We start from the raw sequence: 61,067 nt of genomic DNA on the forward strand, positions 1-61,067 counted from the left end.
AAACAGAGTGCAATTTGGGACAAGACCTCTGTCAAACTAATCCTGGGACAGTCAGGTTAAGGGTTATGATGACGTCATTGTTCTATTTACCCACCTGATCTCAACCCATTCATTTAGAATGTGAGGTATCTCAGGAAATGAATACTTTATGAGCAACGGAGATTATGGAAACCATACAAACACTCACAAATAATAAATTAAAATTTGTGCAGTCCTGTGTGGTTCAGATGGTAAGTGTGTAGCGCTAGCAACGCCAAGGTCATGGGTTCAAGTCTCACAGGGAAAACATACTACAAATGTATGCTCTCACTGAACTGTAAGTTGATTTGGATAAAAGTATTGGATCTAAAAGGGGTGAAAATGTGTGTAGGAATACTGTAGAGTGAGTAATGTTTTCTAACCTCTCCAATATCTCAGGTTCTCCCCTGTCACAAGGAGCTGGAATCCTTAATTGAAAAAATAACAAAATGGTCAACCGGCCTGAGATTTGGTAAAAAGCTAGCTTTGACAGTAACATCTTTTCACCAGTCAATTAGAATTCCACACATGCTGACTGGGTGGGCATGAGGAGGGCACTGCCAATTAGCCGCTGATTACAATACACAGCTGGGAAGGAACTATTAAGCTTTAGCCAATTACCAAGGATTTAGCAGCTCCAAATAAAAACAAACATCAAATTATGAGAGGCAGCATTGGGATCCATCTGCTCCCCCACTGCAGCCACACACTCATGTCTAATGTCACTGACAGGGTCCCTAGCGGAGAGGTGGACAGTCAGAGAGCCATTGGGTCACAAGGTCTCTCTCAACTCCTCACTCTGTGTTTAGGACATCCGTGCTGTGATGTCATACCGAGGTCAGGGGTAAGGAGTTGCCCACTGCTTCCAGACCTGGCACATCCAAATACTTGAACTGCACACATTATTGCTGCTTCAACCCTCTAATAGGGATAATGCCCTGTGGCAACAGTAACTGAGAAGGAGGTGTTTTAGAAGGGGGCGGTGTAGGGACTTGTTGGCGCTGTTGATATTCACTATTTTCAAGCTGTTGCATAAGAATCCACCAGAGGGGGTGGGAGAAAAGGACAGCAGCCCAATTCCTATTCCCTCCCCTGGGTGCTACAGAGTGAATATTCAGCAATAATTCCCACTTCCGGATGTTCCTTTTTTTGCTAACGTCTCAATAGAACCTTTCGGGATCAATAATGGTCCACAGTTTTATCATGGGTTATGTTAATGTGCCACGGCACCTCTTTGCGGCACCAGCTCCTCTGACATGTCATCCCAACAGCATTGTGTTCCACCACACCCGCCACGGCCTCCCTGCTACCCAGAGGAGGTGAAGGGGGATTTTCTATAAGGCCAGAGACAGGGATGAGAAGGGGATGACATCACCAAAAAGTGATATATCAAAACGCACAACGCATGGAATGATAGAGACTCAAACGATGGGTTACTTGGAGAGTGTGAAGTACCGTGCTCTTTGAGTTTGGCTATGGATTTAGACAGTGGACTTGCTATACAGGAATAGGTCTAAGCATATCTGAGCTTTCAACAAGTATCACACTGTCTTGCTACAACACTTGCCCAGCCAAAGATACAGTGTGTCCCATTAAAACCCTGAGACCCAATAGTTACAAAAAAAAGCGGCAGACTTCTACAATCCCGTCATAATGAATTTAAATCTCACAATATCCTGCCATCTTTCCCAGTGTCATCTTGCACATCTAGCTGACAGGGCACTGACAAACCTCTTCCTTCTGCTCCCCAAGTAAATATAGAGTGCAATAAATTGCTTTCCCTAGAGAAGGAGAGTTGACGTCAAACCTCACTCATAAATAGACTCTGCATAATCATTGTCTTCAAGGCCTCTCATCCTTTCTTTAGAAACAACATTTGATGAATTCGAGGCAAAAGTTTGACTTGTTAATAATCAAATGCAAATCCGATCGTACAGATAACACACCTATTTGGCGTGGTTAAGTTCTCAATCGGGCATTTGAAACCTATCGCAGGGTGTGAATTTAACACAAGGGTGTATAATGCAGCACATCGTGACAAACTGTATTGCTAGTCATTGGGCCAGGTTGGAGTAGAGACCCTGCAGCCGATGTAATTCATTTTAATCGCAAGACATTGTCTTGTGCTTCTAGTGAGGGAGAGAGAGTGAGTCATTGAGAAGAGAGCACTGATACTGAGACACAGATCAAAATGCAGTGCTGTCATTTTTGTCGCTGCATTGCCCTCTAGTGGTGAAACTCAGTTAATTCGAACTCTATTTCGCCAATTACTGTATAAATGTCATGACTGGAATTTCATTTATGAATCAATTCCTATGCATTTTGCTACCATACTGCGCACTGATGATGCAGAAGTTCTTATGAGGCTCTATGACGGTGTTGGTAGAGCCAGGACGTGTTGTGAATACCTGACCTGAGAGTGAAGGTTCATGGGAGTGTAGGGCCGATGGGACACTGACGATCACACACTGCTCTTCCATAGGGAGCTCTGTCTTCCCCAGAGAGCTGCAAAGGAGACAGAAAGAGCACGTTGTGTTTCACAGGAGATCAATCGTTCCGCTAATGGAAACAAATATACAATTCATGTAGAAATGGAGTCTCGTAAGGCTTCTTATGTGGAGAGTCCAGTAGAAACACATATTCCTCTGATCTGGTGACCTGAAGAAGAAAACAAACAGACAATAAATCAGAGGAGAATTGATGCATATGTCCACATTCCATTTCAGAAACAAACTGTTAAGATTATAGGTCCTAATGAAACCAGATATGGTTTCATTAGTGTCATGTAAACTAAAGAGATTGCATACAAATAGTCCTTGAGAAACAAGTATAATGACTTGGATTATAAAAATGGGAAAGCCAAATGGCACTGTGACCACTAACAACCACGCCTTCCCGGACACAGTGCTACAGAGTGAGACTGACACTTAAGTGGATTTTAAGCCATCAAAAGGTAGTGAAGTTTTTTTTTGCCGCCACGGAGTTGAGCGCAGACTAGTATTCTTTAAATGAACCTACGAATTATAAAGGGAAAGAGTGTCACATCGCAGACACCGACGCCTCGCCCCAGAGAGGACATTTTCAAGTTTTAGAGTTCATTTTGTGCAATTCTACATATTTTGGGGTGTAGAGAGGATTTAGCAATTTACTAACTAATTTGATGCACATTTTTATGTTTTAGAGTTAATTTTGTGCAATTTTACTCATTTTGCCATGGGGGAGGAGAGGAAAATGTGAAGCTTTACAGCTAATTTCCCTCTGTTCTAAACATTTTGCCATAGGGTGGAGGGAAAGGTTGGATTATCTTTTTTGTACTTTTTACCCCTTTTTTCTACCCAATTTTGTGATATCCAATTGGTAGTTACAGTCTTGTCCCATCCCTGCAACTCCCGTACAGACTCAGGAGAGGCGAAGGTCGAGAGCCATGCGTCCTCCGAATCATGACCCTGCCAAGCCACATCGCTCTTTAACACACTGCTTGCTTTACCCGGAAGTCAGCCGCACCAATGTATTATTTGCTACCAAAGTCAGCGTCCATGCGCCCAGCCCGCCACAAGGAGTCGCTAGAGCTCGATGGGACAAGGTCGAATTAGAGCCTGGGGTCTAATTCGGGAGACCCATGAGGCGGCGCCCAATTGGCCCAGCATCGTCCGGGTTCGGGGAGGGTTTGGCCGGCCGTCCGGTTTGTCCTTGTCCCAACGAGCTCTAGCGACTCCTTGTGGCGGGCTGGGCGCATGGACGCTGACTTTGGTAGCAAATTATACATTGGTACGGCTGACTTCCGGGTAAAGCAAGCAGTGTGTTAAAGAGCGATGTGGCTTGGCAGGGTCGTGTTTCGGAGGACGCATGGCTGTAAGAGGGAAAAAAACTGTTGATACACGACCAAATTTCTACATTTCACCTTGTGTATTCTACGTCGCAACAGTAAGTTGAGATCCAGAGAGTGTTTTTTTGGGGTAAATTGATCAGAGGGCCTTCAAAAGGGGCCTCCAGTTCCCCCATCCCTTAATTTTCACAAAGTCTGCTGCCTCAGTTTGTATGATGGCAATTTGCATATACTCCAGAATGTTATGAAGATTGATCAGATGAATTGCAATTAATTGCAAAGTCCCTCTTACCCACGCAAATAAACCGAATCCCCAAAAAACGTTTCCACTGTATTTCAGCCCTGCCACAAAAGGACCAGCTGGCGTCATGTCAGTGATTCTCTCGTTAACACAGGTGTGAGTGTTGATGAGGACAAGGCTGGAGATCACTCTGTCATGCTGATTGAGTTCAAATAACAGACTGGAAGCTTCAAAAGGAGGGTGGTGCTTGGAATCATTATTCTTCCTCTGTCAACCATGGTTACCTGCAAGGAAACACGTGCCGTCATCATTGCTTTGCACAAAAGGGCTTCACATGCAAGGATATTGCTGCCAGTAAGATTGCACCTAAATCAACCATTTATCGGATCATCAAGAACTTCAAGGACAGCGGTTCAATTGTTGTGAAGAAGGCTTCAGGGCGCCCAAGAAAGTCCAGCAAGCACCAGGACCGTCTCCTAAAGTTGATTCAGCTGCGGGACCGGGGCACCACCAGTACAGAGCTTGCTCAGGAATGGCAGCAGGCAGGTGTGAGTGCATCTGTACGCACAGTGAGGTGAAGACTTTTGGAGGATGGCCTGGTGTCAAGAAGGGCAGCAAAGAAGCCAATTCTCTCTAGGAAAAACATCAGAAACAGACTGATATTCTGCAAAAGGTACAGGGATTGGAGTGCTATATCCCTCCTGCCCTGCCTTTCTAAAGTCTTTGAAAGCCAAGTTAATAAACAGATCACTGACCATCTCGAATCCCACCATACGTTCTCCCCTGTGCAATCCGGTTTCCTGGTCATGGTTGCACCTCAGCCACACTCAAGGTACTAAATGATATGATAACCGCCATCGATAAAAGACAGTACTGTGCAGCCGTCTTCTTCGACCTGGCCAAGGCTTTCGACTCTGTCAATCACTGTATTCTTGTCGGCAGACGTAATTGCCTTGGTTTCACAAATGACTGCCTCGCCTGGTTCTCCAACTACTTCGCAGACAGAGTTCAGTGTGTCAAATCGGAGGACCTGTTGTCCGGACCTCTGGCAGTCTGGTTTAATTCTCGGGCCGACGCTTTTCTCTGTATATATCAATGATGTCGCTCTTGCTGTGGGTGATTCCTTGATCCACCTCTACGCAGACAACACCATTCTGCATACATCTGGCCCTTCTTTGGACACTGTGTAAACTAACCTCCAAATGAGCTTCAATGCCATACAACACTCCATCTGTGGCCTCCAACTGCTCTTAAACGCCAGCAAAACCAAATGCATGCTTTTCAACCGTTCGCTGCCCACACCTGCCCGCCCGACTAGCATCACTACTCTGGACGGTTCTGACCTAGAATACGTGGACAACTACAAATACCTAGGTGTCTGGCTAGACTGTAAACTCTCCTTCCAGACTCATATCAAACATCTCCAATCCAAAATCAAATCTAGAATCGGCTTCCTATTTCGCAAACAAAGCCTCCTTCACTGACACCACCAAACTTACCCAAGTAAAACTAGGGGGATCACTATCCTACTGATCCTCGACTTCGGCGATGTCATCTACAAAATAGCTTCCATTACTCTACTCAGCAAATTATCACAGTGCCATCCGTTTTGTTACCAAAGTGCCTTATACCACCCACCACTGCAACCTGTATGCGCTAGTCGGCTGGCCCTCGCAACATATTCGTCGCCAGACCCACTGGCTCCAGGTTATCTATAAGTCTATGCTAGGTTAAGCTCCGCCTCATCTCAGCTCACTGGTCACGATAACAACACCCACCCGTAGCACTCGCTCCAGCAGGTTTATCTCACTGGTCATCCCCAAAGCCAACACCTCCTTTGACTGCCTTTCTTTCCAGTTCTCTGCTGCCAGTGACTGGAAAGAATTGCAAAAAAATGTTTTAAAAAAAAAAATCGCTGAAGCTGGAGACTTACATTTCCCTGACTAACTTTAAACATCAGCTATCTGAGCAGCTAAGCGATCGCTGCAGCTGTACATAGTCCATCCGTAAATAGGCCACCCAATATACCAACCTCATCCCCATATTGTTTTTATTTACTTTGCTGCTCCTTTGCACACCAGTATCACTACTTACACACAATCATCTGCTCATCTATCACTCCAGTGTTAATCTGCTAAATTGTAATTACGTTGCTACTACAGCCTATTTATTGACTTACCTCCTCATGCCATTTGCACACACTCTATATAGACTTAATTTTTTTCTATTGTGTTATATTGACTGTAAGCTTGTTTATTCCATGTGTAACTTTGTGTTGTTGTTTCCGTCACACTGCCTTGCTTTATCTTGGCCAGGTCGCAGTTGTAAATGAGAACTTGTTCTCAACTAGCTTACCTGGTTAAATAAACGTGAAATAAAATAAATAAATAAAAAGTGCTGAGGACTGGGGTAAAGTCATTTTCTCTGATGAATCCACTTTCCAATTGTTTGGGGCATCTGGAAAAAAGCTTCTCCGGAGAAGACAAGGTGAGCGCTACCATCAGTCCTGTGTCATGCCAACAGTAAAGCATCCTGAGACTATTCATGTGTGGGGTTGCTTCTCAGCCAAGGGAGTGGGCACACTCACAATTTTGCCTAAGAACACAGCCATGAATAAAGAATGGTACCAACACATCCTCCGAGAGCAACTTCTCCCAACCATCCAGGAACAGTTTGATGACGAACAATGCCTTTTCCAGCATGATGGAGCACCTTGCCATAAGGCTAAAGTGATAACTAAGTGGCTCGGGGAACAAAACATCGATATTTTGGGTCCATGGCCAGGAAACTCCCCAGACTTTAATCCCATTGAGAACTTGTGGTCAATCCTCAAGAGGCAGGTGGACAAACAAAAACCCACAAATTCTGACAAACTCCAAGCATTGATTATGCAAAAATGGGCTGCCATCGGTCAGGATGTGGCCCAGAAGTTAATTGACAGCATGCCAGGGCGGATTGCAGAGGTCTTGAAAAAGAAGGGTCAACACTGCAAATATTGACTCTTTGCATCAACTTCATGTAATTGTCAATAAAAGCCTTTGACACTTATGAAATGCTTGTAAGTATACTTCAGTGTTCCATAGTAAAATCTGACAAATATCTAGACACTGAAGCAGCAAACTTTGTGGAAATTAATATTTGTGTCATTCAAAACTTTTGGCCACGACTGTACATTGTCCTTGAACACTGGTCACTTTAATCATGTTTACATACTGTTTTACTCACTTCATATACATATCCTGAATTCTAGTCAAGGCTCATCCTATATAACTACTGCTGTACAGTGTGCACCTTTTCTGTCCATACTCCACAACAACACACACACACCACACACTGAACAAAACATAAACGCAACATGTAACAATTTCAAATTGTTACCGAGTTAGGGTTCATATAAGAAAATCAGTCAATTGAAATACATTAATTAGACCCTAATCTATGAATTTCACATGACTGGGAATCTATGGATTTCACATGACTGGGAATACAGATAGGCATCTGTTGGTCACAGATACCTTAAAGAAAAGTAGTGTGGATCAGAAAACCAGTCAATGTCTGGTGTGACCATAATTTGCCTCATGCAGAGCATCACATCTTCTTTGCATAGAGTTGATCAGGCTGTTGATTGTGGCCTGTAGAATGTTGTCCCACTCCTCTTCAATGATTGTTCGAATTTGCTGGATATTGACGGGAACTGGAACACGATGTCATAGTCATCGATCCAGAGCATCTCAAACATGCTCAAAGGGTGACATGTCTGAGTATAAAGGCCATGGAAGGACTGGGACATTTTCATCTTCCAGGAATTGAGTACAGACCCTTGTGACATGGGGCAGTGCATTATCATGCTGAAACATAAGGTAATGGCGGCGGATTAATGGCATGACATTGGGCCTCAGGATCTCGTCAAGTACCTCTGTGCATTCAAATTGCATTCAAATTTGTTGTCTGTAGCTTATGCCTGCCCATACCATAACCCCACCATGGAGCAGTCTGTTAACAACGTTGACATCAGCAAACTGCTCGCCCACATGATACCATACTTCGTGGTCTGCCATCTGCCCAGTACAGTTGAAACCATCCATGAAGAGCACACTTCTCCAGTGTGCCAGTGGCCATTGAAGGTGAGCAGATGCCCACAACGGCAAACTGCAGTCAGATCAAGACCCTGGTGAGGACAATAAGCACGTAGATGAGCTTCCCTGAGACAATTTCTGACAGTTTGTGCAGAAATTCTTTGGTTGTGCAAACCCAAAGTTTCATCAGCTGTCCGGGTGGCTCATCTCAGACCATCCCGCAGGTGAGAAAGCCGGATGTGAAGGTTCTGGGCTGACGTGGTTACGTTGTCTGCGGTTTTGAGGCCGGTTGGACGTGCTGACAAATTCTCTAAAAACAACTCATGGTAGAGAAATCAACATTCAATTATCTGGCAACAGCTCTGGTGGACATTCCTGCAGTTAGCATGCAAATTGCACACTTAAAACGTAAAACTTTTTAGATTGGCCTTTATTGTCCCCAGCACAAGGTGCACCTGTGTAATGATCATGCTGTTTAATCAGCTTCTTGATGCGACACTTGTCAGGTGGAGGGATTATCTTGGCAAAGGAGGATTGCTCACTAACAGGGATGTAAACAAATTTGTGCACAAAATTTGAGAGAAATAAGCTACCTAATGGAGGGCCAGCCGCACAGCCCTCCATGTGCTCGCCAGAGGTAGCCTGACTGCCATTAGGTACCGAGATGAGATCCTCAGACCCCTTGTGAGACCATATGCTGGTGTGGTTGGCCCTGGGTTCCTCCTAATGTGCAAATGGAATAGACAACAGGTGGAAATTATAGGCAATTAGCAAGACACCCCCAATAAAGGAGTGGTTCTGCAGGTGATAACCACAGACCACTTCTCAGTTCCTATGCTTGTTTTGGTCACTTTTGAATGCTGGCGGTGCTTTGACTGAGTCTACAACCCACACAAGTGGCTCAGGTAGTGCAGCTCATCCAGGATGGCACATCAATGCGATCTGTGGCAAGAAGGTTTGCTGTGTCCAGGAGACAGGCCAGTACATCAGGAGACGTGGAGGAGGCCGTAGGAGGGCAACAACCCAGCAGCAGGACCGCTACCTCCGCCTTTGTGCAAGGAGGAGCAGGAGGAGCACTGCCAGAGCCCTGCAAAATGACCTCCAGCAGGCCACAAATGTGCATGTGTCTGCTCAAACGGTCAGAAACAGACTCCATGAGGGTGGTATGAGGGCCCGACGTCCACAGGTGGGGGTTGTGCTTACAGCCCAACACCGTGCAGAACGTTTGGCATTTGCCAGAGAACACCAAGATTGGCAAATTCACCACTGGTGCCCTGTGCTCTTCACAGATGAAAGCAGGTTCACACTGAGCACATGTGACAGACGTGACAGTCTGGAGACGCCGTGGAGAATGTTCTGCTGCCTGCAACATCCTCCAGCATGACCGGTTTGGCGGTGGGTCAGTCATGGTGTGGGGTGGCATTTCTTTGGGGGGGGCCATGTGCTCACCAGAGGTAGCCTGACTGCCATTAGGTACCGAGATGAGATCCTCAGACCCCTTGTGAGACCATATGCTGGTGCGGTTGGCCCTGGGTTCCTCCTAATGCAAGACAATGCTAGACCTCATGTGGCTGGAGTGTGTCAGCAGTTCCTGCAAGAGGAAGGCATTGATGCTATGGACTGGCCCGCCCGTTCCCCAGACCTGAATCCAATTGAGCACATTTGGGACATCATGTTTCGCTCCATACACCAACACCACGTTGCACCACAGACTGTCCAGGAGTTGGCGGATGCTTTAGTCCAGGTCTGGGAGGAGATCCCTCAGGAGACCATCCACCACCTCATCAGGAGCATGCCCAGGCGTTGTAGGCACGTGGAGGCCACACACACTACTGAGCCTCATTTTGACTTGTTTTAAGGACATTACATCAAAGTTGGATCAGCCTGTAGTGTGGTTTTCCACTTTAATTTTGAGTGTGACTCCTAATCCAGACCTCCATGGGTTGATACATTTGATTTCCATTGATAAATTGTGTGATTTTGTTGTCAGCACATTCAACTATGTAAAGAAAAAAGTATTTAATAAGAATATTTCATTCATTCAGATCTAGGAGGTGTTATTTTAGTGTTCCCTTCATTTTTTTGTGCAGTGTATATATATATATATATATATATAAATATATACAGTTGGGCAATAAAGTATTTAGTCAGCCACCAATTGTGCAGGTTCTCCCACTTAAAAAGATGAGGCCTGTAATTTTCATCATAGGTACACTTCAACTACAGTATGACAGACAAAATGAGAAACAAAAATCCAGAAAATCACATTGTAGGATTTTTTATGAATTTATTTGCTAATTATTGTGGAGAATAAGTATTTGGTCACCTACAAACAAGCAAGATTTCTGGCTCTCACAGACCTGTAACTTCTTCTTTAAGAGGCACCTCTGTCCTCCACTCGTTACCTGTAGAAAAGACACCTGTCCACAACCTCAAACAGTCCCACTCCAAACTCCACTATGTCCAAGACCAAAGAGCTGTCAAAGGACACCAGAAACAAAATTGTAGACCTGCACCAGGCTGGGAAAAGTGATTCTGCAATAGGTAAGCAGCTTGGTTTGAAGAAATCAACTGTGGGAGCAATTATTAGGAAATGGAAGACATACAAGACCACTGATAATCTCACTCGATCTGGGGCTCCACGCAAGATCTCACCCCGTGGGGTCAAAACGATCACAAGAACGGTGAGCAAAAATCCCAGAACCACACGGGGGGACCTAGTGAATGACCTGCAGAGAGCTGGGACCAAAGTAACAAAGCCTACCATCAGTAACTCACTACGCCGCCAGGGACTCAAATCCTGCAGTGCCAGACGTGTCCCCCTGCTTAAGCCAGTACATGTCCAGGCCTGTCTGAAGTTTGCTAGAGAGCATTTGGATGATCCAGAAGAAGATTGGGAGAATGTCATATGGTCAGATGAAACCAAAATATAACTTTTTGGTAAAAACTCAACTCGTCGTGTTTGGAGGACAAAGAATGCTGAGTTGCATCCAAAGAACACCATACCTACTGTGACGCATGGGGGTGGAAACATCATGCTTTGGGGCTGTTTTTCTGTAAAGGGACCAGGATGACTGATCCGTGTAAAGGAAAGAATGAATGGGGCCATGTATCGTGAGATTGAGTGAAAACCTCCTTCCATTGAAGATGAAAAGTGGCTGGGTATTTCAGGATGACAATGATCCCAAACACACCACCCGGGCAACGAAGGAGTGGCTTCATAAGAAGCATTTAAAGGTCCTGGAGTGGCCTAGCCAGTCTCCAGATCTCAACCCCATAGAAAATCTTTGGAGGGAGTTGAAAGTCCGTGTTGCCCAGCAACAGCCCAAAAACATCACTGCTCTAGAGGAGATCTGCATGGAGCCAAAATACCAGCAACAGTGTGTGAAAACCTTGTGAAGACTTACAGAAGACGTTTGACCTCTGTCATTGCCAACAAAGGGTATATAACAAAGTATTGAGATAAACTTTTGTTATTGACCAAATACTTATTTTCCACCATAATCTGCAAATACAGTGCCTTGCGAAAGTATTCGGCCCCCTTGAACTTTGCGACCTTTTGCCACATTTCAGGCTTCAAACATAAAGATATAAAACTGTATTTTATTGTGAAGAATCAACAACAAGTGGGACACAATCATGAAGTGGAACAACATTTATTGGATATTTCAAACTTTTTTAACAAATCAAAAACTGAAAAATTGGGCATGCAAAATTATTCAGCCCCCTTAAATTAATACTTTGTAGCGCCACCTTTTCCTGCGATTACAGCTGTAAGTCGCTTGGGGTATGACTATCAGTTTTGCACATCAAGAGACTGACATTTTTTCCCATGATGCTGCCACCACCATGTTTGACAGTGGGGATGGTGTGAGCTGTGTTGCTTTTACGCCAAACATAACGTTTTGCATTGTTGCCAAAAAGTTCAATTTTGGTTTCATCTGACCAGTGCACCTTCTTCCACATGTTTGGTGTGTCTCCCAGGTGGCTTGTGGCAAACTTTAAACAACACTTTTTATGGATATCTTTAAGAAATGGCTTTCTTTCCACTCTTCCATAAAGGCCAGATTTGTGCAATTAACTACTGATTGTTGTCCTATGGACAGAGTCTCCCACCTCAGCTGTAGATCTCTGCAGTTCATCCAGAGTGATCATGGGCCTCTTGGCTGCATCTCTGATCAGTCTTCTCCTTGTATGAGCTGAAAGTTTAGAGGGACGGCCAGGTCTTGGTAGATTTGCAGTGGTCTGATACTCCTTCCATTTCAATATTAATCGCTTGCACAGTGCTCCTTGGAATGTTTAAAGCTTGGGAAATCTTTTTGTATCCAAATCCGGCTTTAAACTTCTTCACAACAGTATCTCGGACCTGCCTGGTGTGTTCCTTGTGCTTCATGATGCTCTCTGCGCTTTTAACGGACCTCTGAGACTATCACAGTGCAGGTGCATTTATACGGAGCCTTGATTACACACAGGTGGATTGTATTTATCATCATTAGTCATTTAGGTCAACATTGGATCATTCAGAGATCCTCACTGAACTTCTGGAGAGAGTTTGCTGCACTGAAAGTAAAGGGGCTGAATAATTTTGCACGCCCAATTTTACAGTTTTTGATTTGTTAAAAAAGTTTGAAATATCCAATAAATGTCGTTCCACTTCATGATTGTTTCCCACTTGTTGTTGATTCTTCACAATAAAATACAGTTTTATATCTTTATGTTTGAAGCCTGAAATGTGTCAAAATGTCGCAAAGTTCAAGGGGGCCGAATACTTTCGCAAGGCACTGTAAATTCATTAAAAATCCTACAATGTAACGTTATTTAACATAACTAGGGCAGAGGATGGCAAATGCGGTTGCTGAAAAAGTTCAGAGTCAACAGGTAAGACATTCGAGGGTTTGACTTCAAACTAGGACGCGAAATAGAATCCATCGTTCTATATTGTAGGCAGTTTTAGCAACAGCTGTGCTGGACTGTTGTCAACATGGATGATAGTTCTGATGGTATGGGTCGGGATGATGAAAGTCATGGATCTGGATGGTCTGTGGTGAAAAGGAAAAATAATGGCCCTGCTATTAGTGCTACTGACAGCAGTGGCACTTCTACTAGTGTTGAGAACGTGAAGAAGGTTAAGGTGGTATTGATGTGTCGAGTGGAAAGTTGTAATCGTGTTTGTTGCGACCAATGGGTCTCATCTACACCCTACACAATTTGTTTATGCATGCTAGCAAAGCCACTAAAAAATACATGAATTGTTCTGTAATGGTGACAAATGGTGCCCACAAACAGTTAGGGCCTACATAAAGCTGTCCCAACAGAAGTGCTTTCTTTCCAGCACCATGGTGTGAATCCGTACCACTGCTACACCTAGTTATCAGCAGAGCCTTGTCTGGCAGTGCATTCAGCCTCATATACTGCCTTTTAAAAAAGCATAGCTGATATGGCAGACTTGCTTAAACAAAAGTGGTTTCTACTGACAATTGAGATGTACAAACTATGGCATAAGGGGACGACGACCAGATAAGAGGCAAACCGTAATTTCGATGAAGACATTGAGTGAGCTAAGACAGACGTAGTCAATATAACTATTTGTTCAGCACTTTCAAAATATACAGCGACAGAATTCAGAACATGGGCCGCTCTTACAGTATTTTCCCTGTACAACAAGTCAGAACCAAATGATAAAAGAAGGGGGTATATAACCAGACAATGAAAGCTCTTACAATATTCAATGATTACATTTCTGTGGCCTCCCGGGTGGCGCAGTGGTTAAGGGCGCTGTACTGCAGCGCCAGCTGTGCCATCAGAGACCCTGGGTTCGCCATCAGAGAGGTCCGTTGGGCGACGCACAATTGGCCTTGCGTCGTCCGGGTTAGGGAGGGCTTGGTCGGTAGGGATGTCCTTGTCTCATCACACACCAGCGACTCCTGTGGCGGGCCGGGCGCAGTGCGTGCTAGCCAAGGTTGCCAGGTGCACGGTGTTTCCTCTGACACATTGGTGCGGCTGGCTTCCGGGTTGGATGCGCGCTGTGTTAAGAAGCAGTGCGGCTAGGTTGGCTTGTGTATCGGAGGACACATGACTTTCAACCTTCGTCTCTCCCGAGCCCGTACGGGAGTTGTAGCAATGAGACAAGATAGTAGCTACTACAACAATTGGACACTACGAAATTGCGGAGAAAAAGGGGTAAAAAAATAAATAAAAAATGGATTACATTTCTGTAAAACAGGCTATAGACTACATGTGCACCACAAAGTCAGAACAATAGGCTAAATTATGAGGGGGAAATGAACCAAATCATTAGGGTGTGGCACATGGGCTACTTACAACACAACATACACTAATTATTACTTTCTTAGCAACAGTATACATGTCTCACTGGCATATTACATAATTTATGCAGCAGCATACAATACATTTTTGGACACCTTGTTGTGCTTAGCTCACTTGAACAGGAACTTGGCACGGCGGTCCTTCTTGTGGGCACATTTTGTCATCAAAGTCTGGTGTTCTCTGGATATATGATGCTTTCAAGACCACTGGAATCTCGAAGGAAAAAACAAGGTCGAATCATGATGTCAGTGATCTTCAGGTTGGAGCTCTAGAAAGAGGGCCAGAGTTCCCGACTTGGAATATCCAGAGTTGGATGACTGTTCAAAACATATTTTCCCAGTCGGCACTCAATTTTTTTCCACAGTTCCAGTTGTCTTGATCTCACTGAAGTCTGAGATTTTCCAATTGTTTGAACGCAGTAGAAATCATGCTGGATTGACAGCATGTCCAATGCCCATGGTGTTGAATGTTTATCCTTTTAAGCTTGGAAAAGAGACCCTTAAACCCAGACTTGGACCACACACACCCACTACACTCAATAGCAGGCTAGTGATTGCTTTGCAACACTTGCAGTTAGCCACTGGTTTCTTCCAAACCACTCTTTTTATATTTGCGATTTCCAACCTGTTGTGTAGTGTTTATGTACTATGGCCGATGAGAACCGATGTGCTTTATCTATAATTTCTCTTCATATGACAAGAATTGAAAAGGATTTGCCAGTAGATTGTCGACGTGATACATGATGATCGCTTGTCTAGCTTGCTAGCTAATATTTTTAAAGTATCAGTCAGTCCAATCAAAGCTACTGTAGATATAACGTGATTTGACGTCATTTTATCTATGACCTTGAGCCTTCTTGGATGGGCACTTCTAATGTAACTCTATGGCAGCACCCAAGGGGCTTGAATTTGAGCTAACCCTGTAGATTTTGTGGCGATGTAGTGACAGAATACTGAGCCAATCACGGCACAACTAGAGAACATTACCAAACCCTACGCTCAGTATTTCCGCTGGCTGCCCCACCACCACAGAAAGCACTGAGCTAGGCTGAAATGCCTGAATTTCAGAGCTGCCTTACTCAAGAAAGCAAGACACCATGTTTGTATGCAGCTTTATTAACAACATTTTTGTTTTTTGCAATTTGACATTTCACACGTATTAATGCTAAAATAACATGCTAAATAGGTGGGACTCAAAACAGGCTCTGCCACACCTGCCCTGAATGAAGGGTCTCCACTGGTGCAGACCATGTTCAGCAAGGCAAGATTATGAAAATGAAAACTCTCAATGGGAAGAAAATCACAAGTCATGTCCCTGGAGCCTTTGGCTAAGCTGAGGGGGGTCATTTCTGGGGTTCCACTATCGATGTTCATGGATAATATAAAATGTAGAAGGGGTATAGTGGTTGAAGCCAAAAGGCTGTTCAGTGAAGGTGCAGCGAAGTGAAAGCCTGGCAGTACTATTCATGTATGAGAAAGTTGTACCTAAGAAAGTACAGGTGGGCTTCATGGCTTTAACTGTTAGAGAGTTTGTCCACCTCCCATTAAGGTGTTTTAAATGCCAAAGAATGGGACCTGTAGTGGCTCTGTGCAAAGGAAAGAAAATGTGTGCCATGTGTGGAGGGGAACATGATTACGGTGAATGTGTGAACAATGTCAAGGTTAACTGTGGTAATTGTGAGGGGGAACACAGTGCAGCATTTGGTGGATGCCAGAGAGGCCCAAAGATATAGAATCACTCACAATGTATCTTATGCAGAGGCTGCAAGGCAGATTGGTGGAACTATTAAGCAGAATGATGGCGATAATAGGGTAAGTCTTGGAATAAGTGGACCTACTGTAGAAAATGTTCCTTATGTTGGTCCTGACATGGATAGCAGACCTGTTTAGAAATCTTGTTCTCACAAATGTTGTGTCAAAGGACACCTTAATAGTTTTTCAGATTGACTTTATAGCCTTCATTGGAAAGGTTATCAACCTGACTGCGTTTGTGCAAAGAACTGCCAAGTTGTGGAAGCAGCAAAATAGTTTTTTAGGAGTAACAGATGTTACCGTCGCCATTATTGTTGAAATGTTGACTCCTAATGATGGTATGATGATAGTTAGTCATAGTTTTTGTTATCCTTCAGTGGAACGCTAGAAGCCTAATTGCTAACAGTCAGGGGTTTAATAAATATATATATACATACGTACAGTTGAAGTCGGAAGTTTACATACACCTTAGCCAAATACATTTAAAAACTCAGTTTTTCACAATTCCTCACATTTTAACCCACTAAAAAATTCCCTGTCTTAGGTCAGTTAGGATTACCGCTTTTATTTTAAGAATGTGAAATGGCAGAATAATAGTAGAGAGAATTATTTATTTAAGCTTTTATTTCTTTCATCACATACCCAGTGTGTCAGAAGTTTACATACACTCAATTAGTATTTGGTAGCATTGCCTTTAAATTGTTTAACTTGGGTGTTTCGTCTCGCCTTCCACAAGCTTCCCACAATAAGATTGGTGAATTTTGGCCCATTCCTCCTGACAGAGCTCTTGTAACTGTCAAGTTTGAAGGCCTTACTCGCACACACTTTTTCAGTTCTGCCCACAAATAACAGTTTTTTGCTTTGTCGTTATGGGTTATTGTGTGTAGATTGGGGGGGTGGGGGGGACAATTTAATCAGTTTTAGAATATGGCTGTAACGCAACAAAATGTGGAAAAGTTAAAGGGTCTGAATTAGAGGTCGACCGATTAATCGGAATGGCCGATTAATTAGGGCCAATTTCAAGTTTACATAACAATTGGAAATCGTTTTTTTTTTACACCTTTATTTAACTAGGCAATGACGGCCTAGGAACGGTGGGTTAACTGCCTTGTTTGGGGGCAGAACGACAGATTTTTACCTTGTCAGCTCTGGGATTCAATCTTGCAACCTTACTAGTCCAATGCTCTAACCACCTGCTTTACATTGCACTCCACGAGGAGCCTGCCTGTTACGCGAATGCAGTAAGAAGCCAAGGTAAGTTGCAAGCTAGCATTAAACTTATCTTAACAATCAATCAATCATAATCACTTGTTAACTACACATGGTTGATGATATTACTAGTTTATCTAGCGTGTCCTGCTTTACATATAATTGATGCGGTGCGCATTCGCGAAAAATAACTGCCGTTGCTCCAACATGTACCTAACCATAAATATCAATGCCTTTCTTAAAATCAATTCACAAGTATATATTTATAAACCTGCATATTTAGTTAACATTGCCCGCTTACATGAATTCCTTTTAACTAGGGAAAATGTGTCACTTCTCTTTCAACAGAGTCAGAATATATGCAGCAGTTTGGGCCGCCTGGCTCGTTGCGAACTGTGTGAAGACTATTTCTTCCTAACAAAGACAGCCAACTTCGTCAAACGGGGGATGATTTAACAAAAGCACGTTTGCGAAAAAAGCTCAATCGTTGCATGACTGTCCCTAACCATAAACATCAATGCCTTTCTTAAAATCAATACACAGAAGTATATATTTATAAACCTGCATATTTAGCTAAAAGAAATCCAGGTTAGCAGGCAATATTAACCACGTGAAATTGTCACTTCTCTTGCACGCAGAGTCAGGGTATATGCAACAGTTTGGGCCGCCTGGCTCGTTAAGAACTAATTTTCCAAAATGTTACGGAATTATGACATAACATTGAAGGTTTTGCAATGTAACAGGAATATTTAGACTTATGGATGCCACCGTTAGATAAAATACGGAACGGTTCCGTATTTCACTGAAAGAATAAACATTTTGTTTTCGAGATGATAGTTTCCGGATTCGACCATATTAATGACCTAAGCCTCTTATTTCTGTGTGTTATTATGTTATAATTAAGTCTATGATTTGATAGAGCAGTCTGACTGAGCGATGGTAGGCACCAGCAGGCTCGTAACCATTCATTCAAACAGCACTTTCATGCGTTTTGCAATCAGCTCTTCGCAATGCTTCAAGCATTGCGCTGTTTATGACTTAAAGCCTATCAACTCCCGAGATAAGGCTGGTGTAACCAATGTGAAATGGCTAGCTAGTTAGCAGGGTGCGCGCTAATAGCATGTCAAATGTCACTCGCTCTGAGACTTGGAGTAGTTGTTCCCCTTGCTCTGCATGGGTAACGCTGCTTCAAGGGTGGCTGTTGTCGATGTGTTCCTGGTTCCAGCCCAGGTAGGAGTGAGGAGAGGGATGGAAGTTACACTGGCAATACTAAAGTGCCTATAAGAACATGCAATAGTCAAAGGTATATGAAATACAAATGGTATAGAGAGAAATAGTCCTATAATTCCTATAATAACTACAACCTAAAACGTCTTCCCTGGGAATATTGAAGACTCATGTTAAAAGGAACCACCAGCTTTCATATGTTCTCATGTTCTGAGCAAGGAACTTAAACGTTAGCTTTCTTACATGGCACATATTACACTTTTACTTTCTTCTCAAACACTTTGTTTTTGCATTATTTAAACCAAATTGAACATGTTTCATTATTTACTTGAGGCTAAACTGATTTTATTGATGTATTATATTAAGTTAAAATAAGTGTTCATACAGTATTGTTGGAATTGTCATTATTACAAAAACAAACAAAAAAAAACAATCGGCCGACTAATCTGTATCGGCTTTTTGGTTCTCCAATAATCGGTCTCGGTACCTGCGTTGAAAAATCATAATCGGTCGACCTCTTCTCTGAATACTTTCCAAATGCACTGTACAAAAGAAATAAGAAACAAGTGACAAGAAGTTGCTGATGTCTCATCTCTTTTAGAGGAACTTCAAGAAGGGAACACTCCATCTGTTGCAGAGTGAGGACCAGATTCTGCTAGTGGCAACTACGGAACGCAATGCGTTCCTCCCTCACTATGACACACTGGTCCAAAGTGGCATGTATGAGTACTATGCTAGCAAGGGCCAGAAGTCTTTACGCGAGTGCCTCAGTACAGTATTTCAATCTCCAGGCCAAAAATTATACAGTCCTATTTGTATTCATTAGCTATATTCACACTGCACTTAGCCAAGGGGCAAATTTGTACCCAGCGGATGCAGTATGAAAAGGTGTATTTTTTTGCTATAGCTAATTAAAGCCTTGTTGTCCCTCCCAGCGTATGGCTTTGCAGAACTAATTGACAATGCACTGTCAGTGACATCACACAACACAGGAGTGAGGACAATAGACATCCGATTGGTGAGTTAGTGTTTTTAACAGTTGTAAACCTCACTGTCGTTATTGTGGTCTTGAATAAAAGTGATGCATAAGGATTGAAGTGTTTTAGTAGTCCTATGAAGTTCAGAACCTCAATACTGTGTCGATGGAATGGGACACAGCAGTTGATTGTTTCTCATCTTTTCCCCCAGCTGTTCAACGAGTCCTTGGGGAAACCGGCAGTGGTTGCCATGGACAACGGCTGTGGAATAACCTCCAAGGAGCTCAATAACTGGGCTGTGTACAGGCTCTCCAAATTCAACAGGAAAAACAACATGTTTTCAAGGTTGGTTTACCAAGTGTAAAGCCAGGAGTTTCTGATCACATGACCTGGTAAGTTGATAAAAACAATGCTACAAAAAATATTGCGGAATGTATAATGGAAACAGCAGCTATAGGAGAAATGTTCTAAAAATCAACAACATTTTTATCCAGTCGACGGGTGGAGTTATTTTGTGAAACTTTATTTTATTTTTTGTAACATTAGAAATAATTGAGGTTGAGTCATCAAATTCAATGATCATATCCTTAAAATGTTTACTAATGAATGTAGCAAAATGTCATCGACGTGTGTATAGGTGGCAGGGAAGTAGGAGAATCGAAGTTGGTATAATGGAGTAGTTTAATAACTTAAAAACACAGCTCCAAAACCAACAAAGTGGGCACGAGGACCCGTCGCGCACCAAATACAAACTACACGATCATGAACAACAAACAATCTCTGGCAAGGACTTGAGGGGAAACAGAGGGGGGGGGGGGGGAATCAGGAAAGGTGACAGACAAACATATGTGCAACAGAGGTCTCTGGGTGAGAATGGTGCCTACTCACCTGGGGTGACGCCAGAGCGCCCTGTCTGCTACCTCAATTCACGGAGGAACCAACCCGGCACCGACCAGCAGTGTGACCTCTGCGACCACATATGGTGCACCAGCAGGAACCCCCTCTGGTCTCCCTGCGCACCGTCCCTCCCAGCTCCATGGGTATTGGAGAGGGGGTGCGGGAGGATGGAACAACCAGACCCCGATCTGGAAATCTGCGAGTAACCAGCAGGTTGTCCAGCCGGATGGACAGGTGCACCAGCTGGTCGAAGGGGAGGGTGGTGTCTCTGCAGGCCTGCTCCCGACGGACGTCCTCACGTAGACTACAGCGGAAATGGTCGATCAGGGCCGTGTTGCTCCATCCAGCGCCGGCAGCCAGGGTCCTAAACTCCAGAGCAAATCCATGGCGGCGCTCAGATGGTAAATCTTCTCCTGGACGCGCTCCTCCACCTCCATGGCTGGGGTACCTTCTCCTGCTGACTTCATATATTTGGTCAGAGATTCTGTCATCGATGTGTCTGTATAGGTGGCAGGGAAGTCAGGCGCAGGAGAATCAAACTTGGTATAATGGCGTAGTTTAATAACACTTTCAATAACACAGCTCCAAAACCATAATACATTATCAAAGCAAAGTGGGTACGAGGACCCCGTCGCGCACCAAATACAAACTACACGATCATGAACAACAAACAATCTCTGACAAGGACATGAGGGGAAACAGAGGGTTAAATACACAACAGGTAATGAATGGGATTGGAACCAGGTGTGTAGGAAGACAAGACAAAACCAATGGAAATTGAAAAATGGATCAATGATGGCTAGAAGACCGGTGACGTCGACCGCCGAGCACCGCACGAACAAGGAGAGGCCTCTACTTCGGCAGAAGTCGTGACACAACAGTTAGGTAGATACAAAAACTATATTCAAATAAATTAGGCAACTCTGAAGCCAGAACACCAATATGCCACACTGTAACACCAGTGGCGCAATGTGACACAATGTAACACCAGTGACACGATGTAACACCAGTGACCCAATGTGAAACCAATGACAAACATACGATTATTTCAAACAAATTTTATAAATTTATTAGTAATATGTTTAATTACAAATAATTTCAGATTTCATAAGATGGGTTCATTTTTAAATATGAACAATAAAATGAGGGTTATTCGTCAAAGATTAAGACCAGAAGATGAAGCCTATTGACTAAAATGTCTTTCATAACACATTGTCATACAAACATCTAAAACATGTCCACTAGAACATTAGAAACACTAACTTAGAAAATAAATAAACTGTTTTCCTAACCACACTGATACAAACATTTTGTATGCAGTTAAACATGTTCATGTAATTTTTTCCTGTATTATTCTTCACTTTTACTTCAGATATGTTTGTCTTTGTGTGTTGCGTCCATATCTCTCATCTCTTGTCTCTTATCTCATATCTCTTATTCTCCATTGCTTTCTAGCTACTGACGGCTTCTTCACTAGTAGCCAGTTCAGATCTGCCACTTTCACACAGTCAGCTGCTGCACCAAGTACGTCTAGATACTGTGGCAAATATGAACTGAATGGTATTTTCCTTACTGTGTAAGCAGTCTATGGTCAAGGTATGGCAGCAATCAATCCTTTGGTGCTTTGCCACAAATACAAAATAATTAGCATTTGAAACACTGGCCAGGTAAACAAAAAAATGGCTTGCTGTCCATACCTTGTCCATAGACTGCATACATGGTAAGGAAACCAATATGTAATTTGGGTAAACTATCCCTTTAAGTAACTCTGTAGATACAGAGTACATATGTCTTCCTACAGACACATTGTCTTAATTCTGACCTTGCAGTACTGGGTTCACTGTCTGGAGTGGATGGGGGATCAACAGAGTCGTTCCTGCTCACAATCTGTCTGTGTTTTTTCTGTCTGACCTGCCATTTCTTTCGCTCCTGTCTTTTTTCCCTTTCTTTGAGATCCTTCACTATTTATTTTTTGACCCTCTAAATCCTTTAAGTAAGTCTGGTGTTTTTGTTTAAGGTAGGCTGCTGTCACGGACTTCGTCGTGGAAATGACCGGACCAAGGTGCAGCGTTGTGAGCGTACATTTTCCAGTATTTATGTCAATGTCGCCAACAAAACAAGAAACAAAGAAACGACCGTGATGCTTACTAGGGCTATAGTGCCACTAACAAGATAACAAAAGGGAAAAAGGCTGCCTAAGTATGATTCCCAATCAGAGACAACGATAGACAGCTGTCCCTGATTGAGAACCATACCCTGCCAAAACATAGAAACACAAACATAGAAATCAGAACATAGAATGCCCACCCAAATCACACCCTGACCAAACCAAAATAGAGACATAAAAAGGCTCTCTAAGGTCAGGGCGTGACAGCCGCTCTGCAGTGTGGGTCAGCATCCCTGCGCTGTCTGTCGTCTTTGCTTTTCAGCAGCACCTAATTTTGCCATATCTATCAAAAGGAAAGCCATATTATGTGATTACATTATTGAAACAGTAATAAAACGCTAATAAGTCCTAATATAATTGTTGAGGGTTTTATAAAACGTCATTTAACTGGTGTTACCAGCAAAGAGAGTAACACCAGTGACAATTACGCCAGTGACAAATCTGCAGATAAGATGGCAAATCTAAGATGGCGGCCACTGTAGCTCAAACCATGCTTCTTAAATTGTAAGTCACCTAATCATGCAATTTTATCAATAATTTGAATCCAATTTCCTTTCCCCTTATTATAAACTGTATAACATCAGTGACACATCTTAAGTCCTCACATGAAATTACCAAGTTAATCATCAAATTGTTAACATATGAAGAGAGTGCACACTCTCCATGTGCTTTTCAAAACAGTCCTGTCTCCAATAAACCTTTGAGCCAGGAAGAATTTGGCAAGGATGTTGCATTTTTTTCAAAGTGGTGTTTCTTATACATTTCAACACCAGTGACATCAAATTGAGTGACAGCTATTACTTGTAAAGGATTTGTAATATTTATTTGATATTTTAGTTTTTTAAGTAGTCCACTAAATAACTATAATACTTTCCTTTATATTATGACATTTAAAAAGGGAGACATTTTTTTTTTTAAACTCAAAATATGTCTTTAAACCATGGCTCCTGAGCTGAGGGACAAGACAATTTCATGTTACTTACCGTGCTTTACAATATATATATAAAAATACATTTAACATTTAACTGTATATTTGTTTTATTAACTTCTTAGTGATCCCGTCCCGCTCGAATCCCGTTAACGGGATTGATTTGACAACAGCCAGTGAAATTGCAGTGCGCCAAATTCAAAAACAGAAATACTCATAATAAAAATTCATAAAACATACAAGTGTTATACATCAAAATAAAGCTTAACGTCTTGTTAATCCAGCCATCATGTCAGATTTCAAAAGGTCTTCACTGCGAAAGCAGACCATGCGATTATCTGAGGACAGTGCCCCGCATACAATCACATGAAAATCAGATTTCAACCAGGCAGGTGCGCGACAAAAGTCAGAAATAGCAATATAATTATGCCTTACCTTTGAAGATCTTCTTCTGTTGGCACTCCAAAATGTCCCAGAAACATCACAAATGGTCCCTTTGTTCAATAATGTCCTTCTTTATGTCCCAAAAATGTCCATTTATTTGGCGCGTTTGATTCAGAAATACACCGGTTCCAACTCGCCCAACATGCCTACAAAGTATCTAATAAGTTACCTGTAAACTTGGTCCAAACATTTCAAACAATGTTCCTAATCCAACCTCAGGTATCCTAAAACGTAAATAATCGATCAAATTTAAGACGGAATATACTGTGTTCAATACCGGATAAATACAACGTGAAGCGTGTTCCAGTTCATGCACACCAAACAGAGGAGTCCACTTGGCTTGACACTCACTAAGAACAGCCCTACTTCCTCATTTCTCTAAATAAAAAAATCTACCAATTTCTAAAGACTGTTGACATCTAGTGGAAGGCATAGGAACTGCAACCAGGTTCCTAGAGCTTCCCATAGAAAACCAATTGAAAACACAGTGAGCTCAATTTGTTTTTTTTCCTGGAAGGTTTGTCCTCGGGGTTTCGCCTGCCAAATCAGTTCTGTTATACTCACAGACATTATTTTAACGGTTTTGGGGACTTTAGAGTGTCATCTATCCACATCTACCAATTATATGCATATCCTAGCTTATGTGGGCCTGAGTAACAAGCAGTTTACTTTGGGCACGCTTTTCATCCGGATGTGAAAATAGTGCCCCCTAGTTTTAATAATAAAACACTTCAGTTAAAACATAAAAAAAGGTCATCTCACACTTGTAAGTGTTTTTCCTGGTGAATAAGGCCGGGACAGGAAAGCCACTATTTTCGTGGAATGACCCAACAGTGAAATGCTTACTTACGGGCTCTTCCCAACAATGCAGAGAGGGCAGGGAAAGAGAGAATTAATAGAAAAAATTATACCACGAGGAACAAATACACAATGAGTAACAATAACTTGGCTATACACTGGGTACCAGTACCGAGTTGATGTGCAGGGGTACGAGGTAGATATGTACAGTACATATGGGTAGGGATAAAGTTACTAGGCAACAGGATAGAAAAACAGTAAGAGCAGCGTAGGTGATGTGCAAAAAGGTTCAATGCACATTGTCCGGGTAGCTGTTTGTTAACTATTTAGCAGTCTTATTTATGGCTTGGGGTCCTGTTGGTTCCAGACTTTGTGCATCGGTACCGCTTGCTGGGTGGTAGCAGAGAGAATTCTATGACTTGGTTGGCTGGAGTCTTTGACAATTGTTAGGGCCTTTGACATTGCCTGGTATCGAGGTTCTGGATGGCAGGGAGCTCGGCCCCAGTGAAGTACTGGGACATACGCACTACCCTCTGTAGTGCCTTGTAGTCGGATCCCAAGCAGTTGCCATACCAAGCTGTGCACTCTTTACAACTGTTGGTGTGTGTGGACCATAATCATTCCTTAGTGATGTGGACACCAAGGAACTTGAAGCGCTCGACCTGCTCTGCTACAGCCCTGTCGATGTGGATAGGGGTGTGCTCGGCACTCTGTTTTCTGTAGTCCATGATCAACTCCTTAGTCTTTGCTGACGTTGAGGGAGAGGTTGTTGTCCTGGCACCACACTGCCAGGTCTGACCTCCCTGAAGGCTGTGCAGGGCATGTGATTTCATCACGTAAATATAACGCTCCACTTCGCTATTTCATTCTAAGTGATCACTGCTTGCTAAATGAATGTTAAACCTAAAAAATACAAAATCTTTGCAGGACTCAAATTGTTTTGACTTTGATGAATGGCTGAATTGCTTTTCTGGCTGGCTGGTTGCAAGTTTCACTCCACATTGTTTTTTTTGTTTTTTTATCTAGGCTACAGGAGAGCAAGTTTCCCCATGGCACAGACCGTGACGATACGTTGGCACATGAGAATTGTTTGAATATTGCAAATATGAATCAATTCTTACATTCTATGCATGCTGGCTTTTGCGGGCTACGCGAGACATTAAACAGATGTGGGAGAGCATAGGCAACAGACTGTCCCAGTTGTATAAATGCGCAATTTTCCTAAACGGATCATGAGAACACTACAATAACTTCATTTTTCTTCGACACTAGTTTATTTTTATGTGGGACTTCATTATGTCCAGCTGTTTTTGTTGACACAAGATAGTTCAATGGAAACACACCATAGCAGGCAATTGTTGCATCGATTTTTCTATGCAAACTTTCTAAATGTCGACAAAACATCACTGGACAAGTTAATGGAAACATAGCTAGTGACTCACAGTAAATGTAAATTGCAGTAAGCTTTCCAAAGAATTAAATACGGGGATGAACTAGAAATTAGTTTTTGACGCATTCCCTATAGCTATCATCACAGTCATGATCCATTTTGTCTCACTAGTGATCACGCTGGGTATGTTCACCCTGATCCAGTCCCTCGTAGTCTCAACAGTGATATATCAGATTTTGGTGTAGGAGGGAAACAAGCAGTGTTCTACATTGGACAGTCAACCCGGGTAAGTGTTTAATTATTGGCCATTTTCCTCTGTTTTGCCATATTCCCCTAATGGACTGTGAAGCACAATGTGCCTTGATATGTCTTTTGTTAAAGATTATCAACAAACCAGCGAGCTCCCCAGATGTCCATGAATTCGTCATTTCAAAAGAAGAGTTTGAAACAGGAAGGGATTACCAACAGATCACCCAAAATGTTGACTATGTAATCAACAAAACTAAGGTTATCTCAATCCATCCATACTTTGAAATATAAATCTGTCTGTGTTAGGTCCAACTGCTGTACTACTATCCCACAGCGACCATCTTCTATGTAATGACATCCATGTTAACTCTTCCCGCATGCAGATGGGTGACTCGTCCCACGTGCGAGATGACAAGGAGTGCTTTCTCCACGGGCTGATTGCCGAGGAGCTGGGAAAGGAGAGCTTCACAGCCGTGGTGGTGACAGGGGTCCAGCCTGAACACATCACCTTCCTCAGGCAGGACTTCCACCTTTGGACCAGAGAACTGGCGTGAGTCAGCTCAGAGTAGGGTGAAGTTGTCTTTAGCTGCTGATCTTGGCTCAATTTAGCATTTTCCCCCAATGGTTAAGGTTAGTATTATGGTAGGCGGATCTGATTCTAGATCTGTACCTACGGTGAGAACCCCGGAATGAGTAATCACCCTACACTGCCTGATCCCATATACCCTAACCCTCCGATCTGATTGAATTGTTGTCCTCTTTAGTTCTTTTTAATTTCCACATCTTCATTGGTTTCAGTCTGCTTTGTTTCAGCCACTTGTATTACTATTACATTCACGGCCTAAATGGGAACGACATGAAAGCCTCCTACCTAGCCTCTGATTGTGTCTCCAACATTGACATTCAGGTGAGACGATCAGTTGCACAAAAGTGACCATTTTGATCAAGTAGCCATGTAATCAGTTCAGTGCCTATAATTAACACCTGCCAAATGCGGGTAGATTTTGGCATTGGCGGGTAAGATGTCTATTTGCCCAGTCACGTTGGTGAGTGGGGCTTCAGAGTGTGAGAAGTTTCACTTGTATTTGTGAATAAAATATGGTCAAGCATGATCCCATTTGTAGCAAAGCTATGCTTCTTTTCAATGTTTGAGTTTCAACTGTCAGGGAAGAGAAGACAACGTGGCCACTTGTCAAGCCTCGTTCACATTACCCATAACCACTCTGTTACGTTGCGCCCGATGTCATGTATTTCAACAGAGACATCCACAACGGAGTAAAAACGTAACACCCCGTTGCGGTTGAAGGCTCTGTGGCGCATACTTGTACATTTTTCAAACTTTGCGCCTTCAGAGTCCGTCAAAGAACAGGAAGTTATCAAAACAAAGAAGAAGAAAATGTGGTTTTCGGTGATGGCTTTATGGCATAGCTAGAAACGTGTAAACGATTACCCATTACTATAATTGAGGACTATTTTAATACTAATGTTAAATAATACACATTGGGTGTTAAGCCAATTATATTATGACCTACTGACCAGCTTTTTATATTACAGAGCCTTGCGAAAGTATTCGGCCCCCTTGAACTTTGCGACCTTTTGACACATTTCAGGCTTCAAACATAAAGATATAAAACTGTACTTTTTTGTGAAGAATCAACAACAAGTGGGACACAATCAAGAAGTGGAACAACATTTATTGGATATTTCAAACTTTTTTAACAAATCAAAAACTGAAAAATTGGGCGTGCAAAATTATTCAGCCCCCTTAAGTTAATACTTTGTAGCGCCACCTTTTGCTGCGATTACAGCTGTAAGTCGCTTGGGGTATGTCTCTATCAGTTTTGCACATCGAGAGACTGACATTTTTTCCCATTCCTCCTTGCAAAACAGCTCGAGCTCAGTGAGGTTGGATGGAGAGCATTTGTGAACAGCAGTTTTCAGTTCTTTCCACAGATTCTTGATTGGATTCAGGTCTGGACTTTGACTTGGCCATTCTAACACCTGGATATGTTTATTTTCGAACCATTCCATTGTAGATTTTGCTTTATGTTTTGGATCATTGTCTTGTTGGAAGACAAATCTCCGTCCCAGTCTCAGGTCTTTTGCAGACTCCATCAGGTTTTCTTCCAGAATGGTCCTGTATTTGGCTCCATCCATCTTCCCATCAATTTTAACCATCTTCCCTGTCCCTGCTGAAGAAAAGCAGGCCCAAACCATGATGCTGCCACCACCATGTTTGACAGTGGGGATGGTGTGTTCAGCTGTGTTGCTTTTACGCCAAACATAACGTTTTGCATTGTTGCCAAAAAGTTCAATTTTGGTTTCATCTGACCAGAACACCTTCTTCCACATGTTTGGTGTGTCGCCCAGGTGGCTTGTGGTAAACTTTAAACAACACTTTTTATGGATATCTTTAAGAAATGGCTTTCTTCTTGCCACTCTTCCATAAAGGCCAGATTTGTGCAATTAACTACTGATTGTTGTCCTATGGACAGAGTCTCCCACCTCAGCTGTAGATCTCTGCAGTTCATCCAGAGTGATCATGGGCCTCTTGGCTGCATCTCTGATCAGTCTTCTCCTTGTATGAGCTGAAAGTTTAGAGGGACGGCCAGGTCTTGGTAGATTTGCAGTGGTCTGATACTCCTTCCATTTCAATATTATCGCTTGCACAGTGCTCCTTGGGATGTTTAAAGCTTGGGAAATCTTTTTGTATCCAAATCCGGCTTTAAACTTCTTCACAACAGTATCTCGGACCTGCCTGGTGTGTTCCTTGTTCTTCATGATGCTCTCTGCGCTTTTAACAGACCTCTGAGACTATCACAGTGCAGGTGCATTTATACGGAGACTTGATTACACACAGGTGGATTGTATTTATCATCATTAGTCATTTAGGTCAACATTGGATCATTCAGAGATCCTCACTGAACTTCTGGAGAGAGTTTGCTGCACTGAAAGTAAAGGGGCTGAATAATTTTGCACGCCCAATTTTTCAGTTTTTGATTTGTTAAAAAAGTTTGAAATATCCAATACATGTCGTTCCACTTCATGATTGTGTCCCACTTGTTGTTGATTCTTCACAAAAAATACAGTTTTATATCTTTATGTTTGAAGCCTGAAATGTGGCAAAAGGTCGCAAATACTTTCGCAAGGCACTGTATATGAACAAAAAGTATTCATTTTATTTGGAATGGCTTGCCAGACAAAATTAAAACGGCCTATATAAATAACTTTTTTTTAAATTTACCTGTCACAATGCCTGGTGGACCAAAAAGTTATTTTTAGGCCCTGCATGTAATTGTGTTAATTTATTTTATGGTACTCCAGACAAGTGCTACAGACAATAGTCATCCAAGAGCATCTATACAGTCTTTGAAGATGCCTATTTTCTAACTCTATTATTTTGTGATATTATTGATCCTCATCTCTTTAACTGCCATTTTAGATCTCTACTGGAGAATTTCCCCCAGATCCCTCGCATGGTGAACCTCCGAGAGATCGACAACGACATGCAGACGCTCTACATCAACGCATCAGCTGACACATTCGAGTTCAAAGTCTACGCAGACGCTGATGGAACAGTGGAGGGGGCCCTGAGGTACCACCCCTCCCTCTGTGACAGGGAAACCTACCCTGAAGACCCCAATGCCATACCAGGTAACCTAATCTGCGTCCCAAATGGTACCCTATTCCCTACATAGACACGTGTGTTTGGACACATTGGTCACGGTCAACTTTTTAAATCACAGTTGGCCATGTAATATCATGTAAGTGTCATAGCCTAGAGTACTGAGTAAAGGTCGACCGATTATGATTTTTCAACAACTATACCACTACTGATTTATTGGAGGACCAAAAAAATTCAATACCGATTAATCGGCCGATTTTTATATATATATTTGTAATAATGACAATTCCAACAATACTGAATGAACACTAAGCCGTAAGTCATTAATATGGTCAAATCCGGAAACTATCAGATTCGAAAACAAAACGTTTATTCTTTCAGTGAAATACGGAACCGTTCCGTATTTTATCTAACGGGTGGCATCCATAAGTCTAAATATTCCTGTTACATTGCACAACCTTCAATGTTATGTCATAATTATGTACAATTCTGACAAAATAATTACGGTCTTTGTTAGGAAGAAATGGTCTTCACACTGTTTGCAACGAGCCAGGCGGCCCAAACTGCTGCATATACCCTGACTCTGTTGCACAGAATGCAAGAGAAGTGACACAATTTCCCTAGTTAAATTCATGTTAGCAGGCGATATTAACTAAATATGCAGGTTTAAAAATATATAATTGTGTATTATTTTAAGAAAGGCATTGATGTTTATGTAAACATTGATGCAACGACAGTGCTTTTTTCAAGAATGTGCTTGTTAAATCACCCGTTTGGAGAAGTAGGCTGGGATTCAATGATAAATTAACAGGCACCACATCAATTATATGCAACGCAGGACAAGCTAGATAAACTAGTAATATCATCAACCATGTGTAGTTGACTAGTGATTATGTTAAGATTGATTGTTTCTCATAAGATAAGTTTAATGCTAGCTAGCAACTTACCTTGGCTCCTTGCTGCACTCGCATAACAGGTAGTCAGCCTGCCATGTAGTCTCCTCGTGGAGTGCAATGTAATCGGTGTCCAAAAATGGTGATTACTGTCCTAATTAATTGGCCATTCCGATTAATCGGTCGACCTCTAGTACTGAGTAGTAATGATATAATGTAGCATCTGAAATTTACATTTTATTGTAAAGCTCATATAATCTCATCTTTGATTTCATTTCATTTTCGTAATAACACCTTTGATTGGGATCGATTTCCCTGTTTGTGGGTGTTTGAAGGATCCACATTTATAAGTGCCATTGCATTGAGCACAGCCATTACACTTGTAATTTCCATCCAGTAGGGGCGCAAATAGACATGACATTTTTCAAGGTCAGCCTCGCAAAAAGACGCATTCCCGCGTTCTAACTACCCCCTTTTCAAAGAGTTCTGAACAAATTAAGGGAATTCTAAAATCCGATGATAGTCTCGGTAATGTGTTTTCGGACCTTCCCTTGGTCATATTCTCGCGGGGCAGAAATCTCAGAGACCAATTGGTACACTCTGATTTACCACCCCAAGTTATTCCTGAACAGCGTCTATTTGCGCCCCTACTGGATGGAAATTACAAGTGTAATGGCTGTGCTCAATGCAATGGCACTTATAAATGTAGATCCTTCAATCAAAGGTGTTATTACGTGCTCCACTAAGCCAGTTATTTATGTTATAACTTTTCCTTGTGGTAAAAATGATGTGGGTAAAACAAAGCGCGAATTAAAAGTACGTATCTCAGAGCATCATAGCACCATTAGGTGCAAAAACTTGACTTTACCCAGTTGAGGCCCACTTTTTGGAGGCAGGCCACTCAATTTGGTCTCTGCGTTATATTGGCATCGAACATGTCATCCTCCCTAGGAGAGGGGGTGACCTTGATCATTTATTGTTAAAACGAGAGGCTGCCTGGATCTTTAACTTAAAGACCCTTGCTCCATTCGGTCTCAATGTAGACTTTGATCGGAAGCCATTCTTGTGATTGTTGTGACTTTGCCATTGTAATTGTTTGTAAGCTTGTGTAGTCGAAAATGAATTTATGATCGTATGCTATCCATTTGTTGTTTGTATGCTGTTCTTTGTATGCCATTTTAATATTTGATATTAACCAATGATATTAGGCCACTCTTGGCCATGATTACAGACACCTGTGTGTCTTTTGGCACTATATAAATGAGTCATCCGCAGTGTTTGTGATTATACCCTGATGAAGACAGCTGGGTTGGATATTACATTTTTGCATCTGAGCTCCTAGAGTGTGCGGGTCTCCTTTATTTTCAAGTTTTCTACTCCGCTAGCCAGCACCTCGCCTAAATAGGTGTGCGTTTCTTTTTCTTCTCGAAGTCTCAGAAAACACAGCCCATCTTCTCCGGCTCTGTTGTTCAGTTCCTACGGCGATCAGGAGGGAGATGTCTACGCCACAGGAGGGCGGGTGCAAGTGGTTATGGTGAGACATGGATGTCATCAGAGAGAATGATAGTAGTAACGCTTTGCTCTGTGTGCATTTTATAGAAACAATCTTCTGTCTACTCATTTGTTTTTGAATTATTTTGCCTGTAAAATCATCCAATTTTTCTATCGGTTTCCATAGGAACCAGAGGCGCTGTGCGATGAAGTCAAGACTCATCTCCAAAATTGACAGGGTGGTTACCAATGCAGCCATGAAGAAGAGCATTGATGATGAAATAGCCAAGTGAGCGAACCATTTTGGATTTAAATCCCAACATATACATTTGAATGTGGCCCTTAAGCCCCAGTGGTTCATGGGTTTTGTGCCTGTTTTGCCTCAGACTCCCAGACAAGCTGAAAGTGACCTGGCCGGAGGGCAACCCCTGGACCCAGAATGATGTCCAGACAGCAGGCACTCCACTAGGTACAGAGACAGGCTCCCTGCACCTTACACAGTAGCGCCATGCTATATGCTAAGAATCCTAAGTATACACATATTTGTGAGTGTCAGTAGGATCTCCCTTTCATTCCTTGCAGGGCCTCTCCATGTGGAAATTCTCAATAAGAAAGGAGAGCCGGCATGTAGGATACCATCAGCCACTCAAAACGCAGCACGGAAAGCACTTTCAATCTAACTAAAAGTTGTTCATTTGAATGCTAAGAATGATTGCTGTTATTATGTTGTTGGCCGACTGTTTCAATGGTTAGTTTGTGTATACCGTGTCATAAAAAGTTCTCTCTTCTTCCCTAGCACCTAATGGTGATGTGGAGATCAACTTTCACATTGCAGCACATTCAGCCAAGTGGGCATTCTGGTTCAGAACCATGGGTACTTTCTTGTTTCAATTCACTGGAAATTCATTTATTTCTAACTTTATTGTAATGATTTAGAGTTTCCTCTGTTAAGTATGGTAAAACTGTATTTTTATGTTCTAAATTTCCTTACATTTAGAACATAATTTTAAGGGAAAAAATTCCCTAAATAAATAAAAAAGCAAATTTTTATGTTTTAAATATGCATGTTTTTGTTACTAGCTAATGATGCAATGTTTGTCATAATGGCTGACTCTCTGGTGGTTAAACAGTGTTGTTCCCCCTGTGTAGGGAACCTAAACAGGTTGGGGAAGTATACCCTGCAACTGAACACAGTACTCAACGAGAGCAACGCTGCTGTCTGGGCTGGGAAACAGCTGCCCAACCACACACTGGACTTCTCCATTACTGGTAACCAATGTTCCCTGTAAACTGTGTGCTCGGCCTCGCAGCTCCTGAAGCAGTCCCGTGCAGAAGAATTGCCAGCCTCTGCAGAGATGCATGAGATTGAACTTCACAAAAATGTATCTTTCCTGGCGGTAAACAGATTGAATCAATGAGGAGTGCATCTGAGTCGCCTTTTTCTATTTCACAGCCAAAACGGTTTTTCCATCACGAGCGGTCAGAGAGTAGCCTAGATGCACATTTGTTGATTTTCTTTGCTGGTTAGTGCGTTACTCACCTGGTTATATCAAATTTTGGTCAGCAATGGGGGAGTGATTTGCTTCCTTACAAGAGCACAAAAGTTGTACATATCTAACTGTCTTTGAAAGCGAGTCAGGAAAATAGATTTTTTTTTGTCTTAAAGGTCTTGATATTTTGTCTTGATATTTTGAGACTGAAAATGCAAATAAGCCAATTGGCAGAGGGTTACATACATTTTTGTTTCTCTGAATGGTAGTAATAATAACCATTTTTATTTTGTAAAGTGGTTTTTTGCATCATAACTCAATGTAATTTTCAGACCTATTTGGCCAATTGTCATTGCTTATTTTTATATAGTGATTTGAGCTTGAGTAAAACATCAGTGACAAGCCATGCATGATGTTTTTTTAAGTATCATTGAATGTATGCCTACATTGACCACCACATATTGGCTATTGTAGTCAACTGCTATATTTTTTACTTTATTTGAACCTTTATTTAACCTAGTCCAAACCCTCCCCTAACCCGGACGAAGCTGGGCCAATTGTGCACTGCCCTATGGGACTCCCGATCACGGCCAGTTGTGATACAGCCCGGGATCAAACCAGGGTCTGTAGTGACGCCTCTAGCACTGAGATGCAGTGCCTTAAACCGCTGCCCACAAATATCCTTGTGGAAACATATAACCATGTGTAAATGTTATGGCATTTGCCCCATTGGTTTTGTTAGGCCTACATTATGGTCAAAAAGCCACAATAGCTTATTGGCTGCTGTCTGAAACTAACTTAAAGCCCAGTGCATTCAAAAACATGACTTTCTGTGTTTAATATATATTTACACACTGAGGTTGGAATAATATTTTGAAAATTCTGATTGCCTGAAATTTCAGCCTGTTTTGTTGGGAGGGAATGTTGGCCTTCCATGGTAACATCACCATGCAGTAAATTGATAACAGCTAATGTTCCGTTTTCCCCTCCCCACTCATGTCATTCCAACAATCATAGCAAAAGTGCTGCTTGAGAAATTGCTCTTTGCTAAGAAGCTATTTTTGAACTCGGAGTAAGGTACTTAATTGTTACCCAGAAATTATTTCATGTGGAGATAAATGCTTGAGTTCAACCTTTTTTTAAAGTGGGTACAGCCTCCGTGTTCACTGTTAACGCGTGCAGGACTGCTCGCAAAGTTATATAGTTTCAGTTCACAACCTGAAATTAGCTCGGTGCTGGAAAAATCTGAGGAAATATTGCTGTTAACCATCTTTGTGAAGTCAGACTGAAATGCTTTGGCCCTCTCCAGTAACAATCAGATTGATCGCCTAAAGACCCATCTCTTTTTCTCCCTCTCTCGCTGTCTCTCCTCTCCCAGAGGGCAGTGCAGATAGAGCGGTGTGTTCACAATACCCACCACAAACCTATGTGGGTGTGCCTTTTAAAATCCCACTGAAGCTGGTGGATGAATACATCCTTGTCCTCCTCCCAACCTCAAGCCCTTTCTGGAATGCAGGTAGGTTACACCCACAAATAGTTTAAATGGTTACTAGGGTTTGGCGGTATCCAGATGTTCATAGTCATACTGTTTCTGTACCATACCGTATACCATACGGGTATACCGTTTTGGCGAACATGGACACAAGGAGCGCTTTTTTTTATGCACTAAACTATTTAGGCAACAGGGATCTTGACCCAGGAGGGGATTGAATGTATCTGCTGTGACCAAGAAGCTTGATCTTGACATCTAGCCGGAAGAAATCGGTTATCTCTTCCCTGCAGGGCTCAGCCCGAGTCTCAGGTTATTCATGGTGCCAGACAATTTCAGCCCCTCCTTGTTTAGCTGGTGGTTGTTACTGTGTTTCAGTTCACTGGAATTGAGATATGAGGGGGTGGCCACTAGTGGGACCACTTTCACCATCCAGGGCGTCAGAGCTAGGGGCGCGGTGCACAACTACCAGAGCAAGGTCAGAGACGCTGGTTTTCAAGGCTGCAGGGCTCTCACTTTAACTCTGCCCAGATGAACCGCAACGAGACAGACAACTGAAAGCTCTCTCAAATTACTTCCTTGGCTAATGTTTGGTAATATCGGCTCGGCAGACGCACGACATGAAAGTGGTCCTGCCTGGCCTCAAACAAGATCAGCCTTCTCCCTGGTAAAGTGATTGATTTACGTTGAAGAAGTCACAAAGTAAAATAATGTTTATACTCTTATGTCCACCTGGATATTCAGAGGAAAACACATCTTTACTTGATAAACCATGAATTTACCTTTTTGCTTTAAAAAAAGTCTAAATAATAAACTATACATTAAATAATAACTAGTTATTTACGGCACCACATTGGGCAGGGGACTGCTGCTCTGCTATAATAAGAAAAATCCTATTTAATGGGTGTTGTGGGCACATTAGATCCTGATAAGGGATTTTAAGTAAATTATTCCCCTGGTGTTGCTGATGCTGTCCAGCTGTGGCTGGAGGGCTACTTAGGGTGACATGGGATAGAAAAATACATCAGTCAGCCTTTAGGCCTTTATAAAAACATGTGTAGCTTAAACAGTGTTTTACAAGCAGCACTGTGTATATTGTGTACATGTGAAGGACATTCCATAGTAGTGTGTCAGCTGCATGTGAATGTTTTGCAGGTAGCCCAGATTCACTCAAAGTGAAACAAGAGAATCCCATCACTGTGGAGAATGGAACCTCTGTTTGCTTTGATGTCCATGACCAAGCAGGAAACGTCACAGTTCAACCCAAACTGATTGTCCACTGCCAGGTAAGATCATACTAGACCCTGACTGCGGAGGTATGAATACCCAAGTCTTCCAAAGCAGAAGAATTACATACTGTATATACTGCACTTTATATCCCCATCACGAACTTGGCAACTTGGCTTCTTCCAGTGCATATTTTTCCCAAATCTGAAGTTCAATCCAGTGTTCTGTCTTTCGTGTTCCATGCTCATACATTTGAATGCTTTTACTCAATTCCAAAAGTGCAAAACACATTTTGATTCCTCCAAAAGCACTAACTAGGCAGTCTGCCAAAGCACCATTCTAACCCGACAGGGTTGAGTAAGAGGGTGTGTCAATTGTCCCAGAGTATGTGCATGTTAGGGCCACTGTCCATTCAGCGTGTTACCAGGGTCGTATTCATTAGTGTTTTGCAACGGAAAACGAAATGCAGGGTTTTTTTTCTGCCGCAAAATGGAGCTTGAGGCCCTCTTGTTGGCCGCAGTGACAAAATGTAGCTGTTTTTTTTTAAAGCAGATTTCCTGCAATTCTGCACATCTTGCCATGTGGCTGAGAACTGTCTGTGAGTGACTAAAACAATATCAATGGTGGCCCAATGTCATGACCAAAATACTCCTGAATGCATCATGTTTTTCATGTTTTTCATTCTAAAAAATAAATCAAATGCCTTATTTACATCTAGTATAAGCATTCAGACCCTTTGCTATTTGACTTTCCATTGATCATCCTTGATGTTTCTACAACTTGGAATCCAGCTGTGGTAAATTCAATTGATTGGACATGATTTGGAAAGGCACACACACACACACCAGTCTATATAAGGTCCCACAGTTGACAGTGCATGTCGGAGCATATTGTCCGTGAAGCTCCGAGACAGAATTGTGTCGAGGCGCAAGTCTGGGGAAGGGTACCAAAAACAATTCTGCAGCATTGAAGGTCCCCAAGAACACAGTGGTCTCCATCATTCTTAACTGGAAGAAGTTTGGAACCACCAAGACTCTTCCTAGAGCTGTCCGCCCAGCCAAACTGAGCAATTGTGGGAGAAGGGCATTGGTCAGGGAGGTGACCAAGTACCCAAGATCAAGGGACAGGTGAACGAAGCAAAGTACAGAGAGATCCTTGATGAAAAACTGCTCCAGAGCGCTCAGAACCTCAGACTGGGGCAAAGGTTCACCTTCCGACAGGACAACGACCCTAAGCACACAGCCAAGACAACGCAGGAGTGTCTTCGGGACAAGTCTTTGAATGTCCTTGAGTGGCCCAGCAAACCCCGGACTTGAACCCGATCTAATATCTATGGAGATACCTGAAATTAGCTGTGCAGCAACACTCCCCATCCAACCTGACAGAGCTTGAGAGGATCTGCAGAGAATGGGAGAAACTCTCCAAATACAGGTGTGCCAAGCTTGTAGCGTCATACCGAAGAAGACTCGATGCTGTAATCGCTGCCAAAGGTGCTTCAACAAAGTACTGAGTAAAGGGTCTGAATACTTCAGTTATTAATTTTTGCAAATGTATTTAAAAAAAAAGGAAAAACCTGTATTCGCTTTGTCGTTATGGGGTATTGTGTGTAGATTGATGAGCAAAAAAAGATCAATTTTCGAATAAGGCTGTACATTTTTCCACATTTTGTTACGTTAGCTTTCCGAATGGTGTGTCTGTGTCACTCATGCACACACACACAACCGGTCAAAAGTTTTAGAACACCTACTCATTCAAGGGTTTTTCTTTATTATTGCTATTTTATACATTGTAGAATAATAGTGAAGACATCAAAACTATGGAAAAGTGTAGTTACCAAAAAAGTGTTAAACAAATCACCCTATGCTGTGATGACAGCTTTGCACACTCTTGGCATTCTCTCAACCAGCTTCATGCGGTAGTCACCTGGAATGCATTTCAATTAACAGGTGTGCCTTGTTAAATGTTAATTTGTGTAATTTCTTTCCTTAATGTGTTTGAGCCAATCAGTTGTGTTGTGACAAGAAAGGGGTGGTATACAGAAGATGGCCCTGTTTGGTAAAAGACCATGTCCATATTCTGGCAAAAACAAATAAGCAAAGAGAGACGACAGTCCATCATTACTTTTTAGACATGAAGGTCAGTCAATCTGGAAAATGTCACGACCTTTGAAAGTTTCTTCAAGTCAGTCGCAAAAACCATGAAGCCCTATGATGAAACTGGCTCTCATGAGGGCCGCCACAGGAAAGGAAGATGCAGAGTTACCTCTAATTAACTTATCCTCTGCACCTCAGTTTGCAGCCCAAATAAATGCTTCACGGAGTTCAAGTAACAGACACATCCGACCATCAACTGTTCAGAGGAGATCGAGTGAATCAGGCCTTCGTGGTCAAATTACTGCAAAGGAACCACTACTAAAGGATACCAATAATAAGAAGAGACTTGCTTGGACCAAGAAACACAAGCAATGGATATTAGACCGGTGGGATGAGATTTTTGGTTCCAACTGCCAAGTGTTTGTGAAATGCAGAGTAGGTGAACAGATCATCTCTGCATGTGTATTTTCCACTGTGAAGCATGAAGGAGGTGTGGTGTGGGGGTGCTTTGCTGGTGACACTCTGATTTATTTAGAATTCAAGGCACATTTAACCAGTATGGCTACCACAGCATTCTACAGCGATACGCCATCCCATCTGGTTCGGATTTAGTGGGACTATAATTTGTTTTTCAACAGGACAATGACCCAACACACCTCCAGGCTGTGTAAGGGCTATTTGACCAAGAAGAAGAGTGATGGAGTGCTGCATCAGATGACCTGGCCTCCACAATCACCTGACCTCAACCCAATTGAGATGGTTTGGATTGAGTTGGACCGCAGAGTGAAGGAAAAGCGAGTGCTCAGCATATGTGGGAACTCCTTCAAGACTGTTGGAAAAGCATTCCAGGTGAAGCTGGTTGAGGAAATACCAAGAGTGTGCAAAGCTGTCATCAAGGCAAAGGGAAGCTACTTTGAAGAATCTAATATCAAAAATATATTTTGAAACATTTTTTCTTTTTGTGAGGGGGGTTACTACATGATTCCATATGTGTTTCATTGTTTTGAGGTCTTCACTATTATTCTACAATGTAGAAAATAGTAAAAATAAAAACCCTTGAATGAGTAGGGGTCCACACATTTGACTGGTACTGTAATTCATTTTTTTTTTTTTATGTTATTTGTTTAGATAGATAGTCAAGGATATGTTTTGTATAATTCTACACAGTCCTAGAAAAAACGTACACCTATGGCCTATTTTCATTTCCCTTACAATACAAACAGTGTAATCCATTTGATCAACTTAATTTGTAGATTTGATGATGATGATATAACAGCCAGGTGCTCAGGTGAGATCATTTGCTGTATTCCTAAACGAAATTACCAGTGAATGAACAATTGTAAAAGATGAATTGCATAAATTAAAATATTTAAATTGTAGGTTTATTATGTTACTAGCCAGAGCAATGCAGGCAACGCGAGTGGTAATGTGCTGAATGCATGGACAGCACAGATATTCTTGGAAATAGAGCTGCACCTCCTTGATTTGAGTTATTTGACAAAGGTAAGTGTTATAGAAACTGCAGAATATGCTCTTTCTGATACTATATAGAAATCTACATGTTTTACCTGCATGTGACTCTGAAGGAGGATATGATAAAGTGATTATCCTTTCCCTGCATCTATAAATTACAAGATGCACCAATCTCTTAATTTCCAATTTGATAACTGATAGGCCTAATATTGTCACTCATCCGATTGTTTTCAATGTATTCTTGTCTATAGACTAGCTCTTGTTATGTTTGAAATTCGTTTTGATGGGCAGGCTAACTGGCATCTTTTGTTCCCCGCATGTCAAGTGCAATAGTCAAGGATATGTTTTCCATTATTCTAAAAGCCTACTGCATCACACATCATGTTTTCATTTTCCTTCAAATAAATGTGATTTAGTTATAGTAAAGAAAACAGTCCTGTAACGGCTTTTTCCAATTAAAATGTAAAAGAGAATGGTAACAACCCCAAGGCGCGCGGGCAAATTATTTGCTGCTGATAAATATGCATAACACAAACTCATCATTAATTATACTATTGTCTTTCTAAATTAAATCAACCTCTTCACCTTCCTTATCATTCAGTAAGGCCTGTTTAAAAAATATATATAACAATTGTGAAGTAAGATGCACGATTATCGCTCATTCATCCATTTTTCATTCAGTGAGGTGAGAGACGCGTTAGCGTCTGGCTGGGTACCAACGTCCTACAGCACATTGTCTTGGCGGGTTAAGTTGGGGATAGGTGTGAGAAAACAGGCCATGTTCTAAATACCTTTTTTTAAATTTGTGATTAAAAAAATTTACACAAATTACCAGTGTAAAATACAAACATTTAGGAAAAGTCAGGGAAGGAGCAGGACAGCTTTTACTGGGTGGGTAGATTTTTATTTATTTACAAAATCAAATGTCAGTGGCTGTTGGCCTATGGCGGTTTTAGTGTTAAATTGTGAGCCCATTTGTTTTCAGTACCTTTTTTTATTTTATTACCATGACAGATCAAAATACATTTTTCTCATGCTCTCACCTGCGTTAGACGTATCGTGAGCAATATGTTTGGAACATAAAATCGCAGTGTCGAATTTCTCACGATTTCTATGTTGTATGGCACTTTGTTGTATCGGGTGTTCAAGCACGCACATTGTTTTTCTTGAGGCAAGTCTAAGTTCGGTAGCCGTAGTCTAAGCCCCTTCGTCGGTGATTGGTCAACAGTTCTTCTCCGAGTAGAAGTGGGAACTATGGACGGGATTCTTCAAGGAAGTGTTGTCATTCACCAAGAGACCACTAGTTTTCATGCACATTTTTTTTCACTTGAAGTACTGCACCAAACATCTTAATGCAAAATAGTGTGACTAAGACCTTCTCTGCAAATGTTATCTTAGATTAAAGCAGACTATTTTAAGGAAGTGTATACTGTCGGTGTTGCTACAGCGTCTCAAGTGGGACAAGCATTAATATTGCTGAGGCACTGAGTTCTGCTAGGAGTAAACCGACCCTAGTATACAGACTCCTTTAACCTGGTGGAGCCATTGGTCTCCATCCCTTACTTTCCTCACTGTGAAGAGGAGTTCACTGCTTGCCAACAGTGCCCAATGGGCCTGATCGTATGCCCTCCATAGACAATCTCAGATTTCTAGAGCCAATCTTCCCTTCCAGATGCATGGATAAAGAGACTGTTGCCCACTTTGGCTGATAGATTGTCCTTAAATAAACATCAGTCTTCTGGAGCCACTCTTCCCTTCGAGATGCGTAAACAGACTGTTGCCCAATGGAAGGAATGACTTTTTGATTTTGTGATATTTGAGTCCTGGAAGTTAGTGAGTTGGCTTGACAATTTTTAATAGATTTTTGCAGTATGTATTTTTCTGTGGTGTCTCGGTTGCAGGGGATCTCTGGTTCGTCTTCCATGGTGGCTGTAGACTGCAGTAACACAGGGGCCGGGACCCTGGTGCTCAAACCAGTCGCCCTCAAAAACATCACGGGAGACCAGATGATTAAAGCTACATTTGATATTCCCGTAAGTAATCAATTGTCATCTGAAAATACCTCCTTTTTTGTCTCATTTTCTTTGTTGTTGTCCTTTTTAACTTACAGTGCCTTGCGAAAGTATTCGGCCCCCTTGAACTTTGCGACCTTTTGACACATTTCAGGCTTCAAACATAAAGATATACAACTGTATTTTTTTGTGAAGAATCAACAACAAGTGGGACACAATCATGAAGTGGATTCATATACATTTATTGGATATTTCAAACTTTTTTTAACAAATCAAAAACTGAAAAATTGGGCGTGCAAAATTATTCAGCCCCCTTAAGTTAATACTTTGTAGCGCCACCTTTTGCTGCGATTACAGCTGTAAGTCGCTTGGGGTATGTCTCTATCAGTTTTGCACATCGGGAGACTGAAATTTTTTCCCATTCCTCCTTGCAAAACAGCTCGAGCTCAGTGAGGTTGGATGGAGAGCATTTGTGAACAGCAGTTTTCAGTTCTTTCCACAGATTCTCGATTGGATTCAGGTCTGGACTTTGACTTGGCCATTCTAACACCTGGATATGTTTTATTTTTGAACCATTCCATTGTAGATTTTGCTTTATGTTTTGGATCATTGTCTTGTTGGAAGACAAATCTCCGTCCCAGTCTCAGGTCTTTTGCAGACTCCATCAGGTTTTCTTCCAGAATGGTCCTGTATTTGGCTCCATCCATCTTCCCATCAATTTTAACCATCTTCCCTGTCCCTGCTGAAGAAAAGCAGGCCCAAACCATGATGCTGCCACCACCATGTTTGACAGTGGGGATGGTGTGTTCAGGGTGATGAGCTGTGTTGCTTTTACGCCAAACATAACGTTTTGCATTGTTGCCAAAAAGTTCAATTTTGGTTTCATCTGACCAGAGCACCTTCTTCCACATGTTTGGTGTGTCTCCCAGGTGGCTTGTGGCAAACTTTAAACGACACTTTTTATGGATATCTTTAAGAAATGGCTTTCTTCTTGCCACTCTTCCATAAAGGCCAGATTTGTGCAATATACGACTGATTGTTGTCCTATGGACAGAGTCTCCCACCTCAGCTGTAGATCTCTGCAGTTCATCCAGAGTGATCATGGGCCTCTTGGCTGCATCTCTGATCAGTCTTCTCCTTGTATGAGCTGAAAGTTTAGAGGGACGGCCAGGTCTTGGTAGATTTGCAGTGGTCTTATACTCCTTCCATTTCAATATTATCGCTTGCACAGTGCTCCTTGGGATGTTTAAAGCTTGGGAAATCTTTTTGTATCCAAATCCGGCTTTAAACTTCTTCACAACAGTATTTCGGACCTGCCTGGTGTGTTCCTTGTTCTTCATGATGCTCTCTGCGCTTTTAACGGACCTCTGAGACTATCACAGTGTAGGTGCATTTATACAGAGACTTGATTACACACAGGTGGATTGTATTGATCATCATTAGTCATTTAGGTCAACATTGGATCATTCAGAGATCCTCACTGAACTTCTGGAGAGTTTGCTGCACTGAAAGTAAAGGGGCTGAATAATTTTGCACGCCCAATTTTTCAGTTTTTGATTTGTTAAAAAAGTTTGAAATATCCAATAAATGTCGTTCCACTTCATGATTGTGTCCCACTTGTTGTTGATTGTTCACAAAAAAAATACAGTTTTATATCTTTATGTTTGAAGCCTGAAATGTGGCAAAAGGTCGCAAAGTTCAAGGGGGCCGAATACTTTCGCAAGGCATTGTATCCCTCCAAGGATCGCAATGATAGAAAACAAGACACTCCTGCACACTACCATTCTTTAATGTTCCACAATGTCTTAGTTTTTCAAAGATTACTTTGGGATTTTTTGTTGTTGTTGTATAAACACATACAAAAACATTTTGTCAAGTGAAGTTATACATTTTCACGAATCTGTTTTACCAATCAAGAGTATAATGGCTTTACCAATCAAATAAATAAATGTGCCATATGAGTGCTGATCTAGGCACATTTTTTTAGCCTTTTTTAAGTCATAATGAATAAGAGATGGTGTCTTATCCTAGATCAGAATTCCTTTATGAATATGGCCCAGCATTGTGCTGTGACACTGTCAGGTGACCTGGACGGCTGAGGTGAGTGTGGCGGAGCTGGCCCAGGGGAAGCTGCCCAACGTACTGGTGCTGTCGCAGGTGAAGGAAGAGCACTTTTACCAGGTCTCGTACAAAGACCAGCTGGTGTCTGTCGACACCTCCTTCACTATATTGTAAGTCTTCTACTTTAACAGGGCTAGAAACATCTTGAGAAAAATGTTGGTCTGTATTTTGATGTGGCAAAATGTTTGCCTCCCATCTTTTATGCTGTTCACAGTTAATTTGCTTATAGAAGTAGAAACAAATGAAGTCTGATTGTGCTTGTCACATCAGCTGGTGTGCTTGTTCTGATTCGCTGTTTGTTGGTTTTAGGCCCCGCCCTGACAAGCCAAAACACATGAGGGCCACACTGAGCGACACGACCGTGAGGATGGCAGAGGTCCTATCAGGAAAGGTCCATGAGTCCGGATCCACCAGCAGCAGTTTTACTGTCAACTTCTAACCATTATACTGCCTTCCTGACACACATTCACATTTAGGACTTCTTCTTGATTACCTTCCAAATTAGAAACTGGTAGTTCCCTCTTCCAGACTTAGTGCTTGTGGACCAGTATGGGAATAAAAGTCAGACGCTGACCTCGACCTGTGTGGACTCGCTCGCCGTGGACGCCGAGGGTCTCGACAAGACATCTCTGGTGTTTACCTGGCAGGTACATTGAATAAATCGAAGGGATTTGTAACTTATTCATTTACTGTGATGTATTATTTTTTCTGAAAGTATAATTGGAGACAAATATCCCATGTAGTGATTTAGAAAAAACATAAAAATGTCCATTAGGCTATGTGTTGTAACTAGGAGAGCACCAACTCCGTCTTGGTGACGGGAGGGCGGTTCAATCCCGTGTTCCCAGGCATCAGAGAGCTCTCCTTCACCTGGAGAGACTTTGTGGAGCACTTGACCATCAAAGTGACCGCCGGGGATCCTGCACAGCTCAAACTGGTGGACGGGCCACAGGAGGTGGGCATTAAGTTAGGGGCCAAGACACTCTGGCTGCGTCAATGGTGCCTTTTGGGACATCATCTCTATGGTATTGGTCATGGCTTTCCTTTCTCCCTCATTGTAGTCCATGTGTTTTGTTTCTTCATCCCCTGCAAGTGATGAAATAGCAAGTCATCCAGATGCCCTTTCTCCAGATGTTTGATGAGTGGGGGAACCCCTCCCCCGACCAAAGGGTTGTCGTGGCGCTGAAGGCCTCCAATCCGGTGATGCTGCATACTATATATTTACACTTGGTAAATTAGTCAAGTCTATTGGGTGGTCTATCTTTTTTTCAGGTGAAGTCATCTGTTACTTCACAACCAATAGACGAAGATGGAAAAGCCTGTTTCGTAGTGGACCATGTGAGAGGGCCCAAGTGAGTTCCTAACCGTATAATTCCTAACTACTTGCCATAATGACCCTGTAACCATGTATTAATGGAGGGCAGTGTTCAAGACCTGCTGTTCTGTCAGGGTGGAGTATGCGCTGGAGTTCAGAGGGTCCTTCAACAAGCAGCCCATCCACGGTCCATCTGTGAAGCTCACCATTATCCCAGATCCCAACCAACCTGTCAAACTGGTGGTGGAGTACAACACCAACTCAGTGTTTCCTGCTGGAGCCACACTCACATGTCTGTACCTCCCTGTTTATCTGTAAATCTACCTGTTTGTCTGTGGCTCTACCTGTGTGTAACTGTGGATTGAAGTGTCTGTGGCGCTATCTACCTGTCTGTGGCTCTACCCGTGGGTCTGTCTGTGGGTCTACCCGTGGGTCTGTCTGTGGGTCTGTCTGTGGCTCTACCTGTGGGTCTGTCTGTTGGTCCGTGGGTCCGTTGATATGTGTGTGCCACTGGCATCTCTGTATCAGCTGACATGGTTATCTGTTTGTTCTCTGTATGTCCAGTGGGTGTCAAGGTGTGTCATGGTGTCTGAGGAGGGCAGCACCATAAAGAACCTGAACCCTGTCAACATCTCCATGCTAATGTGGAGGGAGTGCCATCAGGGACATCACGGCCCACCTCAGGGGTTAGTTACTGGACAAATGGCACCCTGTTGCCTATATAGTGCACTACTTTTAACTACACCCTTAACCAGACCCAGAGGGACTGACTTTGGCTCTGTCACACATGGACACAACGTTTCACATTACTTAAGTATAAAAATTGATGGCAAAGATTCTGTATCTGATGAGAGTAATCAACTCATTGGTCTGCATGCTTTTCTGAAGGCTGCCTAACTGAAATGCAGCAAACCCATGAAAGACAAAAGGGAAGAGTTTTCACTTCAGGTGTCTGATAGTGTTTTATATTCGGGCGCAGTTGGTGCCAAGTGCTGGGTACATCTCCTGTCTGAATGACTTAAGAAAAGAGACACCGCCAATACAAAAAGGCTTAAAGCAGTGTGGCCGTAGTGTGTTAGCGATCACCAATTCAACGCGGGACTGCTGGGCAATTCTTGTCAGAGGGCTTAGCCACTTTGTGATGTCTCTTCTCCTAGGTTTGTATCAACACAAAGGTAGTCCTGTGATATGTATGTAAAAGGATTCATGGTCATCTAACAGAGACAACGTCATCCCAGAACGTGTTGGTAAGTACACAATCCTGTTTGTGCTCTGTGTGGACGAGACAAAAGTGCTGTGGAGTCACCAGGTTAAGCTCAACCTAAACCATGTGGCTTAGAGCCGTAAAACCCACCTCCAGACACCCCCTAACTGGGCTTTGAATGAAACGCCTGGATATGGTCTCCACTCTCCAAATTGGTCCACTGTTTATTTGATCTAGAAGAAATGTATTTCATGTCGAGTGGCTGGATGTCTATAGGCCCTATAGGTTATTTTGGGCCACTTGAAGAACTAAAGTTATCACGTCTCTCTCTTTCTTGTCCTCGCCTAGTATGTCATAGATGCTGTGCCCAACAATCCTGCCAGACCTTCAGCCACCAACCTCAGTGGTCTCCAACAACATTGTCATTGCCAGTCGTACTCTGATGGAGGACGTGTCTGAAAATAATGGTGAGACGATTAGATCCTCTGGCCAGCGGAAGCCATGAATCACTCATCACCATATAAGTATGAGTTGAAGTCTACCAATGGTCAAACTATATGTTGTATCATTTTTGGTGATCAAGCCTAACTGAGGCCGTAAAGGTAGTAGAACCTCTGACCATGGCAATTTGACGTCATTGACATAAATAGGTTCTAGTGATTTATACAATATACACTGCCAAAAGTATGTGGACACCTGCTCGTCGAACATCTCATTCCAAAATCATAGGCATTAATATGGAGTTTGTCCCCTCCCTGTCTTTTGTCTATTTATGAGGCTGCTGGTTTGTGTTGCTTCCATCCAGGATGTGTATAATAACCCAGTCGGACTGGAGCTGAGATGGAAGGTGGTGGTCACCATCAAGAGCTCCAAGGGCTCCAGTGACAGAAGCCTGCCTCTCTTTGAGGGCAAAGCCTGCAGATTAGCCGTGCTAATGGAGAGGCCCACATCACTGTGAGTGGGGTGGTGGTGCGGTGTGCTTGTACATCTTTTCTTCAGGCTTTGCGTGCCAACCACGATTTTGCATTGGATATTGTCTATATATTGTTTGAAAACGTCTCTCTCCCTTCTAAAATCTGTCCATCATGGAGAACAGTCCTGGTCAGGATGGGAATGAGTACGTCCTGCACTTCAGACCTGTCATCCCAGGGTTTGGCCCCCAAAAATCCCCTAGTAGCGTTTTGAGCTCCCCTTCCGCTTCTACAATGGTTAGATCACGTTTTATTTTTTAATTGTTAAATCATACCAATGTCAGTTTGTCATTTTATTGCTAGATTTTTGAATAACATTGAGTGTTTGCCATCCAAAATGGGTTGACACGCTGTGATCATGAGTGTCCAGCCATCTTAAAAGGGACATTTCACTCAAAGTAAAAATGTGTTGGATGTTTCAGACCTGAAAAGTAGACTAATGTTAAGATTACTTTCCACATCATAGGCCATCTATTTTGTAGCTCCAGCTATGTGCCTCAGTCCCAAATCTGTGGAACAGATGAGCAGTCTAAATTCCGGGTTGTATTCGTTGGTTATCTTTTCCATTCATGTTGGGTGGGAGCAAATAGCTGGATCGACACAAACGATGTCGTGGGACGTGGATTCATCCTAACGTTGGACTACTTTTGATTGGCAAGTGTGGTGTCAATTTAAAGGCCAGTCTCTTGGCCCCTGGAACAGTGTGTCTCAGGTGATCCCGACTGTTCTCCTGTCCCCTACTAGATGTGGAGAACAGGGAGCAGATGTCTGAACTGACCAGGAAGAAGGACCAGATAAACCAGACGATTGACATCTACAAGAGTCTGTTTGACACCAACAGGCAACTCATCACGGAGCTCGATAGTAGGTGTTGCGTTCCAAACGTGTTATGTCAGTGTTAACTGAGCTGCAAGAGAGAATGGAAACATACAATTTGGTTCCAGTTTGGTGCCAAGCTATCAGTGTTAAAACATGTTCCTTCTGTAGAGCTGGGATATCTCTATCTTTAGATCAAGTGTTCAACGCCACCAACAAAGAGGGTCATCTGAAATCGGAGCTCATGAAGAATAGCATGAATGTAGCACAACTGTCATCTGTAAGTATTTGATTATACTCACATTCCATCCAATTGACAACAGTTTTTCATGTGAATATTCTCAAATCTGAATGGAAACAATTGCATTTTCCCACCAGAGATGTTTCCATAGAGTTGACTAAAAGGCGTGATGACGTAGTGCACATAAAATAACTTTTGCGGTTAAATTCCCATATACAAAATTTAAAAAAGAAATAGAAGTAAAATGGGTTTCCATCGTAGAAGTAACTCCACTGATGGTTTTGTCTAAACAAATGTTGCGTTACAGTGCCTTTGGAAAGTATTCAGACCCCTTGACTTTTACCACATTATTACGTTGCAGCCTTATTCTAAAATTGATTACAAAAATAAAATCCTCAGCAATCTACACACAATACCCCATAATGACAAAGTGAAAACAGGTCTTTAGAAATGTTTGCAAATGTATTAAGAACAAAAACATAACTTATTTTCATAAGTATTCAGACCCTTTGCTATGAGACTTGAAATTTGAGCTCGGGTGCATCCCGTTTCCATGGATCAACCTTGATGCTTCTACAACTTAATTAGAGTCCACCTGAAGTAAATTAAATTGATTGGACATTATTTGGAAAGGCACACACCTGTCTATATAAGGTCCCACAGTTGTCAGAGCAAAAACCAAGACATGAGGTTGAAGGAATTGTCTGTAGAGCTCCGAGGCTCTGAGGTTTGTGTTGAGGCATAGATCTGGGGAAAGGTACCAAAACATTTCTGCAGCATTGAAGGTCCCCAAGAACACAGTGGCCTCCATCATTCTTAAATGGAAGAAGTTTGGAACCACCAAGACTCTACCTAGAGCTGGCCACCTGGCCAAAACTGAGCAATCGGGGGAGAAGGGCCTTGGTCAGGGAGGTGACCATTAACTAGATGGTCACTCTGACAGTGCTCCAGAGTTCCTCTGTGAAGATGGGAGAACCTTCCAGAAGGACAATAGTCTCTGCAGCACTCCACCAATCAGGCCTTTATGGTAGAGGTACCAGACGGAAGCCACTCCTCAGTAAAATGCAGGAGTCCACTTTGTATTTAGTTTTTAGTTTTTTCCCCACATTTATTTAACCAGGTAGGCCAGTTGAGAACAATCTCTCAGTTATGGAAAGGCGGCCATAGGAAGTGTTGGCTTTGAGGATGACCAGTGCAATATACCTGCTGGAGCGCCTGCTACGGGTGGGTGATGCTATGGTGACCAGTGAGCTGAGATAAGGACCTGGAGCCAGTGGGTTTGGCGACGAATATGTAGTGAGGGCCAGCCAACGAGAGCATACAGGTCGCAGTGGTGAGTAGTAAATGGGGCTTTGGTGACAAAACGACTGGCACTGTGATGGACTACATCCAGTCTGCTGAGTAGCGGGATGGAGGCTATTTTGTAAATTACATCGTCGAAGTCAAGGATCGGTAGGATGGTCAGTTTTACAAGGGTATGTTTGGCAGCATAAGTGAAGGAGGCTTTGTTGCGAAATAGGAAGCCAATTCTAGATTTAATTTTGGATTGGAGATGTTTAATGTGAGTCTGGAAGGAGAGTTTACAGTCTAACCAGACACCTAGGTATTTGTAGTTGTCCACAAGTCAGAACCGTCCGGAGTAGTGATGCTAGTCGGGCGGGCGGGTGCGGGCAGCGATCGGTTGAAGAGCATGCACTTAGTTTTATTAGCATTTAAAAGCAGTTGGAGGCCACGGAAGAAGTGTTGTATGTCATTGAAGCTCGTTTGGAGGTTTGTTAGCACAGTGTCCGAAGAAGGGCCAGATGTATACAGAATGGTGTCGTCTGCGTAGAGGTGGATCAGGGACTCACCAGCAGCAAGAGCGACATCATTGATATATACAGAGAAAAAAGTCGGCCTGAGAATTGAACCCTGTGGCACCCCCATAGAGACTGCCAGAGCAAGTTTCTGCAGGGGGTGCTGAGATGTTGGCTGGGGTAGGGGTAGCCAGGTGGAAAGCATGGCCAGCCGTAGAACAATGCTTGTTGAAATTATTGTTTATTGTAGATTTATCGGTGGTGGCAGTGTTTCCTATCCTCAGTGCAGTGGGCAGCTGGGAGGAGGTGCTCTTAATCTCCATGAACTTTCCAGTGTCCCAAAACTTTTTGGAATTAGTGCTACAGGATGCAAATTTCTGTTTGAAAAAGCTAGCCTTTGCTTTCCTAACTGACTGAGTATATTGGTTCCTGACTTCCCTGAAAAGTTACATATCACGGGGGCTATTCAATGCTAATGCAGAATGTCACAGGATGTTTTTGTGCTGGTAAAGGGCAGTCAAGTCTGGGGTGAACCAAGGGCTATATCTGTTCTTAGTTAAAACATTTTGAATGTTGCATGATTATTTAAGATGGTGGGGAGTTGGAGTTGCCAAAAGGCACCTAAAGACTCTGACCATGAGAAACAATATTTTCTGGTCTGATGAAACCATGATTTGGCTTGAATGCCAAGCGTCACTTCTGGAGGAAACCTGGTACCATCGCTACGGGGAAGCATGGTGGTGGCAGCATCATGCTGTGGGGGTGTTTTTAAACAGCAGGGACTGGGAAATTAGTCATGATCGAGGCAAAGATGAAAGTAGCAAAGCACAGAGATCCTTGATGAAAACCTGCTCCAGAGTGCTCAGACTGGGGTGAAGGTTCACCTTCAACAGGACAACAACCCTAAGCATACAGCCAAGATAACGCAGGAGTGTCTTTGGGACAAGTCTCTGAATGTCCTTGATTGACCCAGCCATAACTCCCTATCCAACCTGACAAAGCTTGAGAGGATCTGCAGAGAAGACTGGGAGAAACTCCCCAAATACAGGTGTGCCAAGTTTGTAGCGTCATACCCAAGAAGACTCGAGGCTGTATTTGCTGCCAAAGATGCTTCAACAAAGTACTGAGTAAAGGGTCTGAATGCTTATGTAAATATTATGTTTTTGTTTTTTATTTAAAATTATTGGCACACATTTCGAAACCATTTTTGCTTTGTCATTATGAGGTATTGTGTGTAGATTGATGAGGGGGGAAAAACAATTTCATACATTTTTAAATAATGTGGTAAGGTAACAAAATGTGGAAAAAGTAAAGGGGTCTGAATACTTTCCGAAAGCGTTGTATATAGCGAATGTGCCCACTCTGGTCTTGGCACGTGTGCTTTAGCCAACAGCTCGCAGATACAGTGCGGTTAGGCTACTTACATGACGACATTTTTGTGTGTAAGATTAGTTTTATTTGTCAAACGGCAGCCAAGCATTGATCATCATGTCACCAGAATTAAGACCCTCTATTTATTGGAAAGGAGCGTCAAGCTCATCACTGTGCACATTCACCATGTGAAGTTCATCACTTATTTAATCTGTAACCTAATAAACTGCATGCTTCCAAGTCGTAGAGGACCACACAACATGTCATCGCGTGACTCCAAGTTTACTTCGATATGATGGTTATTATATCAAAGCATATAGGCGTTTCCATCACCATTTCTTGCATAATAAACTATACAGACACAAAAACATTCCACCTGTCCTAGTGTATTTTGTTTTGTCGACATTTGGATATTTTAGACAAATGTGCTGTTTCAATCAGCCTTTTGTGAATTTTTTCCTTTATCCGACATGAACTTTACTCACAAAAAGGTTGGATGGAAACCTGCTTACTGAGAAAGACCATAGATACTCGACCACATTCACAAGACTGTCATTTGTACTATATATGATGCATGCACTCTCAGAAGTTGAGAGGTTTGATGGATCCATTCTGTGTTATAGATCCCAGCGATCGACGCCCTCATCAGTCAGAAGACAGCCGATATATACATATACACATATACATATACACGTGCGAAAGTATTCGGCCCCCTTGAACTTTGCGACCTTTTGCCACATTTCAGGCTTCAAACATGAAGATATAAAACTGTATTTTTTTGTGAAGAATCAACAAGTGGGACACAATCATGAAGTGGAACGACATTTATTGGATATTTCAAACTTTTTTAACAAATCACAAACTGAAAAATTGGGCGTGCAAAATTATTCAGCCCCTTTACTTTCAGTGCAGCAAACTCTCTCCAGAAGTTCAGTGAGGATCTCTGAATGATCCAATGTTGACCTAAATGACTAATGATGATAAATACAATCCACCTGTGTGTAATCAAGTCTCCGTATAAATGCACCTGCACTGTGATAGTCTCAGAGGTCCGTTAAAAGCGCAGAGAGCATCATGAAGAACAAGAAACACACCAGGCAGGTCCGAGATACTGTTGTGAAGAAGTTTAAAGCCGGATTTGGATACAAAAAGATTTCCCAAGCTTTAAACATCCCAAGGAGCACTGTGCAAGCGATAATATTGAAATGGAAGGAGTATCAGACCACTGCAAATCTACCAAGACCTGGTCGTCCCTCTAAACTTTCAGCTCATACAAGGAGAATACTGATCAGAGATGCAGCCAAGAGGCCCATGATCACTCTGGATGAACTGCAGAGATCTACAGCTGAGGTGGGAGACTCTGTCCATAGGACAACAATCAGTCGTATATTGCACAAATCTGGCCTTTATGGAAGAGTGGCAAGAAGAAAGCCATTTCTTAAAGATATTCATAAAAAGTGTCGTTTAAAGTTTGCCACAAGCCACCTGGGAGACACACCAAACATGTGGAAGAAGGTGCTCTGGTCAGATGAAACCAAAATTTAACCTTTTGGCAACAATGCAAAACGTTATGTTTGGCGTAAAAGCAACACAGCTCATCACCCTGAACACACCATCCCCACTGTCAAACATGGTGGTGGCAGCATCATGGTTTGGGCCTGCTTTTCTTCAGCAGGGACAGGGAAGATGGTTAAAATTGATGGGAAGATGGATGGAGCCAAATACAGGACCATTCTGGAAGAAAACCTGATGGAGTCTGCAAAAGACCTGAGACTGGGACGGAGATTTGTCTTCCAACAAGACAATGATCCAAAACATAAAGCAAAATCTACAATGGAATGGTTCAAAAATAAACATATCCAGGTGTTAGAATGGCCAAGTCAAAGTCCAGACCTGAATCCAATCGAGAATCTGTGGAAAGAACTGAAAACTGCTGTTCACAAATGCTCTCCATCCAACCTCACTGAGCTCGAGCTGTTTTGCAAGGAGGAATGGGAAAAAATGTCAGTCTCTCGATGTGCAAAACTGATAGAGACATACCCCAAGCAACTTACAGCTGTAATCGCAGCAAAAGGTGGCGCTACAAAGTATTAACTTAAGGGGGCTGAAAAATTTTGCACGCACAATTTTTCAGTTTTTGATTTGTTAAAAAGGTTTGAAATACCCAATAAATGTCGTTCCACTTCATGATCCACTTGTTGTTGATTCTTCACAAAAAAATACAGTTTTATATCTTTATGTTTGAAGCCTGAAATGTGGCAAAAGGTCGCAAAGTTCTAGGGGGCCGAATACTTTCGCAAAGCACTGTGTATATATATATATATATATATATATTAGTGCACTACTTTTGACCAGAGCCCTATTGGTGCCATTTGGGACCTGTCCCCTGTCTCTGCAGCGTTCTGATGCTTCATCCTAGTAGTGGTTGACTAGAGAAGAACAGTGTGTGGCGTGTGCATCAGTTTCAGCAGGATTTAAAAATGTGCCATCCTTCTGGCTCCTGTGCAGATTGGCCACCTGGCGCTGGTGGAGGACGATGACGTGGCCACCGTCATCTCCTGGGAGACATGGACTGTGTGGTCACCATGACAACGGTGGCGACACGGAAGATCTACAACGACACCCAGGGGAGGCAGCAGGTCATGCCCCTGGACACGGTGTTCTAGAGAAACAGCAGCAGCAGCAAGGCACACACACACACACACACACACGAGTATCTTTAATAAAACATGCAATTGTTGCTTCCTTTCAATGTAGAAGTAAATGAAATACCTCTATAATTTGAATCTTTGTGACCTGTGTTGGGAAAGGTTCTTGGAGTTTTGTTCTCAAAGGTGTTCATGCTTTAGTGAGTTGTACTTGTTTCTTTTTTCAGACCCTTGCCCCACATAAGAAATGGCCAGGCCAGATTTCTTCCCATTAGGAACCCTGTGTTTGCCCGAGACCTCCTTATTTTCCAAGAGAATGCAGAGGGCTGCCAGATGGGTGAGTCAGTCTTCTTCAGAATTTATATTTGGATCAAATATTCCCCAATATGTAACCTCCCCCTTAAATGTAACTATATCTATGCTGAGAGGGTTTCTCTGTAGTTCCAGAAGCTTGCCCCACTCTTCCTCCTTGGTCCCAGGAGATCAGTCCTGCCTTTTAGTTCACAAAGAATAAAATGACCCGGACGAGGGACCTGATCCTAGACCCTAGGTCTGGTCTCTGTTTGTTTGCAGTTGTTAGGCTAGTTTCTCTCCCTATTCTCTCCCCCCCCCCCTCTTGTTCCTGGGTTTGGGGGTTAAACTGTTCCAGACTGAACCCCAGGCTCTTAACTCACTGGGGGGGGGGGGGGGGGGGGGGGATGGTTCTCCATCTCTTGGGGACTCTGCTACTGGAGTGGTAATTGGACCCCAGCCAGCCCTTCTCTTTAAAATGATTGTTGATAATGATGCTGTTTGTGTAATTAAAGGATTATTATCATTTGCATGTTTAAACTTTAGTTTTGTCTTTTTTTCTCCCTTATCTAATGAAAGGGCCTTGTTTTCAGTATTTCCAGATTTGGGACTGATGTCATAACGAGGGCTTCTGGAACAGTTTTGCGTTATTCTTTACATTATGCTTCTCGGGGCTCCACTTGTAAGAGGTTTTTGCAGGGGTATAATATCAAACTAAAACGGTTAAAACCATCAAAGAACATCTGGAGTTGAACTGAGTTTATTTCTTGTACAGAAGTAATTATTTGAGATCATACACCCCTTGTCTTTAGCCAATTAATGAAACATGATTCAAACAGTAACTGGAGGGTTAGTGATCAGTTTCAAGTAATCTGGTAGTAGTTTGGTGACTACGTATGTAGTTACCCTTTGATAATCATCCCTTGTTCCCGCCAGTATTTGGAAACCTATTGGGAGACACCATTTTGATTGATGACCTGGACTCTGCTAACCACTACAGGAAGGGGGTGAGTCAAACAAGGCGTGTTGATTGGATGGCCTTAACCAAGCCATCGAACAATACAGGCCAAGTAGTGTTCTAGTTTAAAGTCATTGCCTCGGGTGTAGTCAGTGCACACGTAGCAAACCGTTTCGCAAAAACAAGAAAGCATTTTGCAACAAACTTTTTTTCTTTTGGACAAATTCAGCTAGGTCCCTCCCCTTTTTCATACCGTTTGAGAATGTTTGCTTTCATTTGGTTCCCAGTGAATACATCCCTGGCTTAGGCTGATAAAAATGTGTATCTAGTGTGCATCTGAAATGGCACCCTATTATTCCCTATTTAGTGCCCTACTTTTGACCAGGGCCATTTGGGATGCAGAGGGTAGTACAGGAACTTGTCCTAAAGTCAAGTCAGTATTTTCTTGTTTAAGAACGGGATCTTGTTGTTTTGGTTTTGGCCAGGTGGTCCAGAGCAGAATCCCGTTCTCCACCCTCGTGACCCGGCAGGGAGAGAGGATCCACAGCATCGGCAAGTTTGGGGGCTTGCAGAACAAAGCCCCACCAATAGAGAAACTGCGTGGCCAGGTGCTTCGGTGCACCCCTCCCCAAGCAATACCAAACCTTTATGGGCCAGATTGGTCAGTCACTGGATTTTAGTTCTGTTTGTACTGGTGCGTGCCTGTTGCATCGTATCATACATGGTATACATTTACAATGCCTTTCCCTTGTTTGTAGACTTGTTCCAGCAGTACCGGTTGGCCATGCAGAAGCGCATACTGGTGAAGGAGGACTTTGAAGGCCACATGCAATACCTGAAGTCACCAGAGATGGCACAGAAAGAGGAGAAGACACAGCTCAAAGACATTGAGACAAAGCTTGGTACGTGTAGGTGGGGAGGGGTACATTTCAACACTGTAATAAAATATATACAGTAGCAGTCAAGTTTGGACACACCTACTCATTCAAGGGTTTTTCTTTAGTTTTACTATTTTCTACATTGTAGATTAACAGTGAAGACATAAACTATGAAATAACAGGTGTCCTTTAGTGGTTTCTTTGCAGCAATTTGACCATGGAGGCCTGATTCACGCAGTCTCCTCTGAACAGTTGATGTTGAGATGTGTCTGTTACTTGAACTCTGAAGCATTTATTTGGGCTGCAATATGAGGTGCAGTTAACTACAATGAACATATCCTCTGCAGCAGATGTAACTCTGGGTCTTCCTTTCCTGTGGCGGTCCTCATGAGAGCCAGTTTCATCATAGCGCTTGATAGTTTTTGCAACTGCACTTGAAATTTTCCGGATTGACTGACCTTCATGTCTAAAAAGTAATGATGGACTTGTTGTTTCTCTTTGCTTATTTGAGCTGTTCTTGCCATAATATACACTTGGTCTTTTACCAAATAGGGGCATCTTATGTATACCACCCCTACCTTGTCACAACACAACTGATTGGCTCAAACACATTAAGGAGAGAAATTCCACATTCACTTTTAACAAGGCACACCTGTTAATTGAAGTGCATTCCAGGTGACTACCTCATGAAGCTGGTTGAGAGAATGCCAAGAGTGTACTACTTTGAAGAATCTCAAATAAAATGTATTTTGATTAACACTTTTTTTTGATTACTACATGATTCCATATGTGTTATTTCTTCACTATTATTCTACAATGTATAAAATAAAGAAAAACCCTTGAATGAGTAGGTGTGTCCAAACTTTTGACTGGTACTGTGTGTATATACACTGCTCAAAAAAATAAAGGGAACACTTAAACAACACAATGTAACTCCAAGTCAATCACACTTCTGACCGTTTGAGCAGACACATGCACATTTGTGGCCTGCTGGAGGTCATTTTGCAGGGCTACCTTTGTGCAAGGAGGAGCACTGCCAGAGCCCTGCAAAATGACCTCCAGCAGGCCACAAATGTGCATGTGTCTGCTCAAACGGTCAGAAACAGACTCCATGAGGGTGGTATGAGGGCCCGACGTCCACAGGTGGGGGTTGTGCTTACAGCCCAACACCGTGCAGGACGTTTGGCATTTTCCAGAGAACACCAAGATTGGCAAATTTGCCACTGGCGCCATGTGCTCTTCACAGATGAAAGCAGGTTCACACTGAGCACGTGACAGACGTGACAGAGTCTGGAGACGCCGTGGAGAACGTTCTGCTGCCTGCAACATCCTCCAGCATGACCGGTTTGGCGGTGGGTCAGTCATGGTGTGGGGTGTCATTTCTTTGGGAGGCCGCACAGCCCTCCATGTGTTCGCCAGAGGTAGACTGACTGCCATTAGGTACTGAGATGAGATCCTCAGACCCCTTGTGAGACCATATGCTGGTGCAGTTGGCCCTGGGTTCCTCCTAATGCAAGACAATGCTAGACCTCATGTGGCTGGAGTGTGTCAGCAGTTCCTGCAAGAGGAAGGCATTGATGCTATGGACTGGCCCGCCCGTTCCCCAGACATGAATCCAATTGAGCACATCTGGGACATCATGTCTCACTCAGATGCTTTAGTCCAGGTCTCCCTCAGGAGATCATCCGCCACCTCATCAGGCGCATGCCCAGGCGTTGTAGGGAGGTCATACAGGCACGTGGAGGCCACACACACACACACACTACTGAGCCTCATTTTGACTTGTTTTAAGGACATTAAATCAAAGTTGGATCAGCCTGTAGTGTGGTTTTCCACTTTAATTTTGAGTGTGACTCCTAATCCAGACCTCCATGGGTTGATACATTTGATTTCCATTGATAATTGTGTGATTTTGTTGTCAGCACATTCAACTATGTAAAGAAAAAAGTATTTAATAAGAATATTTCATTCATTCGGATCTAGGATGTGTTATTTTAGTGTTCCCTTTATTTTTTTGAGCAGTATATATATTATATATATATATAATATATATAATATATATATATAATATATATATATAATATATATATTATATATTATATATATAATATATATATTATATATATATATATATATATATATATATATATATATATATATATATGCACATTTCTCACACCCAAGGCCCTAAAGATGCATTATTTTCCTGTCGCTTTGTTTTAATCTGTGAGTGATTACTTTATTTGTTAAAATATTTGTCTGTTCTGTATTTGTCCAGTTCAGTTCAGACGCCTCCTGCCATTGGGATGAAATGGAGTCTTGATGATGGCGGAGAATCGTCCGGTATGGTAACCAAGAGAACAAGGCGGAAGTTATTGGGACAGGACTTTTGATCATGCTTATTTGAGCGACATGAATGTCTATTTTCAATTGGATTCGACGTGTACAATAGAGCATTGTACTATACCATCTGCTATATCTTATCCTGAAGAGTTAGTCTCCATCCATTTATTTGTTCAGCATTTTTGTTGATTGTTTGTGATTTCATTTTACATTTAAAATGTAAGATGGCAGCTGCTGTATATTAAGCCATTTCATTTAACTTTTTCTTTATTTTGCTCAGTTTACGATTTAACTGTATGTTTGGGAGGTATTGGACAATGTCCAAAAACTATTTTGTATCTTGAAATAAAAATATTTAATGAATTATACAAAACAAACGTAGTATTACTCTCCTCAGTTTATCACACGTCCTCCAGCTATTTTTTTTTTTTACAACTTTTCCTTTTGAATGGCGATATCCCAAGTATAAATACAAGGGTAAAAACAAATGTTTTGAGCAAAATAGTATTTTTTTTTTGACAACTGCAAACTTCAAGAAGTTGGTCTGATGTGATATAAATTAATGACAAGTCCAAAAAGAGGTAGCAACTAAGGCTTTTCTGGTTTGTGATTTACTTAAAGGCAATGTTGCAAGTTACATTTAAATACAAATAGAATATACACCTCTTGTAGATAGGAAATTTAATTTGATGCTATTATTTGGAGAGTTTCTCCCATTCTCTGCAGATCCACTCAATCTCTGTCAAGTTGGATAGAGATGTAGTTTCTGCACAGCTATTTTCAGGTCTCTCCAGAGATTCAAGTCTAGGCTCTGGCTGGCCCACTCAAGGACATTAAGACTAGTCCCAAAGCCACTACTGATGTCCTAAGCGCTCTAGAGCAGGTTTTCATCAAGGATCTCTCTCTACTTTGCTCTGTTCATCTTTCCCTCGATCCTGACTAGTCTCCCAGTCCCTGCCGCTGAATAACATCCCCACAGAATGATGTTGCCACCACCATGCTTCACAGTAGGGATGGTATTGGCCAGGTGATGAGCGGTGCTTAGTTTCCTCCAGACGTGCTTGGCATTCAGGCCAAAGAGTTTATTCTTGGTTTCATCAGACCAGAGAATCTTGTTTCTCATGGTCTGAGTGTCCTTTAGGTGCCTTTTGGCAACCTCGAAGCAGGCTTTCATGTGCCTTTTACTGAAGAGTGGTTTCCGTCTGGCCACTCTACCACAAAGGCCTGATTGGTGGAGTGCTGCAGAGATGGTTGTCCTTCTGGAAGGTTTTCCCGTCACCACAGAGGAACTCTGGAGCTCTGTCAAAGTGACTATCTGGATCTTGGTCACCTCCCTGACCAAGGCACTTCTCCCCCGAATGCTCAGTTTGGCCGGTCGGACAGCTCTAGGAAGAGTCTTGGTGGTTCCAAGCTTCTTCCATTTAAGAATGATGGAGGCCACTGTGTTCTTGGAGACCTTCAATGCTGCAGACATTTTTTGATACCCTTCCCCAGATCTGTACCTCGACACAATCCTGCCTCGGAGCTCTACGGACAATTTCTTTGACCTCGTGGCTTAGTTTTTGCTCTGACATACACACCTGTCTATAGAAAAAAGGTCCCACAGTTGACAGTGTATGACTTTCCAAATCATGTCAAATCAATTACATATCCCAAATGGACTCCCAAGTTGTAGAAACATCTCAAGGAGGTTCAATGGAAACAGGATCCACCTGAGCTCAATTTTGAGTCTCATAGTAAAGGGTCTGAATACTTCTGTAAATAGGGTATTTTTTATTTTTTTTTTAACTTGTTTT

General features: G+C 42.4%; 1 protein-coding gene and 1 pseudogene across 1 annotated transcript; both read left to right on the forward strand.

Annotated features, from left to right (window-relative positions):
- Positions 1-27,516: 27,516 nt before the first annotated feature.
- On the forward strand, positions 27,517-57,067 carry LOC149979571 (structural maintenance of chromosomes flexible hinge domain-containing protein 1-like; annotated as a pseudogene).
- Positions 34,252-54,781, forward strand: LOC110535011 (structural maintenance of chromosomes flexible hinge domain-containing protein 1-like). Its single transcript, XM_090189959.1, has 9 exons — positions 34,252-36,799; positions 42,208-42,339; positions 44,401-44,549; positions 44,749-47,425; positions 47,764-47,912; positions 48,055-48,166; positions 48,674-48,793; positions 48,917-49,025; positions 54,662-54,781. The coding sequence occupies exons 2-4, from the start codon at positions 42,229-42,231 to the stop codon at positions 44,876-44,878; spliced, it is 390 nt and encodes a 129-aa protein (XP_090046085.1). The 5' UTR covers positions 34,252-36,799; positions 42,208-42,228; the 3' UTR covers positions 44,879-47,425; positions 47,764-47,912; positions 48,055-48,166; positions 48,674-48,793; positions 48,917-49,025; positions 54,662-54,781.
- Positions 57,068-61,067: the final 4,000 nt, after the last annotated feature.

Source organism: Oncorhynchus mykiss, chromosome 11 (genome assembly GCF_057628025.1).
Source record: "Oncorhynchus mykiss isolate SJ-2025 chromosome 11, ASM5762802v1, whole genome shotgun sequence".
Classification (NCBI taxonomy): domain Eukaryota; kingdom Metazoa; phylum Chordata; class Actinopteri; order Salmoniformes; family Salmonidae; genus Oncorhynchus; species Oncorhynchus mykiss.

Coding starts and splice junctions, on each gene's coding strand:
- LOC110535011 (XM_090189959.1), top strand. CDS start 42,229: ATGGTGGCTGTAGACTGCAGTAACACAGGGGCCGGGACCCTGGTGCTC. Junction 42,340..44,400: donor AAGCTACATTTGATATTCCC/GTAAGTAATCAA, acceptor TGACACTGTCAG/GTGACCTGGACGGCTGAGGT. Junction 44,550..44,748: donor GACACCTCCTTCACTATATT/GTAAGTCTTCTA, acceptor TGTTGGTTTTAG/GCCCCGCCCTGACAAGCCAA.